This window comes from Mesocricetus auratus, unplaced genomic scaffold (genome assembly GCF_017639785.1).
Source record: "Mesocricetus auratus isolate SY011 unplaced genomic scaffold, BCM_Maur_2.0 Super-Scaffold_6723, whole genome shotgun sequence".
Lineage (NCBI taxonomy): Eukaryota > Metazoa > Chordata > Mammalia > Rodentia > Cricetidae > Mesocricetus > Mesocricetus auratus.
The window spans coordinates 13,746,330-13,812,317 of record NW_024429183.1 but is presented as its reverse complement, the minus strand read 5'-3'; the positions used below and the strand labels follow the sequence as shown (position 1 = coordinate 13,812,317).

The following is a 65,988-nucleotide window of genomic DNA, read 5'->3' as shown; positions in this document are numbered from 1 at the left end:
ACACTTAGAGTTCCTCCATTCTCCACCCACATTTGAAAAATAGTTCCCGGGTAAACCTAAAGTCCTCCTCAAATTACCCTAATGCAGATGTGCCAGCACTTTCTGTGGGCACCCTGGTAGAGTCACAGCAGGCAGCACATTCTAAGTCCAAAATCCTCTACTTGTCTTATCAACCGTGTCCTCCTCCCGCGCTCAACTCTGTGACAGGCTCTCAGCTACTCAAGTCAACATTCAGTACAAACTTGTGTCTTTCTGCTAGCCGTAGCAGCAAGTACTTTTGATTCTACTTTACACAGTGCCAGTGGCTGATGTTTAAAGGTTTACTTTATTTTGAATTGTGTGTATCCACATGTGTCTGTGTACGGGTATGTGCACATGAATGCAAGTGCCGGTGGAGGCTAGAACACAGGTCAGACCCCCTGGAGCTAGAGTTACAAGAGGTTGTGAGCCACCAGATGTAGCACCCCGGGACTGAACTTAGGTCTCCAGCAGGAGCAGTGCAAATTCTTAACCCCTGAGTTATCCTTCTGGTCCCAGGAGGCTGATATTTAGTATGACTCTTCTGCCATTTTGTAAGCCAACAGCTTTTCCCAGCTGTCGCAGAGCCTCGTCTTTTTACCTGATCTCTGTTTTCCTTATGGCTTCCTATCGCTACCATCACACTGTACCAGGGTATCCTTCAAATAAATTGCCACCTCTCTCAATGTTACCTATTTGCAGTCTTCCCTTGACATTTCCAATGGAATTCAAAGTCCCTTTTATCATGGATTCCAAGATACCCCATGACTTGGCTTTACCTGTTCTCCACAGAGGGGTCTACTATCCATACATTTTCCTTCTCCAGGTCCTCTCTTCCTCTCCCCAACATGGAAACCTTTCTGCACATGTCAAAGAGCTCCTGGACCTCAGTGCCCTTGCATTTGTGCTTCCTAGGCACAGCACAGCTCCTCTCCTAGTATGTGGCTCACTCTCGCGTTGTTTAGGAATCTGCTTTAATATTTCCTCTTATAGGGAGTCTCAGACAGCACCCCTCCTTTTCCATGTTTACCTTTTCTTTAAAGCCCTTAAGGTTCCCTACAATTCTTTACTATATTATTCCCATCCATTCGAGTTTTCAATATAGACATCACGAAGAGACTCAACAAATGTGTGTTGAATAAAGACAATGGAGCAAATACATGATATCTGTTCCAACCCAGACACTGGGATGCCAGCCAGGGGTTCCCAGAGAAAGTGGTGGTGCCAATGCCAATGGGTCACACATTCAAGGGCACTGGAGCATTCCAAAGGAAATCTCATTGTGGGATCAGCTGAGTGGTCAGAGCCATGTTTTTCCAGTTACTAGACCTGTCCCCCACATCTTTGTCTTGTCACTGTCTCTCCGTAGTTGAAAGAATTTGCCAGGGGAACAGATTGTTAGCATTTTCTTCAGACAAAGAACCATAGAGGGTCTTCACATTATAGGGTTGTTCTTGGTGGTGTGGCTTCCTCTAGAAACCTTGGCCTTGAGTGCCATAGGATGTAACTAACTACAGCTTATTGTGGGATGTTCTGAGTACCATTCTCCTCCCCCTCGCTTCTTAAAGAGTCGAAGCCTCTGGGTCCCTTGCTTTCCCCGAGGAGGGAGCTAGGGAAGTTGGGAGTTAATTATCTGGAGGAAATTAAGTGTTAGAGAACGTTTTAGTACATTTTCTGTCGCTATAGTTTGTAAAGAGGAGAGGTCTATTTAATTCCTTGTTCTGGAGGCATCTGGTGAGGACTTTCTTCCTGTATAACACAGTGGAGGACACCAAATGGCAAGACACAGTAAAGATGCCCCTTAGGTCTCCCTTGGTTTTGCTTTGTTTTGAATGTATGTGGTGTATGTGTTCATGTGTGTGCACATGTATGTACAAGTGCACATGCCGGCCAGAGATTAACGTTATTTTTCTTGATTGTTCTCCACATCATTATTACAATGAGATGAAGTCTGTCAATGAACCCAGCATTTGCTGGTGCAGTTAGGCTGGCTGGCCAGCAAACTTCCAGGGGCTGCTTGTCTGTACCTCCCCAGCTCTGGAATTACAGACTTGTGCTTGGCTTTTGATATGGGTGCTGGGGATCCAACCTTGGGCTATCATGCTTGTGGACACACATTTTACCAGCTGAGCCATCCCCCAACCCCCTCTTCTCCTCCTCTGGATCACAGAGCTCCTTATTCATGGCTTTATCTGATCCTAATTACCTCCCAAGACCCCTCCCTCAAAATACGATTAACACGTGAATACATTATCTGCTCCAGAGACACGCTTCTCTCTCTCTCTCTCTCTCCCTCTCTCCCTCTCTCTCTCTCCCTCTCTCCCTCTCTCCCTCTCTCTCTCTCTCTCTCTCTCTCTCTCTCTCTCTCTCTCTCTCTCTCTCTCTCTCTCTCCCTCTCTCCCTCTCTCTCTCTGTGTGTGTGTGTGAATCTCTCCATCTCTCCCTTCAGTGTTGCTGGGGGATTGACCTAAGGTCTACTTTTGCATGCTAAGTAATTGTTCTACTACTGAGCTATGCCCTCGTTTCAGAGAACCTTAGTGCCCCAGGGGCTGGGAGATTCCCAGGGAGAGCTTCCCTCTACCCTAGAGTCATATGGACCGGTGCCTGGCTCTCGATACGTTTTCAAAAGGGAAGCATTTCGAGAGATATGTCTTTAAGGTTGGGTCTGAATGTGGCTGCTTTACTGATGTTGATTTTTTTGCATGGGGTTTGAAGCTTCTCTTCTAGAACAGACATGTGACATTCTTGCCTTGCCTTTTCAGGCCACGGAGCTTAGCTAGGATTGCCTCTCCAAGGTTCTTATGGAGTTTAAAGAAGGGTAAATCTGATCACCCATTCCCAAAGCATCTTAGGCAGGCAGCACAATGGGAGAGAAATGGTCCGAATGAATCAAACACCATCTCAGTCCCAGTTGATTTGAGGAGGTCTCCTCAACACAGAAGAGACTGAAGCCCCCTACAGGTAGTACTGGGCACCTGCAGGATTACTCATCCCTTTTTTGTCCTGATGGACAGACACTTCCACTCAGGGTTAACCAACAGAGTTTGTTTTAGAAAGGCGACATTGCCAGGAGAGCACAGCTCTTTCCTCTGACAGAAGAACTCGTGCCCTAGAGAAAGGGCCTCAGCAGCCGGTACAGACCTGCAGGCAAGTAGGCAGTGCCCAATTCTACACCCCATAGACCCCAAGCTATGGCATCTGCTTCACTCCTCTTGCCCAGGGGACTTTCAGAGCAACAAGTGCTCGAGATCAGAGTGTGGACAATGGTTCCTCATCCACAGAAGCAGTAGCCTAAGACCAGAGGATCCAAGATGCTGTTAGGTGGCTTGCCTTATGCCATGTTTTCAATTCCCTCCCTCCCTCCTCCTCTCCTTCCCTTCCTCCATTTTTCCATTCCACCTTCTTTCCCTTTTCTTCCTCCACTTTTTTCTTCCCTTTTGTCCTTTAGTTTCCCCACCTTTGTTTTTTATCTGTATATTTTCTTCACTGTTAGCTGACTGTCCTCTTCTTCTGAGGTTTGAGTGTCTGCTCTTCCCAGCACTCAAACTCAACCATATAGCATCACCTCTAGTCTCAAAACCATCCATCTACCCACTTCAGGGTGACACCTCCTGCCTGGCAGTGTGAGTCTCAACGTCTAATTCCAGCAGACTCCTACAGGCCCAGCAGGGATCAGATGTCCACATATGCCCAGTCAGGTACACAGGAGGGTGATGGGAGATGTCATTCTGAAATCTGTCTCTTATTAGTTGTTGAATAAAGCACTGTTGGCTAATAGGGAATCAAGATAGGTGGGACTAGGAGTCAAGGAGGATTCTGGGAAACAGAGGCAGGGTCAGACACCATGTAGGCCGCCAGAGGAGTAAGAGGTCTGGACCCTTTTCTCTGGTAAGAGATACTTAGATTAACAATTATGGTTAAATACTTAAGTCAGAGCTAGTCAGTAAGAAACCAAGCAAACGGCCAACAGCTTTATAATTAATATAGTGTCCTGTGTGTTATTTGGGGGTTCAGGCAGAGGCGACTGGCAGGGGAAACTACACTCTACAGGATGGGGCAGAAGTCAGGTGGCTCCCTGTGCTGGGCCATCTGCTCTTCAACAGGGTTGGGGTCTTTTAGAGATGGATGGCTGAGAAAGAAACTGAGTGCTACATCTGATACACATGGCTAGAATCTTTGACTGTTTCTCCAGATGGACCCCTGGATGTTAAACAGAAGGACATTTCCACAGATGACCAGCCAAGTGTGAGTTCTAACTGCCGTGTCAGAGCTATAACACCCTGGGCAAGCTACTCGGTGTTCACCTGTGTAGTGTCTGTCTCATAGAATTGTTGGGGTTTCAATAAAGCAGAGCTATTAAAATGAATCTGTTAGACAATAATGGCCTTTGGAAAATTAGTTCTCTCTCTATCCTAGGATCTCAGATAGCTCTGTGGACCCCAAGGCCAGGCTGACCTTACAGCCAGGTGCTTCTGATCAGGCTCTGCTGGGCAATGGTCACCTTGAGGAGAAAAGTAATAGCTTTGCCACACACTATTTGTATCTCTACTACAAAGGGAAGCAGTGGCTTAGAATGTGGATCCAGGTTGTTAAGAGTCATGAATGTGGATCCAGGTTGTTAAGAGTCATGAATGTGGATCCAGGTTGTTAAGAGTCATACCCTGGCTCTGTCGCCAGCTGGCCATGGGATATAAAGCTCAATTCTCAGCACCACCTTCAGTTACCCTGACTAGATTAGAATCACAGCATCTCTCTTAAAGGATTAAGGGGATACCCAAGCAACCCATTCAGCACCCTGACCTGGAGTCAAACATCCTTCAGTGAACTAGAAACTGCAACTACAGCATAATCTGAGACATAGAGAGATAGCAAACATGGAACAATGACCCTGCTTGGTGTAGGAACAAGCAAGTGACGATAAATGTGCTGGCTAGTGTTTGTCAGCTGATACAAGCTGGGGAGACTTTCAGTTGAGGAACTGCCTCCATCGGATTGGCTTATGGACAATCCTGTAGTATTTTCCATGGCTAATGATTGACATGGGAAGGCCCAGATGATTTGGGCCATGTCACCTCTGGGCAGGTGGTCCTGGGCTATATAAAAAGAAAGCTAAGCAAGCCATGATGAGCAAGTCAGTGAGCAGAGTTCCTCTCTGCTTCAGTTCCTGCCTCCAGGTTTCCCCCTCCAGTTCCTGCCCTGGCTTCTCTCGATTATTGACCGCAACATATAATCCAAATAAATCTTTTCCTCCCCAAGTTGTTTTTAACCATGGTGTTTATCACAGCCATAGGAGAGCAAACTAGGCCAGTAAATGAGAACCATAGTGCTTTGAGGTCTTCTTTCAAACAATTTTCCCTGTGTGTGTTCACCAAGTGCAGGTGTGTGTGTGTGTGTGTGTGTGTGTGTGTGTGTTCATGGAGCTGGAGGACAACCTCAGGTGTCATCCTAAGAAATGCCACCCATTTCCTTTTAGACAGGGTCTCTGATTGGTCTAGAATGGTCTGTCAGAACCCCACAGGGATCCTTGTGTCTCTGTCTCCCTTGTGTTGGGGTTGTGAGGATGGGTTCTAGGGTTGGATACAAGTTCCTGTGCTTGCAAGGCAAGAGGTCTGCCCACTGAGCTATCTTCTCCACAGCCTCCTTTCTGTTCTGAGGTTAGCTTCAAACTCACTCTGTATCCAAGGATGCCTTTGAGCTTCTGATCTTGCCAGCATGTGCCACCACCCCCAGCTGAGTCTTGGGGGATCCTAATCCCCAGTCAGGTAGTCTCAGTGCCCTCCCCATCTCTATGACCCTTTGTCCCAGAGAAATGTTGCCCATGACAAGAAGTGGGTGAGTGTCCTCGGCAGAACATTTCCACTTTATTCTCTGTAAACTCTTCTTTGGTAAACAAGAAGACAGGAAACCCAAAGAAACACACAAGTCAAGAACGCAAGAGGGCAGGCACCCTCCACCACAGGGACTCTGAGAAGACAGCTACATCATTAGCAAGCTGGTGGGCAGAACCTGGAGACTCGGGGTTGAGGGTGGCCTGGGTTGAAAGGCAGGGAGCAGCAGGAGGAAAGGGTCCACTCTGTGGGACTCGGAAGCCTAAATCATACAGCGAAGGAGCTCATGCATCACAGCGAAGAGACTAGGGGAGCTCCGCCCGTGCCCCACCCACCACCCATGCGGCTGGTGACCCACTGCAAGCACAACTGTCCATGTGGCCAGGGTTGGGCTGGTGCAGCTCAGAGGAACCCAGCAGCCACCCAGTCTCCAGCTCTTCTTTCCAGTTTCCACAGGCTGGTGTGTGCAGGTTGCAGGGGTGGGGAGGGGAGCTCTTGCTTTCTAGGTCTGGGAAGGAGTGTCAGAGAGACAGGATGGTGGGGGCAGGGTTGAGGGAGGTGCGGAAGCAGCCCCCGGTCCCTTCACCCCTTTACATGGGGGGCTCACTGCAGAGCACAATTTCCAGGTCCTTTCTGTAGAGCTTCCCTGCCTCGGCCAAGGACATGACACTCTTCCTGTAGGTGGTGAGCTGTTGGATGTTCATCTCCTAGGAGGGAGAAAGGTGAGAGCAGACTTAGTGCATGACCTCTTCCAAAGGAGTCCCTTTCCCCGGCCACACATACATTCACAAACACACTGTGTGAACCTAGAGGGACAAAAAGCCCGGACTTTGCAGTCAGCCCACCTGGGTTAAAGCCCTCTCCCTTTCACTTACTGGCTGTGTTGTTTGGATAAAGCAGTCTACCTTTCTGGGGCTCAGCAACCTTAGCTGTAAAATGGGAACACCAACAGTCCTTGTCTGGAGAAGGCATGGTGTGGCCACGTGGGGTAATGAATACACTTTGCACTTGTGCTGAGTGGTTCAGAGAAGAGGGCTCCAGGGATGACCGTTAAGGTCTCTGTGGGAGTCAAATGTACCCTCCACCTCCCTAGAACTCCGTTTACTCAAAGCAAGCATGGGTTTCTGCAGGTCATGGAGATGAGATCAGGAAGGGCCCCTGGTCCTGCCTCCAGGTCTCTCAGATCAGATGTCCCTTAGCTGCCTCCTTTTTAAACAAGGAGGGCTTGTATATCTTCTGTCTCCTCTAGCAACAAAACTCACAGCTTTCTTGTTCACTGACTCCCTGTGGTCTTTAGGAACCACTGAGGCAGAGAGTCCATAAGCACAAGCCCTTGGTCCATAGATATACACCGGAGGCCCTAAGTAAACAGGACCAACACCTGATAGTCCTTCTGTTAAATGGGCATCTTATTATAATTGCCTAGGATGCAAATGGCCTGCAGGCCTGGCATGCAGCAAGGTCACCATAGCAATGGGAAATCCTTTTCTTCTCTTCTGCTCTGCTTCTCCCTCCTCCTTCCCCCCACTCTGCTCCCGCTCTTAAGTGTTATTACTGTTTTACATGGTTGGGGTTCAAAGCCAGGGCTTTTCTAATGCTAGATAAATACTGTACCACCAAGCTTACATCCCCAGGTCCCCTTTCTTACTCTTTTTTTTGTGGTAAACATTGGCAGATACCTTAAAAATATACTTCTCCCTTTTGGGTTGGTAGTTCCTTATCTCAACTCTGCTGATGAGAAAACAGAAGGATAAAGGCTAAACTACTTACTTCAAGGTTGGATCACCTTGTCAACGTATCTCTAGTCCTTGGAGCCTCAAACTCATCTACTTACCTGCCCTGCCTGCGTTATATTTCATGTTTATGGGGCCCAGCTGTCAGTGCTTTTCTTTTACAGATCGGAGACAACCTCTCAGATCAGTGATTCCTAGGTTTATGCCACTGTCCCCACCCAAAGGCATTTCCCAAGCATCTCTAGATTGAGGAACATCTTCCCTAAAGTTATGAAGTTCCTAGAATGGTCATGTACACAGTGAGGAGGGGTATGTGCCTCAATTAGGAATCAAGAAAGGGATCCCCCACTTTGGGGAGTTATATCAACCCCAAAGTTGAAAGTTTTTTTCAGGGGGAAATGTGGCCTAATTTTTACGTCTTGGGGTTCTATTCAAAACTTGAGAAAGGTCTTAGGGTGCTACCACAGCCTTAGGAATGTTGCTAACTATTGGAGTTTCATTCCTCCAGTCTGTCCCTTCCTGAGCCTCAAGCACTAATCTGTTTGGAAACCTTATCACAGCCCATGCAGGCACCATTAAAATGAGGCTGCACCTGCTACGTGAGCTCACCAAAACTGGCCTTTTCCCATCCTGCTCAGGTGCGGGAATTTAGCCATGCAGCTCTTCCTCTTTGCTGATTCATGCCCTTAATGCCCAGGTGCCAGCTCTGGGGCCTGGCACACGCAGAAGGCTCTTACGGCGTAAACAGCTTTATTAACACCGTCTTCTTCAACCTTCGGGGTTGCTTCCAAATCCTAGCACCTGGCTCTTTGCTTCTGTGTGCACATCTGGGGTCGATCTGTACAGCTTTATGCTCTGTCCTTCATATTGACGAAGAAAGAGCCCAGCGAGTTGATGACCACCAAAAGCAGGTCACTCTGGGGTTTAATGCGGGTGTGCAGAGTTTAACCTCCAGTATCGGGCATGGCCTTATAAAGACTAATTATGCTTCACCAATGCAATTCAAGTCAAAGACAGTTTTCTTTCAGCTTTCTAATATCCATTGGAGCACATATGGCTACAGAAATGATTTTTTGTTGGGATACAGTATCAGGAAAAAGGGTTACTGAGTTCTAATACTGGCTCTGGTGAAGGCTTTCTTCTTTCCAGGAACCGTCTGAATCTTTATCACCTACATTAAAATGCAAATGTAGGATGAGATCAATGAAGGCTGATACTCAGGGTGAAGCCAGAAAAATACTTGCAAAGAGAGACAAATGGACCCAGAGGCTGCAGAGATATTTTTTTCTGAAACTGAGCATTAAATTTAGCTCTTATTTGGCAGCTGAGGCAGTTGGACGGCTCTAGAAGTTACAGAACGTTTGTCATCTAATTAAAGAAAGCAGTAGTCATTTTCTATGTGAAAGCCATCTTCTGGGAGGTGACGGAAGACAGCAGCAAAGGCTCCTGCCTTCTGGTGGGCATTCCACCGATCCCTCCCATCCAGAGTTCAGAGATGAGACCGGGAGGGTTCTGGAGGATTCATTCCCAAGAGGCAGTGCCAGGCACAAAACTGCTGGTTTTCTTGGCCTTTACTTTGAGAGAAACTCTTCAGTGATTCCCTTCTAGACTCTTCCCCAGCCCTAGCTTCTGCAGTTAATGAGTTTGGAACAGTCATCACCCCTGTAGGCTTCTGCCCTCCAAAATCTAAGTCTTTCATGATGGCCATGTGGCTGGCACCTCTACAGGATGGGCTATATCGGCATTGCCACTGCCCCACAGCATCGTCATCCGCAACAGCCAACACACAGACGCAACACGTGGGCATAGGTGGCAAGTGGGTAGACAAAATGGTTTACACATGGAAGGCAATTATCACTCAGCTCAAAAGGGAGAATTCTGAAGTGTATAACATGGATGAGCCTTGAGTTCTGCATGCTGAGTGAAATGAACCACAAAGGGATCATATAATTCCCCTTCTATTTGGTACCCATAGCAGTGAAATCTACAGATGCAGATTGCAGTACAGTGAGAGATGGAAGAGACAGGTTGCTATGGGTGTGGGGATTCAGCTTTTCAGGATGAGAGTTACGGGTGTGATGCTGCTTACACAGCGTGATGGCTATATTAGATCTATCCAATAGTCTTTAAAATGGTTACCTTGATGAACTTTATTATGTGTATTTTAAATCAATCAATCAACCCGAAAAAGACAGCCCAGTCCATAAATTGCCACTGAGTTACTACCACAGACCAGAGATGAGAGAATCCACTCTCAGCCTCTCCCATGCTGCCCTGGGCTCATTTCCTCACCTTCTTGTTCTTTTCATACAGATCCTTCAGGAGGGCATCCAGCTCATTCTCATCAATGTAGCCGCTTCCATCCTGAGGGGGGCAGCAGAGAGTTGTCAGTGCAGTGCAGCCCCCAATCACCCTGTCCACAGCTCTTTCCTCTACCTAATTTCAAAAGCTTTGCAGTGTGTGTGTGTGTGTGTGTGTGTGTGTGTGAGAGAGAGAGAGAGAGAGAGAGAGAGAGAGAGAGAGAGAGAGAGAGAGAGAGAGAGAGAGAGAGAGAGAGAGAGAGAATGTAGGGAGTGTCTAATCTTTCTAATCTTCCCATTTCTCTGTGCAAAGACAAGTGTTCAGACCATGTAAGGACAGGAAAGTGCACTTTCTGTCAACACCAGTCAATCATTCAATGCAAACTCTTGGTCTCCTTTTCTGAAAGTATTTATTTGCAGTTTGAGTACCCGGAAGATTAAAGTTAACTGAATTAGCTGTTAAATCAACCTCGAACCCTCTTGTTATGAAGGTGACCACCAGAGCCACAAGCTCAGGGGACAATGAAGCCTGAGGTGGGGCTAGGAGATGAAAGCCCCAGAAAACAACTGGCTGAGCTATGAGTGGTGGTACAAACACCCCAAACCTGTCATCCCAGCACTTAACAGGCTGTGACAGGAGAGTGAAGAATTTGAAGGTGTCTCAGGCTACATAGCAAGAACTTGCGTCAAAACAAAAAAGAAAAAAAGATGAAAAACCAAAGAAATAAAAAAAAAAACTGGCTCTACTGCCATACCATGACCACACTCTGAATTCTGAGTACAACCTTCTTCCTTTAACTGTTAAAAAACAAGCGAACAAACAAAACCCCCAAACCTGTTTTCTATTACATTTGTAAGAAATCAAATCTGTGGGTTCCTGTATGTTAGGAATCAATCCCATACTGTTCCTTCTCACCTTGTCATAAAAAGTGAAGATGGCATTGAACTCTTCTGAGGTCAGCTTCATACCCTGGAAAGACCAGAGAATTAAAATCATGACTCTGTGTGTGTGTGTGTGTGTGTGCTTGTGTATGTGTGTGTGTGTGTGTCTGTGTCTGTGTATTGTCTCTGTGTGTGTGTGTGTGTGTGTGTGTGTGTGTGTCTGTGTATGTGTCTTTGTGTCTGTGTGTATTGGAGCAAAGGAGGCCAGAAGCCTGAAGTTCAGGGAGATGAAAGGAATGGAGGGAGACAAAAGAAAGCAAAGAGATGTTTGTACCTGAAATTTCAGCAGGAAGTTTTCTTGTACTGGCAAGAGTCTGGAAGAAAACATTAGAGCAGAGATTAGAGAATATGCCATGGGCAGCAACCCCTCAGATTGGGAGCAGGGTAGAGGGGCAGCATCTGTAGCCATGGCAACGATCACTGAGTGCTTTATAATCAGGAATTGGTTGGGATTTTTTAGAATAAATAAATAAAAGACATGGACGAAGTGTGGTATCAAGATTTCCAGTTCTAGAGGGTATTGTTTGGACTCAGATGGGGACAGAAGCACAGGACTGTTTAAAGTGACACCAGAGGTGAGGAAGGTACTTACCTGGACATCTCCGAGAGGCCTAGTTTTCCATCTCCATTCAAGTCAAACATCCGCAGCTGTTGGGAACAGAAAGAGGCGATTGGGTTATCTGTTTGACCTCCTCACATAAGGGCCTCCACCTGCCATCATTTCCCCTGGGGTCACTTGAAGCTGGGGATAGGCGAGGCCTAAGTCAGTCACTGGGAGAGACAGTGAGGATTCAGTACCAGCCATCTCTATCCTTCTGGGGGTGGTGAGACACAACAGCCATCACTGAAGGCCCACCCTCTTAAGGTTCATCTTCTCCTGGAGCTCTATCAGTTCCCGTGGAAACGGAGAACCCCTTACCCCAATATCACTGTGGTGTCCGTGAGGACAGCCAAAGATGTTTGCAGCTATGAACTAACACTTGCTATCATGAGCCACTGCACACAGGCCTGAAACATCAGCAAAGAAAGGACCCTGCACGCCAGAACCCTAGGGTCTGGGGGCCCATGCCCCACACCAGGAGAAGCGGCAATGCCAGCACTTACTATGGTTTATGTGCATCCTAGGGCCCACGCCCCACACCAGGAGAAGCGGCAATGCCAGCACTTACTATGGTTTGGGTGTACTCCTGGAGCTTAGGTTCATCATAGGGCCTGTTGGCCTTCTTCAGGAGGTCTGACAGAAACCCCTGGAATATCAAAGGCCTCTTTAGAGCCCGATTTGCTCACTCAGCCCTCACCCATTTGCTTACATATTCATTTACACAATCCAATCTTTTGAGCTCTACCAATACATAGCCTACACTTCTCTTCCCTAACCCCTTATCATTTGTGGTATGACCATAAAGTCCTCTTAGTGGCTCCTGGGTACATACAACTTTGACTGTAGAGTAGGTGGTAGAGACTGTCTTTGACTCCCTCTTCAGAACCGAGTACACAGGGCCCAGATGTGCCCAAGGATCACTGATTTCCCAGAGGAACTGGGGTGGATGTTTAGGTTAGAAGGCAATCATCTGTAATTTACTCAGGGGTACCTATACTGTACCCTAGGATGCAGAGGAGTGTGGTTTGGCTGAATGCCTGGTCCTGAAGCTCCCCAAAGCAGCCCAACATCTGTGCCAGGATCAAGTACTTCTGAGGAGCCCACAAACCCATGTTCCTTACCCAGCACCCCTTTCTCCCTGGTTCTTTAGACCCACCAAGCCTCTAGCCTCACTCTTCATTCTCCATGTCCTCCTCAATGCCATCCCTAAGGCCAACCATCATACCTTGAGCTCATTGGCTTCGATGTAGCCACTTCGGTCTGTGTCGTACTTCCGCCAAGCCTGCAATGGGAATGTCAACCTACTCATACAAACATATCAAATCCTGCCACCTCCCCTGTTCTCGGTAATGGAACATGTAGGGTCTTAGTGTTTAGATGTTAGAGTCTTCACTCTACCATGGGACATGGAGATGGAACAGCCAGTCCCTTCAATGTCACAGAGAAGGAAATGAAGGAGAGTCTCTCAGTTAAGGTTACACAGAAAAGGAAGAACAGTGCCTAGACAAGATCTCTTACTTTAATTTGTTGCAGGTTTAGGTCCTCTTTTGTATTTATTGTTTATTTTATGTGTTGGGTAAGTATAGTGTGCACATTATGGCATGCCTTTGGAAGTCAGGAGACAACTTGTAGAAGTTGTCTTCTCCTTTCAACATGTGGGCTCTGGCATTTGAACTCAGGTCATCAGACTTGGTAGCAATCACCCTTCCCCACAGGGCCATTCTGCTGGGCCCTGGGTCCTCTTTGGGTCATGCTATAAAGTAGGGTTGACTTTCGAAGTGCTCAGCAGGCAGCCTTGATCAGGCATGTAACAAGGGCCTGATGGATCTTAGGTCTGCTTTGAGTATGAGGTATTTTTACTGATGTGCAGTGAGGGATGAGGCAGGGGTATAAGGAAAACTCTGGAAGGAGCAGAAACAGGCTTGGTTACTGTTACTCCTCCATCCCTCCATCATGATGTATTTGATAGACATGCTCACTGGTGAAGCAGTCCTGGCGATGAATTGTTTATTTTAGACTACCCCCTCAAACACCCTTAGCTTTTTTACGACCCTCCCTCCCCCTCTCTCTGAAAACCACCTATCTTCCCCCCCTCACCACATGGAGTTCAAGGAGTATTGTCGCCAATCTCCAGAGTAAATGTGCCCCGGGCCTGCACCACTCACCGCTCTGGTCTGAGTTTCTTATTTGGTGAAGGTATTGGAACTCTGTGAAAACAGGGCTCAGCTTTCTGACCACAGCAAATGCATCCTTTACCTCCTTCATAGACAGTTTCAGCAGGGTGACATAAAAATCTGGCCACAATGGAGATGGGCTGTCTTCCAGCTCCAGTCAAGTCTTCAGGAACTACAGCCCAGCTGGCACCCTGATTGAGTTCACAAGACATTCTAGACTAGAGCCACCCGGGGGAAGCTGACTTAACCACAGACACTGTTAGATAGCAAGTCACTGTTGCTTTAAGGTGTTAAACGTGGGAGGGGGCATTTGTTACATAGAAACAGGTAACTTACCATGTCCTGAAAACATGTGGTCCCCTATACAAGTGCTCTGAACCATCAGGTAGGGGGTGAGAGAGGGCAGAGAGGGCACTGCCTGGGTCTGTAGTAAAGAGATCCACAGAACCCTGTTGCCCTAAGTCTTTGGTCTATTTTTTGTGTTTCATGGTTTTTTTTTTTTTTTTAGGTTTCTTTCAAATTTTGTTCCTTTGACTTTTCTGCCCATCATCTCTGGCTCCAAATCCACACCCAAATACCAGCCACACTGTGTTTCCTGGGAAGGGGGAAAAAGGTCAACTCTCTTCCTTCAATTTTCCCTTCAGTATGCTCTACTTCTCTACAGGTGTGTCTCGTGTCATCAAGAGTGTTAGAACTTATGAACAACTTAGGGTAGTGGTTCTCAACCTGTGGGTCTTGACCCCTTCGGGGATCACATGTCAGATATCCTGCATAAATCACATAAATACATTATGATTCATAACCATAACAAAATTACAGTCATGAAGTAGCAGTGAAATAATTGTATGGTTGGGATCACCATAACGTGAAGAACTGTGTTAAAGGGTCGAAGCATTAGGAAGGTTGAGACGCACTGAATTAGGGTCTTTCTTTTATATCAGAAAAAGGTATGATTTTTTTTCACTGCAAACTAGGACATTTGGTCTTGGTTTTTTTCAAGTTATGAAGCACAAGCAAACCCACATTCTAGACAGCTTGGGTAGCTGCCACCCAGTCCTCCACAGGGCAAAGTGTACAGATGCCATCCTAACTAACTTCAATCCTGTGGCAGGCCTGATCCCCCACCCACAAGCCTACCTATGCCAGCTCTGGGAGCTACACTCTCAACTTCCTTCCCAACAGTGTGTCTATTCACCAAGGTGTCCTTATTCTTATTTGTGAGAAGGAGTTAAAGAGACCTGGGCTTTGTAGAATCTCAAAAAAGTTCTGAGGTGTTCCTAAAATTAGATGTTAAGTGTTGTACTGTGCAGGATGCAGTCTACAGGGGAACGCAAAGGCTTCTGAGGGACCATTTCATGTTTGTAGATGCTAAGAGTAGAAAGAACAGTTAACCCCAGGAAGGGGTTGGTTATGGGGGGTGGGATCCCGGGAGGTGTGTGTGAGAGGGAGGCTGTACTGTCTGCAAATATTCATGGGTTTAGAAGGGTAAAGGCATGCAAGAGTACAGCATCATGTCAACCACATGCAGAGAAGCTACACACACACACACACACACACACAGAGAGAGAGAGAGAGAGACAGACAGACAGACAGACAGACAGACAGACAGAGAGACAGAGAGAGAGAGAGTTGCTTCTTTTCAAGCATCTCTGAGTCTTGAAAGCTACCTGCATCTCCAGTCCCAGACCAGAGATGGAACGGAGACCACGCCCCACATCTCTATAAAGAAAGGAAGGGTAGACACATTGACCACGCCCCACATCTCTATAAAGAAAGGAAGGGTAGACACATTGACCACGCCCCACATCTCTATAAAGAAAGGAAGGGTAGACACATTCCTTCGTCCATCCTTTGTTCATTTCTCCCCCTTTCCCCATCCCCCACTCCCTGCTTTTCCTTTTGGGTTGGGGATGGGACCTGGAGCCTTGCACATGCTGGGCAAGCACTCCACCACTGAACTACATCTTCAGCCCCATATCCATTTTCTATAGACAGAAAAATGCATCCTTGAAAACACCGCCTCTTGACACAGGCTCAGGATGTACCACTTTCCTTCAGCACAGGCAAAAGAACTGCGGATGAAAGTCAATTACTGGCTTATAGAATCTTGCCATCTCAGAGAAACTGGAGAAAATCCTTTAAAGCACCATAAAATTAAACCCATATCCGATGTTTGGGCAAACTGCACTAAGAAGAATGACTCTTGCAGCCTAAGAACAGGTTCTTTCCAACCTGAGCATCTTATTGAGGCATGAGTGTGGCAGGTCGTCTACAAAGACCCAGGTGACACCACTGCCACTACTGTCAGTACACAGACCACACCTCCAGTAGTAGAGCCCTGCGGGGTTTAGCTTCTCCCAGGTACTCTCTGTGGGTGTTAGGGCAGACCTCTGAATACAAGAGGAGGGTAGGTCTCCATACCAGAGCAGAGAGAAGGCTCACCTCCATAAACTCAGCGCTGGAGCCCACATGCTGCCTGAAGCACAAAAGGAAATTCTCTTCAGTCGGCAGGATCTGCGCCAGCTGGGAAACACAGAAAGCCACATCAGTATGATTGGGAGACAGAGGGTGGGACACGGGCACTCAGGGAACAGAGCAGGCTTTCCCACAGGAAGGATGGAAAATGGCCAGTCAACAGGCAGTATGGAAGTCACATTTTTTTCGCTATGTCATTTCCTTCTTTGAGAACAGTGACTTACAGGCCTGGGCCTCCAGGTGAAACACAATCAATGGCACAATCTAGAGAGTTCTATATGAGATAGGCCAAGGCAGAAGTGGCCTCCCAACTTCTCTCTCTGTCTCTGTCTCTGTCTCTCTGTGTCTGTCTGTCTGTCTGTCTGTCTCTCTCACTCTCTGCCCTTGGCAGTCATTCTCTCTTCATTTCTATTTGCTGCAGCACGCCACAACTCTGGAATCTCCGCCTCAGTCTTTGCATCTAGAGCACCTGGTCTATGGTAGCATTTGAACAAATGTATCCTGGAAGATCTAGACTCTAATTAATGTGCTACCACCATCATACTGACCTCATTTCCAATGGTCACAAACCAATGATCATAGTTGATGTTCATATTTATACGTCAGCCTGAGTATATATGTGTGTGCATGTGTGTATATGTAAGCATGTATAAATTATGTGGAATGTACATTATGAATGTAAATTATCTACATAAAATACATATTAAGTTTGAATTTTGAATGTCATTAGGTGGGGTGTGCATACTCCTGCTAACCAGTCTTCCCACTGTCTTAAGCTTTTTTTTTTTTTAATCACACATTTGCAATGTCTGTTGGATCCTTAGAGCATTTAGGGACCAGACCCTAGTGCAGTGTTGGTTGCTCCTTCCTTCCTTGGGTGATGCACAGAGAAAGCCCCACTAGTTGTGTTTGGCGGGCTCACTACTCAGGTGGGGATGTTCCAGGCTGAGCCCGAGCGTGGGGTAGGCACAGGGACTACAGCCCTCAGCCAGTTCAATGGCTCTCACCTCTGCCATCTCAATTTTCCCATCCGAGTTCTTGTCATACTTCTGCATGAACTCCTTCATCTTCTCTCCAAAGTTGTCACTCTTTGACATCTGTGGACAGAGGAAGGAGGCTGATATCGCTGCCATGTTATGATGTAGGGGAGAGACTCTGAGTGAAGCAGGGCAGGGGGTCATTCATGACCTGGACACATGGCTTAGGAAGCAGCGATGCCAGAGCTCAGGGTTAGGCTCTGCCTTCGAGCTCAGTCTCATGATTGTCAAAGGGAGACAGGACACAGGGTGTGTTCTGTACCACATGACTAGATGCACCCTTTGACCTTTGGTATGGGTCAGTCCACAGCTCCATACCGGGTTCAGACTTACTCCCACCACTCAGATGTGAGTTACAGCTCTTAGCATAACCAAGCTCAGCCCACTCTTCCACAGTAGGTTCCAGCCACTCCACCAATCCAAAACGAACCGCTCATTTTCCTCTTCAAAGACATGCTCGCAATTCGGCAGTGTTCCTATCTGATTTCATGCCAGAAGGACTGTGAGGACATCACCCAGCTGAGGAAAAATTTAAGTCCCCTGCTCAACAATTCTGAGTATAGAAAACTAGATTACTTATTAAGAGTTCCTTTAGCCCCTTCCCCCTCAACTTAAACACAGTGTTCTCCTGACAGTTGGAAACTTTCCCTGAGATGTCATCTGCACCAAGGAGCTCGTTCTAATCCTCAGTCAAGGTTGCAGCCCCAGCCCATGCACATCTGGTTTTCTACTTCAATCACATGGGGACTTCCATTGGGGTTTCATGCTCCTTGAAGTTGGCCCAATGGACAATTTTACACATTCTGAGAGCTTTCCTGGAGTCCTGTATCACCTTCAGCTTTGGAACCTGATCTCAATTTACTAATATTTGTCAGTCAGTATTTATTTATGTTTACAAATACACAAGGTTTGATGTCAAGTACTTAGCATGAATGTGGGCAACCTATCAGAGGTTTACCATGGTCCCCAGTGGGCAAGTCATCCCTGCATCTCACACATAAATAGAATCCAAGATGCAGTGATTTTCCTCAAGATCACACAGGTAAATGCAGCCAGGACTTGAAAGCCTAGCTCCAGCTCCCCAAATCTGAATTTTTTTCTACCACATAACATATGCTCTAAGAGCCAGTCCTGGACGACAGCAGTTGGGATTGCTATAGACCGACTCTTCAGTCACCCTCATGCCAGTTGAGGGAGAGGATAACTAACAAAAGGATGGTTAGATTTGAAACTCTCCATTAAACACGTTTTTCTGCATAGTCCTTGATCGCAGAGTCAGTTTTGAAGCTGTGGGTCCTGTAACCTGTGCTCACATCATCTCAGTAATAAGGGATGATGCAGGAACTGTTGACAAATACATCCATACAACACCTGCAATTCTCTTAAGTCCATGGCTTTGACAAGTTCCTTGTTGGGGTATTTGGCTGAGTATTGAGTCTGGAACTCATACAGAGTGAATTTCTCTTAAGAAAAGATCTCAGATTTACTAGTAAGTAGTGGAAGAGATAGCAGATGGAAAGCAAAAGGAGAGAGAGACAGACAGACAGAGAGAGAGAGAGAGAGAGACTCAGAGTTGTAGGAGAGAGTGGGTTCTATAAATCCCAGACTAGACACAGACACAAAAACCCAACTCCAGTCACTTTAGCTTTTTGATATTTCACATGGCTCTCCCAGGATGTTTTAGCAAACTCATCCTGGTTGGTACTGGAGGAAATAACATTCCTATATTAAGGACCAGGACATGATCTGGAGTCACTGTATACAGGTCGGAGTCCAGGATGCCTCTGTACCAAGGGTGGGCAGTATGGTCAGGGCTCACAGGAGGCTTCTGAGAAGCCCTCAGCTTTCCTCTAGGTCCTTCTGGGGAGCCAGCCTTTGTTGGTCTAGAACACTGGATTCTGCTCCCCATTTTTCACCAGGGAACATTTGATAATGTCTAGGACAATTTTTTAAAAACAGGGTTTCATTATGTAGGCCTGGCTGTCCTGGAACTCACAATGTAGACCATGGTGACCCCAGACTCACAGAGATCCACCTGCTTCTGCCTCCCAAGTGCTGTGATTAAAGGTTTGCACCATCACATCTAACTTAGGACACGTTTATCTCATGGGTGGATGCAAGGGTTTGGCTAAATACACTACAATATTAAGACACCTCTCACAACAAAAATTATTAACCCTTCAATGTCAACAGTGTTGAGACTGAGACATTTGTTTCGTTTAGACTGCAGGCATCTGGGGCTCTCTGAGAAAATTGTAAACTCTCGAGGACTCTGGGCTTTGTCCCCAAGAAAAGATACATACATGCATGCATGCATACACGCATACCTGTGTAGTTTGGGGGATTCATCAAGTCTTGGCTTTCATTATGGCTGTGCCTCTAAGATGCCCAAGGAGACTGAGATAAGATGCTCTTAGGGAAAAACTTAGATTTTCTTTATATCGTCACAAATGAAAGGATGTTAAGCGTCAAGACCAGAGAGACCCCAGGTCTTCTGACTGGATGCATCATGAGACAGACCATTCTCAAGCCTAGCTACCAAGACCACAGAAAACCCAAACGTGGGGGTGGAGTGAAGCCTTACCATGCCAGAGCCTTTCCTTGCCTTCTCCAGCTCTTGGAAGAAGTTTTCTAGCTCCTTACCTTCAATGTACCCATTGCCTGTAAAGACAGATGAAAGCAAACAAACGAGAATTAACCTTAGAGTCAGTTGAGTGGTAAGACTAAGCGAAGGAGGAAGACACCAACGCATGGAAAACTTTGCCCTGCTACTCTGCAAAGAGGAATCTTGGCCAGTCATGGTAAGTATGGATCCTTGTCCTCGGGGAACTTGCAGGTACATGTGAAAGATTAATAATATGCGTCCTTGGAATATTCAGCCAGTAGCTGCTAGGTGAACACACATCTGGTCGCCTGGCAGAGATGGCTGTTGTTCATAAGCAAGCACTGAGTGCTGGAGGTCCCCAGGAAATTTCATCTGCATCTGAATTTGCCGGTGGGTGGCAGACCTGGAACTGGGGTAAAAGTTGGGCTTCTGGGATTGAGAAGGTATATAGAGTTGGAGAGTGTTCTTCCAGCACCCACCTGGAACCATAGAGTGTGACCTTATTTGGAAATAAGATCTTTATAGCTGTCACTTGTTATGACAGGTGTCAAGGCATAGGGAAGACAGAGGTAGAGATTAGAGTGACATATTTCCAAGCTAAAGACTATTGTGGATTTGCTGTTGCCTGTAGAAACTGAGGCATGTAACAGAGTCTCTCCCCCAAAGGCACACACACACACACACACACACACACACACACACACACACACACACACACACACACCACACCTTGATTTAAAATTTCTAGCCTCAAGAAGCAGAAAGGCTCTCATTTCTGTTGTGTTAGGGTACCCAATCTGTGTCACTTTACTATGACAGTCCTGAGAAACAAATATAGAAAGAAACCATGGAAGAAAATGACTTAACCCATTTCGTCTGCAGACTGGGTTATTAAAATTAAATAGTTCTGCTTGTTGTTATTTGAGACAGTGTCTCACCATGCAGTTCATCTACTGTTTCTGCCTCCCAAGAAAATTTTGGAAATGGGGGAGAGAGAGAAAGAGAGAGAGAGAGAGAAAGAAAGAGAGAGAGAGAGCACATATGCACAAGTGTGTGTGTGGTTGTGTGTACCCATGTGTGCACGTATGAAAACAAAAGGTCAATGTTGTATGTCTTCCTCTCATGTTCCACCTTATTTTTTGAGACAATGACTCTCCCTGAACCTGGATCTGATTATGTTGACTTGATCAGCTAGACAGCATATTTAGAGATCTTCCTGTCTCTCCCTCTAAGTTCTGGAGTTAGGGATAAGCACAACCACATCTGGTTTGTTGTGAGCTTTGCTGTGAATGTTGGGGATCAAACTCAGGTCCTCTGTTTCTGCAGCCATCTCCCCAGCTGCTAAGTGGGAGTTTTGTGTGCAAGTCACAGTCTATTATGAGTGTGTCACAAGTGTCAGTACTGTTTGAGCCCAGTTATCAGCATCTGTGTACAGGATAGGAAAGGACCTAAGGAAGGAATGCAGTGATCAGAACCAGCTTTGAACGTCAAAGCCTGACTTGTCTCAAGATCCCATGAATAGTGACAAGTCGTATAGGTTCTTACAGCCGAGCCTGAGTGACCCAGGTACCAGTGCTGAGCTGTGTCTACAGCTAAGGTCACCAGTCTGCGTTAGCACTTACGGGAGGGAACTCAGACAGCGGTAAGGCAAGTTTCAGAATTTACTGCATATTGGAATCTCTTGAGGATCATTAAAAAGCTATGGATGTCTGGCTCTCACCATTAGACATTCTGATACCACTAGCTCGGGGTGTGAACCAAGATTGTGACTTCTTTTTTAAGGCTCCCCGGTGATTTCCCTGTACAGCAACGTCAGTCAGCCACTAAAGTCGAGTTCAAAATCTGATCAACAGCAGGAGAGCAAGGTCCCTCTAGAGATGTTCCAACTTGAATCATTAAGAATGTGTTCACGTTCTTCAAGGGCACATGGAATTGCAGACATACCAAAAGAACAACGAGGAAGCATTTACCTTTACTTCTGTGGGTGCCATGGCAGGGGGGAGAGGATCTTTCTAGCCTCTCTTTCTAGTGTCCCTGAGGTCTTAATTCCCAAATAAATAACCTTTGAGGCCATGCTTCCTGGAGAAAATACTTCAATAAATATTGTGCAGAGAGAATTGCATGAGATGAATTATGCATTTATTTTTGTCTGCAAAGGAAAAGGTGATTACTGGGTTCCTCTGGGATGAGGCAGTTGTCTTTTCTTCTAGGATGTTCTACAGAGTTCTTTGGAAGAGTTGGAAATCCACAAGAGGGTGGGGCTTGTTGACCAGCTGGGGCAAGGGGGGTGGACTGGAGCTTTCTAGGCAAAGGAGCAGAGGTGTTGGAGGTGATCCTCTGAGTTGGCCCCTAGTGACTTTTCTCTCCTGCTGGGACCTAACCATTATCCCACTGCTTAGGTGCAGCTTCCCCTTGATTAAGAGCACAAACGCTTAGGCTCCACACTCTTTCTTCTCCTGGGAGGTTTTACAGAGATAGGCAGCATGGTGGGAAGCTGAATTCAGCTCTGAGGCCATCTGCAGCTTCCAGAAGCCCAAGGCTAGGGTGGGAGGGATGGGGGACTTAGAGCTGATACTATGAGCATGGTTCATGATGTAGAGGTCACAGGGGCTGGGGCCAGGAGCCCAGGTCAGGTTCGTGGGTGAGAGTGTGTTTCTGGGAGTGTTAGAAGGTGGCTAATGGGAACTGGAACGAGAGGCAGCCACACGAAGAAAACCAGCCCTTATTCAGCTCTGCATAGCATCCCTTACCAAAAGCCCTCATCTGGGTCCTGCTTCACTCGGCCTGTGATGCTCCGTCACTTCTCCAGCCCCTCTACCTGCTGCATAGGGAGCTGGCCCTATGAGCATCACCCCCCCCAACCTCAGTTTCTTCAGCTATCAAATGAGAATAATGATAGGACTCTTCCCGTGGCTGCTGGAGAGATGCAGCTGAAGAACAATGAACTTGCCGCGCTGGACCACACAAGCCTCACAAACGCCAGTGCTGCAGGCCTGGCGCTGGCCCACGGCAGCACTTGGGAGGCTGAGACAGGGGGATCAGAAGTTGGGTCCTTGATGAGAAGGGTCAGTAACTTTGCCAATATAAGCCTGAGATACATGGTGAGTTATTGGCTAGTTGAATCTGTGTACCGAGACCCTATCTTGGAAAAACAAAAGCAACAACAAAAACAGCAAAAGAAAACAAAATGTGTCATCATCACCACCATGGTTCTTGCCCCCGCTCCACATTAGGAGCGCTTTGGTTTCGGACTAGCAGTTGAGCATATAATGGAATAGAGGTGATTCTCCCAAGGACCTTTGGGCAGCATGGACAAGAATGAACTGCCTGAGCAGTTCCAGGCAATCCGAAGGAGGAGAGAGAGGGAAGAGTAAACTCAGAGGCAGGGAGAGGGGGGCCAGGAGCGTAGATGGCGGCTTTACACAAAGAAGCCCCCTTCCTGGATTCAGAGAGCAGCAAGGGGGTTCCCACACACCTGCTGGGGCATGATAAGAACCTCCCTGTATGCTTGAGCAAAAGGGAGAAAATTTAGCTCCATGCAAAGAGCCTTTATACTTCAAACTGAACAACAGCTCCAAGCTGCAGACATGGGCCTGTTCCTGAAAAACACAAGTACGGTTCGCAGAGGTGTGACCAGCCCTGGAAACGCTTGACAAGTCATTGGAAGTGGAGTGAGAAGTGGGGAGTGGACACACAGGTGGGGTCCAGAAGAAGGGTTTCCACCACTGGAGGGGCAGACCTCCCCTCTAAGGTCACCCCAACCATCACTTAGTAAGCCCTTTTGGGGAACGCTGGGGTGCAGGAGCAGTTGGTCAACATCCTTCTAGGAAGATTTAAACACTGGTCGAGAAACTTGCTTTTTTTTCTGTGACCTTGTTACTGTTGGGAGTGGGGGCAAGCAAATCTCATGTGGATGGGCATTGATAAAGATGTGGTTACCATAGTAACCATCATTACTAACTTCCTTCCAACCGTGAACACAAGGGAGAGGGGGCTGTGAGGGAGCTGGGGACTTTGCATCCTTCCTGAGACTGTTTTTTTCTGTTTCCATATTTCACTGCTGTGTACCCCAAAGCTAAGGACAGGCAACATCTCGTTATCATTAATCTGGCCACAGGGGATTGGAAATTCTTGACTGAAGGATGCTGTACCCCAGAAAGGTTTATTTGTTCCTCCCTGAGGTTTGTGTGTACAGATTTTTCTGATGTGATCTGGCAAGAGGTACCCACGGAGGAGGAGGGACTGTAACACCGCTTTCACGACTGTCCTTTGCTCTAGAACAAGTCAATTCCTCTGTGCCTCGGTTTCTCTCTCAAGTGGCGAAACTGCTCAAACCCTTTCTACTTTATGGGTTCATCATGAGAGCCATACACAGTAATGTTTGGAAACATCCTGGGAGATGCAACATCTCGTATAAACGGAAGGCATCATGCTTCATCGCCTCGCCTCCTCAGCTCTAGGGGTTTCTGACAACCGTTGCCCTCTTTAGGGTGCTGGTCCTCAACTGGAACCTTGGGAAGCTTCGACAACGACGCTGTTGCCTGCACTCTACACCAGGTTTTCTGATTTAATTGAAGGGGTGCGGTTGGCTTCCAAGCTCCCAAGGCTGGCAGTAAATCTCAGACATGGAGGTGTATAACCATTACCTGGGGATCTTGTTAAAGTGAAAAGTTTAGTTTGGTAACTTTAGAGTAGCACGGAAGGGCTGACTGCGCCTGCGTGGAGTGCGGACTGGCGGTAACCCGGGAGCTGGTTAGAAATGGAGCTGGTTAGAAATGCGGTAGAGTGTTACAAAGCATGTGTGAGACATTAGGGTTGATTCCTGAGCCCCACCCCCCCAAAGGGGCAGAATCACAGCCCCCTCCCTCCACTTTCTGAATCTCTCACTGGGTGTGGTGTCCACGGATCTGTTTTAAGCCTCGGGTGTTCTCTGATTTCGTGTAGTTAAGTGTGCCCAGGAGGCTTGTCAGTCAGTCCGCGTAGCAGGCACTGGCCACTTCCAAAGGTTCTACTTCCTGCCTTGCTTTCTTAGGCTGCTGCCAGGCAAACGGACAGGTGTCACTAATCCCACCTTGAGAAAGAGAACTTGGTGTTGGGGGTTTCTATCACACAGCTAACAGAGGTCACAATCCTTTTGCTCATCCCAGGGATAAGGTCTGTCCAAGCTGTACTTGCCTGGATTTCTCTATCCATCACCCGTACTTCCCACACCTCTCCCAGTGGCTCCTGGGGGCGGGGAGACCCTAGCCGGATCTGCAGCTCATGGAAGAATGTCTGGGTATCCCCATTTTAATCTGCTCTTGGGCCGGGCTACTTTGGAATGGGGCACAGGAGCTAGGATGGGTCCCCCGAACCTGTGGACAGCTGGCAGCCTGACGCTGGGCTGAGTCCCAGGCATGCGGAGGCCAGAAGGAAGGGGCAGATTGAGCGAGAGGTAAGACTGCGGAGAGCCAAAGAGGAGGGAAGCAGGCCAGAGCCTGAGGCTCCAGATGGGGCTGGCTGGGCACAGGAGGGCATCTGATGCAATCGCCAGGAGGGATGCCCGCCGGCCAAGCCCTGCAGAGGCGCTGTTCTTGAAGAGTCTAGTGCCTGCTCTATTAATTCTGGTTCTGTGGGAATTGGGGAAGATTTCCCTGAGGGGTCTCCTGAGCCTCAGCAACCTCCCCAAGGACCTTGCTAGTAAAGGCGCCTGTGCCTGGAGTGCGAATAAGCAAGATGAAGCAAGGGAGGGGCATAGAGCACCTGGGTTGGTGGCTGCCTGGCCAAGCCTGCTGAAGTATCTTGTCAGTACAAACACATCTCCTCAGCCAAGCTCCTTGCCTGCCTCCCCGGGGAGCCCCAGCTCTTCACAGACCCAGCCTCCCTACTCCTGGCTGGTGCAATCACAGTCCAAGAGACAAGGTGATGGCTGCCCAGAGGATATGTGCATATACTCCATACCAAAGGGAACCGTTAGTGAATCAATTAGAGTGATTGGGAAAGGGACTAGGGGACCAGGCATAGGAGCTGCCCCAAGTGAGGCAAGAGGCTTTCCCGACCAGCCAGAATGTCTACAAGGATCCGCCACAGGGTTAGAAGAAAGACATCTTCATCCCCGGACCTAAACCCCACTGACTGCAGTGAACTGACCCAGCGTGTGTGTGTGTGTGTGTGTGTGTGTGTGTGTGTGTGTGTGTGTGTGTGTCTGAGGTCAGGGGGCAACCTTGACTACCATTCCTCAGGTGCCATCCATCTTTTTGTTGTTGTTGTCTGTTTTGTTCTTGCTGAGCTGAAGCTGGCTGGGAGCCCCCAGGTCCCACCTTTCTATCCCCACCTTGGGATTACAAGCGTGCACCACCATTTTTAAATGTGGCTTCTCAGGTCTCCGTGCTTGAAAAGCCAGCACTTTATCCTGAAGTCATCTCCACAGCCCCTCTCCCCTGTGGCTTCTATGAGTCTATTAGGAGCTTATGAATAGCAGTTCTGTTGAATTGTAGACACAGTAGTCATTGCTTAATGTCTACTGTGCATCTCGTACCGTTGTCTTCGCAAGTCTTCCCATTTAAAGTCCCCTGAGCTGTCAGTGTGTGTGTGTGTGTGTGTGTGTGTGTTGGTGGGGATGGAATCCTACATTCCCAGCTTCTCTCTTTCCTATCCCAGCATTGTTTCTCAGGCCTCTCCAGCCTCTAGCAGGTGATGCTGTTCGAATCCCCCCACACACACACACACTAGGCTCAGACCTGGCAGTGTGTGGGGCTCTGGGAGGGCCTGCTTGGGCACTGGTTCTGGTCCTCGGTGGTGCATAGGTTTGCAGGACACTGCTGTTAGAAACACTGGGTTTAGGAGAGAGCAAAGAGCCCGGCAGAGTCTTCCTCAGTACTGTATGGTTCTTTTTATTATCAGCTTTCAAAGTCCTCAGTGTAGGGGACCTCTGAGTCCCACACAGACAAGGAACAAGACTCAGGTGCTTGGGAAAGGCTTTGAGAAGCTAGCTCACCAAGGCCATTTGAAAGTGGACAAGGCCCAGAAGACTCTGAGGAGGTCTCCAGACCTGTAGCTAGGTGAACATTCTTTGGGGATAGAAAATGTCCATAAGATTATTTCCTTCTTACATAGTAAAAACCAGCTGACCTTGTGCTTCGCTATAGTCTTAAAAGTAGCACATTTGGGGGCACTTCCCCACGTCTTCACAGACTCAACGCCACTCTGATGACTGTAGGGCTGAATATAATCTACAGTAGGGCTGAATATAATCCACTCTGGAGGTTTAGTTTCAAATAACTCCTTTAATAGGCTCTATAGTTTATATACCTTTCTACAAATGTACTATATTATGTAGGTTACATAGATCCTATTTTATATATAGGATATGATATGTAACCTATGTATTATATAGGATAGAGGCTTGGACCGAGTGATGCCTCTCTTGGTCCATGGATGTCACTTGCTCCTGGGAGTGTGCTCCTCTTTCTCTTTTGCATTCTAATTGATTCTAGAAACTGGCAAGAACCCTTCTATTTCTTCCCACAGCTTGGCTCCTCACAGGTTACCAGTGGACTAGAAGCCTGGTAGCATCCGTCAGAACTACACAGAGAGGGTATGTGCACTCTGACTTGGGCGTCCAACTCTCAGCCACCTGGTTCTCCCTCCCTCTCTCTCTCTCTCTCTCCCTCTCTCTCCCTCCCTCTCTGTCTCTCTCCTCCTCTGTCTCTGTCTCCCTCCCTCCCTCTCTCTCTCTCCCCCTCTCTCTCTGTCTCTCTGTCTCTCTCCCTCTCTCTGTCTCTCTGTCTCTCTCTCTCCCTCTCTCTCTGTCTCCCTCTCTCTGTCTCTCTCCTCCTCTGTCTCTGTCTCCCTCCCTCTCTTTCCTCTCTCCCCCCTCCTCTCTTTCTGCCTTTCCCTCCTCCCTCTCCCTCTTTCTTTCTCTCCTTCCCCTTCTGTCTCTTTCTCTCTCTCCCTCCCCTCTCTCTCCTTTCTTACTGAGTTGCTGGTAATTGAACCTAGAGCCTGGTGCATGCTAGACAAACATTTAGATAAACACTGCACCTCTGAACTTCATTCCTCATCTCTTTTTACTTTTTATTTTAAGACAGAGTCTCACCAAATTGCCCAGACTGGTCTGCAACTCATTCTATAACCCAGACAGTCTATGACTCTGCAGTCTTCATCTTGAGCAGCTGGGTATAGGCTCGTGCTACCAGGTCTCATGGCCACGTGGATCTTATAGAGTCAAACAATTGCTGACAAAGTGTCCAGGAAGCAACTGAGTGAAGATTTTAGACATTGTGTCTCTCAGAGTGTGGAGGTGATGTAGAAGAGCCCCCAGCCTGAAAAGGCATGGGGTAACTTGGCTGCCACCTCACTGATGCCTGATACTGATGCATTAGAGGGACTGATGGCTCCCAGTGCCTACCCTTGGTGGCCAAGGAGGGCCAGTTGTGGTTGTAAAGGAGACTAGAAGAACTCTCTAGCCCTTTCCTGCCCAGGCTCCCACTCCTCAAACGTCTGCTCTCCCAGTCCCCACTGCTAGTGACCTTTTTGAAAACATTTTTTTTTGGATGAAGGAACTAGATAGCACTCCTTTCTGACTCTAAAGAGGTTGGGTAAGGGTCACCACTCCCAGACCCAGCCCTCACCCCCTGCTCTCACTGGACCAAGGTCTTGTGGTAGGGAGGTGGTTCCTCTCCCTGGTGCCTGTCATTAACTGGGCTCCAGTGAGCTCACTCCAGGGACCCTGTGAGCTGTGGAGAGTCTCCCAGGGATCTTTAAGGAACTGAGTAGCAAACCTCTTGCAATGGATCCGTAAGTTACAAACAGAAGCCAGGGCAGCTAAGGGAGAGAAAGGGTCAAACAGGGCCAGGGCAGCTCAGGTGATGAGCTGTTGGGCTCACCTGCAGCCTTGGGGTCCTCAAGAGGCCAAGGAGAAGGTCAATCGCAGAGGTACAGAGAAAGGTAGTCCCAAACTTACTTCTAGATTCCTCAGTGGGAGTTCAGGGTGTCCACATATGCACTTTGTGGGTCACATAGCTTTTATTTCTGGTCCCACTTGGGACTTGCTTGAGGAGGTGTGTGGGTGAATCTGTGATAAAAAGGATTACCTGCCACCCCCAAAACTGGCCTGAGGATCTCTCGTGGGATACTACTACCTTGTAGAAAAACCCCTCTTCCTACCCTGGGGGGAGTCCCCTTGAATGGGGACATAGGTCCCAGCTGGAAGCCAGCATCGCCAACCAAGTCCCCCGTGTCAGCTTCCTCATCTACACCAGGGGAGTCCACCCAGAAGCATCCCAGAGCGAGACTCAAAAGGGCGGAACTGTTTTTAAAATGCACAGTGTCTCAGCACAGACCTTATCATAAGGTTTTCATGATGATTGAGAGGGTTACTCGCTGTCCCCAGAGAAAAGTAGACTCGGGGTCGGCTGTTTATAGCTGACTCATCTAGCAGGAGGCCAGTGGCATAACCTTGACAGCTTGGTAACTTTCCTTGACTCATGCAAGTCTCTGGTGCAGATACACTGGCCAAAGCATGCCCCAAGCAATGCAATGGGCTGCAATGCTGCTGGAGCCCTTCCCATCCTGGGTGACAGGAGCAGGGGAATGAAATGCATCCCCTCCTTGGCCCCATTTTTCAGATTGAGCAACTGAGCCACCACCCTGAGTAATTCTCAGGCAGATCACCGTCCTACCCCAGGTATCCTGATACATAGTCCTCAGCACCTCCAGCTTCCTCAGTTGCCTCCAGGGAAACAAAACCTCACCCATGGGCATCCTCTGATGCTAACCCTTTCCTTGCCACAGCACTGGGAGCAGAGGATCTCTGCACACCCATCTTCATACCTTGCCCAGGGGATTAGGAGAGGAGGGAGAGAATTCAGGGAGTTGCCAACTGCTAAGATAATTTCCAGCCCCCCCTCAGCCACCACCCTGCCAACAGGTCTGAGATGCTAGGGTGCTCACCCTAGCCAAGGCATTGGAGGGTGGATTGAAATGGCTCTTCTTCCTCCTTTTTTTTTTTGAGTGATAGAAGTCTCCAGTAATAGCAGAAGCTGGGAGTGGGGGCAGGGGGGAGACGGAGGGGGGGGCGGGGGGGGCCCGCTGGGGTGGTGGTATGCGTGCTCTTTGCAGACACTTGGAATCGCAGGTGTGGGAGCCGCCTCCAAAGCCATTCACCTGGACCTCACTTTTGGGGTTGGTCATTGCGAAGACCGAATAGAGCAAAGTGTTGGTCAGCGGGGTGTTTAAGAGAGTCACCCCCCCTCCACAGACAGTCACTCAGGGTACCCGAGTCTCTACCACCAGGCTTAACCTCAGGAGCCTCCCTACCACACCCTCTGCTCTGTAGTTGGGGACCCCGCATACTGGTGGGGTTGGGAAAAGGGGTCATGAAGTCCCGGTTTATTAAGAGCCCCAGATCCATTCTCTACTCCTGCTCCTAGCCAACCAGGACCCCAGCTTCAGGAGAGGCCCCTGAGTTTCTCTTTAGAATGTCCAGCTTTCTCTGTCTCCTGTACTGACGATGGGATAAGGAGCGATAGGGAGGACTGAGTGGGTTTTGGAGACCTGTGGCTATGGGGAGGGCGGCAGGGCGTTAGGCTGAAGGGAAAGGTGGGGAAGGAGACAGGGGAATCTTGGGGAGTCTTTTTTGCCCAGTTCTCCTCTGTGGAAAAGCTCTGACTTGCTCAGAACGTGGACCCTGGGCACCCTGCATTGGAAAAACTTACTGACAGTTGTCACCAAGGCAGTCGGGCGTTTCCCAAACTCAAGACCCCAGCAGGATCTGCCTCCAGGACAAACCTCGTGAGGGACAAAGCACACCTGCTCACATTGAGCCATGCCCCTAACCCCTTTGCCAACCTCAGGTCCCGGGGGTCAACGGACCCAGAAGTTGGGAGATTTACTGACCGTCTGCATCGAAGTGCTTCCAGATTTCCAGGAACTGGGATGCTGTCAGCTCCGCCAGGTGCAGGTAAGGGGGCTGCTGCTGCGGGCCAGCCATGGCGAGCCGCTCTTGGAGATCTTAAGCCTCTCAGCGTTGTCACTCGGTGCTGCTAGGCTCTGGTTCTCGCTCTGGGGCTGCGCGCCACGCTGCCTTTATAGGCTGCCCGGAGCTGCACCGCATCGGACCGCCGGCAGGGGGCGCGCACACTCAGGGAATCTCATAGGGCGCGGCGCTGCATGGGCGGGGGCCCAGGACTCCTCTGTCAGGGTTCCCAGGGCTCAAAGAGATTCCTGGATGCCTTCTGGGAACACCACAGGCTTTTCGGTGGAAATGGAAGAGGCTGCTCCTGCCTTCCTTTCTCCCTGTCCATCTTCAGGACTTCCAATTACTGGACTCAGCAGTAACGTTACTAAAGTAGCAAAGCTAAGATTCGAACCCAAAACTCTTTTCACGCCCTCTTACTCCCGCAAGGGGTGGAGGGGCGGGGGACGGGGCGGGGCAGAATTGCAGGAGTTTTCAAGGTTTTCTTTTCTTTTCTTCTTTCTGTAGGTGGGTAGCTGGAATCTGCAGGGAGCAGGGAGGACTCAGATGGGAATGCAGAAGGAGGAGCTCCCCTGTGGGAATCGATTCCTCCCTTTTCCCCTCCTGGGCTTTCTCTCGGGACTCTTTTGTCCAGGGATTGGCAGACTGGAGGCTACAATTCCAAATGTCAATCACATCCACCTAGGGTCATGGTCGTAGGGACGTGTCTACTCCAGTTGGGAGAGGACATTAAACTCTGAAGCAGGGATGCTGTGAGCTCCTCTTAGACCTCCGGGGCCCTCAGTCAGAGCCTGGTGCGTTCCCATATCCTCCCCACTCCGAAGGTGTCGGCCCTGTAGCGTGTGCTAGCCTCGTGGACAGCTTACCCTTGGAGTGAAAGCAGCACCCGCCCCTAAAAAGAAGGACAGCGACACGAACTGGTGCTCATTAACAAGTGCTAATGAGTGTTAGCCGAGCTGCCTTCGAAAGGAGAGCAAAAGAGAAGGAGGTGAGAATCAAAAGCAGGTCGCTAGGGGGAGAGGAGAACCTGGGGGCGGGACAGAGAGGAGCGGGCGGCAGGTGGGGCAGCCCTGAGCTGACCTCAAAGGGCAACAACGGAGAGCCCGAGTTCCCAAGCTGCTCATGGGTTGCCCAAGCCCGATGGATTAGAGGTTATTCTCAGGAACAGACTCGGGAAGAAGAGGCAGAAAAAGCTGGCGTTTGAGGCCTCAGTACCCCAGGCTCCTTTGCTGCCGGGGCTTGGAAGTTAGCAAACTGGAGGCACCTTGCCTGAGTCTTGTCTATGAAGAGGAAAGAAGGCTCGGTTCTAAGGAACAGTTGCTCTAGAATCAAGCCCCTCGGGTCTGGTTCCTAAAACAAGCAAATAAACAAAACAAAAACACACAAAAACCCCTCTGCGACCGTGTTTGGATTACACGGCCTGTTTGTGCCTCGGCTTTCCTAGCCTGTAAAATGGGAGCGTGGGTACTGCCATCTTGGAATTGCTGAGGGCTAAGCAAGTTTGTGTTCCTGTCCTTTGCGCAGCCAGTGCTTGTGGTTGCTGGTCAGCTGGGCAAGGACCAGAATGCTGGCCGGCATTCCATCACTGTGACGAAACATCCAAGGGAGTCAAGTGAAAGGACAGAAGAGTTATGCTGGCTCACAGTTTTGGAGGTTTTAGTCTGTAGGCATTTTGGTTCTCTGCCTGTGGGTGGTGGTGAGGCAGAATGTCGTGGTGGGAGCCTTGGTCAGGAAGTGAGGCTGAGAGAGAAGGGAAACAAAGCTGGAACAAGACACAGCCTCCCACTGGCACCCTGGTGACTTGCTGCCTCCCAGCCAGCCCAGTCTGCCGCCAGTTTCTACCACCTTCCAATGGTCGGTTATTGCACCGCCAGTGCAGTAACGCATCCATGAAGTTGGAGCTCTACCATCCAATCACTTTCCCGGCTCCAAATCCCACCTGAGTTGGAAACCAGGCCCTTAACACACGAGCCTTTGCAGGCTGTTCCAGATGCAGAGTCTTAACTTTCTGCATCCCCCAGTGAAGCTGCTACTGAAAGGGTGAACGCCAAAGTGAGGTCCAGGGGCAAACGAGGCAGCCACTGTTTCCAGAATAGCAGCTGGGGCACCCAAGGCACCTGCCAGTCGTCAAGAGTTCGCCGCCAAGAATCCTGTGTGTGGTCTGGGCTAAATGGAAAAGCAGATACTGGTATCAACATGGGGTAAGAGGAACTTTTCTTGAAAATTGAAAGACTAGCCCTAGCCCACACCTGGCAACCCAGGAGCCAGACTCCTCCTGTCTGCTTAGCATGTCCAGAATGCCCTCCACCTCCACCTGAGCCACTAACGTGAAAGGGTTGCCCAGGTTTGGTTTCTTTTCTGGCTCCCCTGAGGTGGAAAACCCCTCCAGATCCTGGGGCTACTGTGGGAAGGGGCAATGAGAGACTGCATGGTCCCAAACAGCTTCAGTGAACAGAATGGGGGAGCTTCGGGCCCATGAGAAGACACTGTGCTTTTTCCAAGCTCGGCATTGCTTGGAGGTCGGGAAGCTGTCTAGATTGCCTTGCCCAGAAGCTGAAGCAAGGGCAGAGCAACAGAGTGCCAATGACTTTATCTGAAAGCGGTGACATGGAAACCACGCTTTCTGCTTGCTTCTCAAAGAACTGAAGCTCGTGAGGATTTTCCAGTGTCTGAGATCTTCCGAGGTCTTCTGTTTGAGTTTTGTAACAGCTCTGATGAGAATGACGGTGGTGGTAGTTGACAGTGGTGGATATCGGTGTCTGTATATGTCCTCACCGGTGGTTATGCTGGATCATACTTTGTTGGCTCACATGGCTGCCCTCCAAGATGTTCTATATAAGATTTGAACTGTCTTCAAGATAAGGAAATCAAGGCTCAGAGAGAGCAATGCTTAAGCAGGGCTTAGAAGGATGGGATAATTGAGGTTACTTTGGTTCATTCAGGTACCAGGGCCTTTGTGTGTCAGATGCCATGTTCCTGGGCAATATCCTGGAAGTACTCCTTAGACCTTGGCCACTAGAGTCACGTATCAAGTCTCCCAGTGTCCAGAAGTCCTCCAGTGACTAGATTAGGCCTTGCTTTTTGGATCCTTCCTGCCATCCCACTGACTGTACCCTCTGAGGACTGTCACTGACGCAAGGACACGGTAAGCAGATTTTCCCCCATGAGCCCTCTGTCCCAGGTCCCCAGGAAGGGAGGAATGTGACTATGAGATGCCAGAGATGGGATGGCAAACACCTTGCAACCCATAGTGGGCCCCAGTAATTGGCAGAGTTCCTCAGAGCACCTGGTGTTATTTTGGAGCACTTCAAAGAAAACCCAGGAGCGTGTCCTGGTTCCTCCCTCTCCCTGCAAATGTTTCTTTCAGATATTGCCTCTTTGGTCTTCATAATGGTCAGGCCTGGCTACCAGGGTGCCAGAGAGCTGGCCTTGCTTCCCAGAAAGAAGGATGAAAGGGATGCAGGAGCGCAGCAGTTTCCATGGAAACAGCTCGAGGTGGTGATGAGAATAAAGTCCAGAGAAACCCAGAGGTGGGAACAGGACTTTTGAGTAACCTAGTCTAAAGCTTGTGATCTTTGAACAAAAAACATCTCCCTGTGTGCTAGGGACCTTGGTCAGAGGATAGTGACAGGTGACAGAAGAGCAGCAATGGGGTGCAGTCGGCGACTATTAAGTGACCCCTGCTGTAAAAGGCAGACACACAGGAGTCAGGAGCTCAGGGTCCTGAATTTCACAGGCCTTTTTAAACTCCTGGATACCGGTAGCACTGTCAGGTGCTGCTGTGTGACCCCAGGTAAGGTGGCCATACTCTCTGAGCTCTCGTTTCCTCATTAATAAAGTAGAGATTGCCCTGGTTAAGTGCCTTGGAAGGTTTTATGAGTTTTAGGGGAGGTAACGTGTGGGATGAACATTGCAGGAACTGTATCACAATAAGCAGTTGTTATTGCAAATGGGAAAATCGAAGCAAGCCATGGGGTGTCTGATCTAAATAGCATTTTTATCTCCATTGCTTCAGAGATCACGACCAAGGTATCAAGCCCCAAAGTGGAGGGAGCTGCTGGGATTGCGTCCCACTTTTCAGGTTGGCATGAGGCTGTGAGGTCTGGGATTGCTGCAGCCATCTTGAAGACTCCAGAGTGGCCATATACGGGACAAAGAGCAGAGACTGAGGGTCAAGCCATCCTTGCAAAAGACAGGATGGAGCGACTGAAAAACATGGGGTCACAGACGACATCATTTGAGCTGCTGGATCAAGCTGAGCCTGAAGTACGCTGGGACTTTTTGGTTAATGAGTCAATATATACCTAGCAGTGAAGCCCTCTTAAGGCAGCTTGCTTTCGTTTCTTTTCTTTTACTTTTTTAATACAACCCCCAAAGACCAAGGTGATCTAGGAAGGGAACAACTGTCCTCATGGAGCTGGAACTGGGGAACATTTAGGAACCAAAGCCTCTCTCTTTTCTCTTAGAGAACCAGGCAAGGCCAAACTTCACAGGTCCTCTGACTCTAATTTTCCCTCTAATGAGGAACACCTGTCTCATAACCTCTCCTGTCACAGTCACCAGTCTCAAAGCCCACAGCATCCATTCCCCTAGCAGAAGGGCCTCTTGGTCGCTTTAGTCCAAATTCCCCAGGAATGAGTCAGATTGGTCAAGCTCACATTTACATGGGAGCCATTCCCATGTCAAACAGCTCAACAGACAGTGGGACACGCTCTCTGGAAGCACAGGTCAAACTACTCTGATGCATGAGGCAGGGGACTGAAATAGGGGCTTGGCATTTTTTTTTTTTTGGCATGGGAAGATGGTTTAGCCATTAAGAGCATTTGTTGCTCTTGGAGAGACTGGTTCTAATGCTCAATGGGTTTGTGTTCCTGCCTTTCTTGCAGTCAGTAACTGTGGTCTCTGGTGAGCTGGGCAAGGATTCCTTGATCGTGGGAGAGGTCGCTCAGTGGTTAGGGATGCTTGCTGCTCTTGCAGAGGACCTAAATTCAGTTCCCAAGACCCATGTTGGGTGGTTCACAAATTCCTGCAGTATCAGCCACAGGAGAACCCATGCCCTCTTGTGGCCTTTTCAGGCACTGCGCCCACATGCTTATAGCCACACAGACATACACACAAATCATAAAAAATAAACATAAAGGGCCATATTATATACACATACACAAATATAAACACACATATGTATACATATACATATATGTGGGTGTGTATATGTATTTATTTGGCCTTTTGGATTATAGGGATTCTGTCACTGTAGCACAGAAACAGCCATAGGCAAATGAGTAAACAAAAGAACACAGATCTGTATTAATAAAACGTTCACCCCACCCTGTGGTGGTCTGTATTTGGCTTGTAGGTCATGGTCAGCTGACACCTAACCTCCTAAATAATCTCAGTCCTCAGTAATCTCTCCAAGCCTCCTTTCTATCCAGGCAGGAAGCACTAGGAGAAGCCACATGGAAGGACTGTTGCCACTCTAGGTCTGCAGAGAGCTCAGTGCAGTGGCCAGCGCGGAGCGCAGAGAGCCTTTTGAGTCCCGGGCCCACTGACTCACCTTGTCTGTCTGTTTGCCTTGGGCTGCAGCTGAAAACTTCTCTCCAGACTGGGAGAAAGTGAAGAGAGGCAGAGGGGCTGGGAGATGAAGGCACCGCCTAGGCCGACACAAAAGGAAACATAGTAATGAGTGAACCGAATCTGTGGGCTCCTGCGAGGCTGGCCTGGCTCTACTCGGGCTCCTGGCGGAGAGCCCCTGGCTTGATTAGCAAACAAATTCGTTCCACTTCCTGCCAGAATGGAACTTCCTGGTGGCTGGGAATTTGGACCTGTATACCCAGGATGGAAAAAAAAGTGTCCCTAGAGGGTCAGTGCCCCACTTCCAGAATTCTCCAAGATGCGGCAGGGGTATTAGAATGAAACACTAAAGGATAAGGGTAATGTTTCATTCATCCTATGAGCTCATTTAAGATTTTATTCATTCAGGCTACACAGAAAATACTTAGTTACCATCTACACTGTGCCAGGCAGTGTACTAGGCCTTCGGGGTTTAATTTAGGTTAATAAAACAGCGAGTGGCACATCCTCCAGGAAGTTAAGTTAAAGTCCAGTGGGGAGCTGAGGACTTCAGAGGCTGAGACTGGAACGTTGTGAGTTTGAGGGCAGAGCAGGTTACAAACTGCAATGCTCTATCAAGGGATAAACAGATAAGAATCCGACTGGGGGACACACTGATCAGACAGACTCCTGCATGGAATGGTGGGCTGCAGGGATTTAGCCTGAGTCCAAACCTCCAAGCTTCCCTGAGAGGCAATCAACCAGAAGAGCGGGGTAAGAACTCTGGGGATTTGAACCTGGGCACAGAGGCCCCATACAGGTAAGTCAGGTGAGTCAGAGGGACTGACCCACAGCAGAGGTGTGGAGAATGTGGCATGTGCCAACTGTAGAGACAGTGATCCCAGAGAGACAGGTAGGACCAGATCCCAGTGGACTGGGAATCGTCCAAGGGTTTTCTGTGAGGGGCAACAAGAGAGTGTGATGGGAGAAGTCCTTCTGTATATATGTCTCTCTTGCTGGTTAATGAATAAAGCACTGTTGGCCAATAGGGAAGCAAGACAGGTGGGACTAGGAGTCAAGGAGGATTCTGGGAAATGTAGTCAAGGGTAGAGGGTCACCATGTGATCTCCCGGGAGGAAAGGGCATCCTCAGAAACATAAGTCCTTATAGAAATATATATTAGTAATTATGTGTTAATAATTAAGTCAGAGCTAGCCATTAAGAAGCCATAGCAAATGGCCAACAGCTTCATAATTAATATAGTGTTTCATGTGTTATTTGGGGGCTGAGACAGCTGCGGGACCCAGGCGGCTGGCAGGAAGAGTGCATGTTACAAGAGTTGCCCTTTAAAGGCTCCTTCTGAGTTCCAGGGTTGACTGGGGAGCAGTGTAGGTGGAACCTACAGGTGACCCCTTCTGTTGCCTGGGGAACAGCTTCGCCTTGGGCTTGGGAGGGGCAATGGATGTGGCATGAAGGAGTAAGGATCTGTTGGGGCAGCAAATGGGACCTGGCACTGAACTGGGCAACAGAGGCTGGGAAAGAGGAAGCAGCCCACTAGTGTCCCCATCTGGGACCGAGAGGGCTGCTGGGAGCCCTGCTCGGAGAGAGAGTCCTAGTCACATTGGACTGTTGGGTTTTAAGCTCACTCTGAATTAGTCTGCTGTGGAATAAGTGTTGATGGTCCTTTAAAAACGTGTGTTGAGTTTAATCCCTTCCAGCTTCCTGTTTGGAGGTTGGGGTTTTGGAAGGTGATGAGGTCATGAAAGATGGAAGCCTCATGAAGGGGATTAGCGTCCTCATAAGATAATGTGGGGGACACAGGACCTCTCTTTATTCTCTGTCGCATGAGGTTATAAGAGGGTCATTTGCAAGCCAGGACAAGGGTTCCCAGCAGACACCATATCCGCTGACACATTGATCTTAGATTTCCCAGTCTCCAGAGTGGGGAGAAGTAAATCTGTATTGTTTCATCAGTCCAAACACAACAATGGCACAAATGGATTTGATGACGAATCTGTCTAGTGGGAAGAGCAGAGCAGGCAGGAAGACTTAGTAGGTTGGGAGCTTGGAGGAGGGTTCGGGTGGGAGAGGCAAGTTTGGGAATCCAAAAGCTTGAGGATGTGGCCAGGCCTGGCTGTGCTGGGCCTGCTCTCTCACATTGGGACTGCTCTTTGCTCTGAGGTCCCTCTAGGGGTCCCCTCCGTGGGAAGAGCAGAGACTGCTCCGAGGCTGAAGGCATGATTGCCTTCAATTCTGTATCTTTCACCTCCCCTAAGGAGAAAGACTTTTCTTAAGGTGGATGGGTTGGCAAGTAGTGTGTTCCACTGTAGGATGGCGACCCTGGAGGAAAATCGGGCCTGTAAGAAAACAGAGGAATCCAGTTTCCTTGCTGGCGTGATACCTTCAGAGCATTCTGCTCTTAGTGTGTCGTCCCCGCCCCATCTGGAATGGAGGGAAGGTCCTTGTGTGTGTCATTCTTCACCCTCCTGGCTCTCAGTTTGTGGTCCATCTGTGCTTAGAGAATAATCGTAGAACAAATGAAGGTAGCTCGGAAGAACCGAGGATGAGGAGGTTAGAGCACGTGGAGCCGGGTCCCCCTGAAGCTATAGAAACGACCTCTCGTGTGGGCTGGGCCAGCCCGGCTCTTGGCCATCAAGGGCTGGGCACTGAGCCCGCCTGGGCTGCCTCAGGAGGGCAGCTGCTCACCCTGCTGGGGGCCGCAGCTCCGGCTGGTGAGGAGGAACAGCCTGGCTGTGTGTCTGTCCTCATTCATGATCCCCAGGCCTGGCTTGGGGCCTCTGCTCCGCGCTGCCTTCCAGAGTGCGTCACTGGGAATCCCCTCACAGACAGACTGCCGGAAGGGGTTGGGGGTGAGCAGTCCCAGCTTGGAAGAGTTTAAACTGGATGCTCCCAGAAACTTGGGCCCAGCTGGCCCAGGACTACCAGATCTGCAAGGAAGAAGGGAAAGAGAGAAGCATGGACTTTCGCAGCAGCTGAAGTCAGTCAATGATGACCCCACCTTCTGAGTCCCCTGCTCCCAGCTGATGCCTATGGCGTCCTGCCCAGGGCCTTCAACAGCAGCCAGCATTCCCCAGCTGCTGTGCATGTTGGGTGCTGAGGCTTTCAGCTGTACCATTCTCTAGGGAATTGTCACTCAGCCCAAAATGCCCTTCCCACCTCCCATGCAGGAAAGCCCATAGCAAATGATTGACAGCTATGAAAGGTTAACGGTTGGCCCCTCGCCTCATGAGGCAGAGTCCCCGTTGAGATCAGGAAAAGATCGGACATCCTCTTGGTTTCTTCCTGTGTCCACTGTCCTCTCTGTCCTCATAGGTGTCCCTGGGAGCCTTCCTCCAAGCATAAAAGACCCTGTCTTGGGCTCTGCTCTTAGAGGCAACGAAGACGTTCCTTCAGCCTGAGATACATCTCTCGCCACGCATGAGAGCCCGGCCCTTCAAGCTAGGACACTGGCTTGTGAAGCAGTCAGACTCGTGCACACTTTCACGGCAGGCAGGCCACCCAGCTCCTTGCTTGTCTGCGGGGCACCGGCAAAGCATGCCCTCACCATTTCTCGGCGGAGCTGACGTGGACCTGGACCCTCCCTCTCAGGCTTGTGTCCTTGTCTGACCTTGCAGGGTGATTTCTGAGACAGAGAGGTGCAGACTACTGTGGAAGGCAGCAGAGAAACCAGCTTCAGAGCCCGGCAGACCTCCGTGTTCTGCCCCATGGCCTCCCTGCCCTCATATGCGGAAGTCTGAGCTGGACAACAGCTCCGTAATTAGTGAATGTCAGGCCTGGCCATGGAGTGTGGCTTGCTTGGTGAATGGTGGCTGTGGCGAGTACTAAGTACCTGGTAAGATGTGAGGGCTGTTCAGTTTACTAATGGCTGCTATGTCTAAGTTGGATGCTAATGCTAACACCACGAGGATGTCGGAGAGGCACCTCAGCAGCAGGGCAGGTGGACCCCATGGGGCATTGTGTGCCAGGGAGGGGCCAGGGAAGGCGAGACAGGTAGAACCCACCTGGGCTTGCTTCTCGGTGTCCTGGTGTGAACCCTAAGGCCAGTGTTCTGCAGCGGCCGGCTGGCGGCAGTGGCTTGCCTGCACACCAGCCCATTAGTCACCCTGTCATCGCGATCCCCAGGGACAGTGGACGAAACACCACAGGAGGGGCCACTGTTTTTCTCTAGGCCTGGAGAATGGGTGGTTGAAAAAGAGCTTCAGAGGGTCTCTGGCCCTTTCCAGATAGTTCTCAGAGCATCGGACTGACCAGGCATGGCTTCGGTGCTGTGCTCTCCTCCCTGCTCCAGTCTCTTTTCAGCAACCTCCCGTCTCAGCGCTGGGGACTTTCTTAACACCTGGCTAATGCAGAGGGAAGAATCTGCTTAGAGCATTCACACGAAGGTGTTGGTGACTTAATGCATTGCACCCTCTTCCTCCCAGGAGGTTGGACGGAGGGAATGTGGCACTCAAAGAAACTGCGGTGTGTGTTTGGGGGTGGGGAGTTGTAGCCTTGTAGCCTGTGTCCAGGACCAAAAGAAAAAGATAAATAGGTTCTTCGGGGACCCAGAAACCAAGAATAGGTTGATATAAACTCAAGACCCCTCTGCATCATCTGGCTTCTTGGCTAAACCAGATAGTTCTGGAGAAACAGGGAGTCAAACATAGCAATGGGGTACCACTGTTTGGATATCTCTCCACAAAGGTAGTACCCAGGAAATCAACCTACCCTTTGTCTTTGGCCTTGAGGGCTGGTGGCCAATGGCTTTATGCTTCTGATGGCTTTGCCTTGCCTTGTGGGTCTCAGATGTGCTAGGTACCAGCTGCTTGGCTTTGTCCAGCAGTCCAGATTGTCCTTCTTTTTCCTCCCAAGTTGAGAGTCAGTCTTAGATGGAGAAGAGGCCCAGATCAGCCCCTGGAATGTGGCTCAGCATTTCAGACCCCAGTTGGCTGGACAGATGCCCACATCTGGTCTTTGTCCCCCAACTGGTATTCCAACCAAAACTACGGTGGGCTTTGTACAGTGACAGTCGAACTGCAGAATCCCCTGCCCCTTGCCTCCCAAGGAAAACTGGTGCTCCTTTCTCTGTTCTCTGCAAGGTTTCCTGCCTACAGGCATCCCCAGCAGTGTCTTCTCAGTCAGTGCCTTCTGTGAGGTAGATGCCCGGCACCCAGCCAGTGTGATCTCATTTACGTCTCAGGTACAAAGTGAGCATCACCTACTTCCTGCTTCTAGGATGGTAATGAGGAGCATACACTGTAATAGCCTGAAGTGCTTGGCACCCTGATCCTATATGACAAGCTCCATTAATGGCAGCAACCTCTTCTGAGCTCTGCCCAGGTCCCTTCCCGGCCCTGCTGTGGCCCAGCTTCGTGGGATTTGATCTTCTAACGTGTACTACTACCTTCTTCCCAGGCTGCCTGAGTCTCTTCCCTTGGGAGAGACCTGGTGGTGCTCTTGGGATCGGGCTGGGATCTTTAAGAGCGTGAAACCATGGCCTTGCTTGGTCCGCTTTTGTTATCTGTCTGCTTCCCTCTCTCCCTTACAGGATTCTCTCAGTAGCATTTCCTTGGTAAGTCACTTGCACCCAAATCATCATCTTAAGTTCTATTTCTGGAAGAATCTGACCTAAGATGGGTTAATTAGGCTTTCTGTGAAGGGCCAGATAATAATAAACATTCCAGACTCGATGAACCGTTTTGTGGTCTCCAACACAGTGACTCAGTGCTGACATTGTAGCTTAAAGGAAGTTGGAGCTGTGATGTCAATGGATGTGGATAGCTGTTTTTCAATAAAACTTTCTAGCCTGAGGGCCACAGTTTTCTGACCTGTAGCTGGAGACAACAGCTTTCTGTAGAAGTCTGCTGCACTAATATATCTCTGCTTGTGTATGAGGTATAGAAAGGCCACACACTCATGAGTGGCAAGACCAGAGAGTCTCAAGTCACCATATTGAAATGCCCCCTGCATCAGGGGTTTAGCTAGGCCCAGTCAAGGGGCTCCCAGTGTCAGAGAAGGGGTGTTATGTTAGTTAACTTTCCTCATTATCGTGACCAAATGCCTGACAGGCAGTAACGTTAGAGAGGGAGGGGCTATTTGTGCTGTTTGTGGGGATACGGTCCATCATGGTAGGGTGAGCATGGCTGCAAGCACGTGAGACAGCTCCATGGTGTCTGGTCACAGTGCATCCGGAGGCAGAAAGTTACAGGAACTGCGTGGAGCTAAGAAACTCAAGGCAGGCCTCCATTCCTTCCTCTGAGCCCAACCCTGAGGCCACTTTACAGCTGGGTGACCAAGTGCTCAAACACAAGAGCCTTTGGGAGCTGGTTCACATTCAAACTACAACAGGGGTACAGGTGGGAATGTTCTAGCTGACTCATCCCCACCCCCCATTTTCAGAAATAAAGATTACATAGAGATGGGTGACGGGCATCTTCCTCTAGGTTCTGGGTGGTTCTGTTGCCTCCCTGAAGCACTAGGTAACTTGGCAGGACTCCTGGAATCCTTTCCCAAGTTGATGTGTTTGAAAGATTTTAAAAATAGCACCAGGCCCTTTGACAAGTGTGGTGCTAATTACCCTGATGCTTGGCACCCTGGCCAGTGTGCTGCTTCCCCAGCAAGTCCCATCCCCCACAGATCTCCACATGAAGTCTGTGTTGGAAAGGGAGGGAGGCACCAGTAGGTCTTGAATTTCCCCTGCTACAATCTCCAAACCAAACTTGGCTTCGATGGAACTGAAAACAAAATCCACTTTTCTACCCATGTTGAGGGACAGAGGAGTCCAGCCCCACCCCCTTCCTCCCACCCAGTGACCTGCCAACCTCAAGGTTGTCTGGCCAGGTCCATGTGCTCGAACATATGTGCACACACACACAGACACACAGACACACACACACACACACACACACACACACACACACACACACACATGTGCATCCTTTCTGTTCATCGTAGTAAGTGCTGTTAAAGAAAAGAGAAAGCTCCCCACCATCCCACCCCCTGAGTCAGCCGTTAGCCACATTTGGGTTCTCTTCTACTTCCTTTGCCTCTACATGGATTTCGTTCGTGGTCATGCGGGCTTGCTAAGGGTCAATGATACACGCTGACCTTTTTTCCACGCCATGCATACTGTCCTGGGAGGACCTTTAAAAGCTCCAGATGAGCTACAGTTCTGACTTTCTTTTCTGCCAGTTTCCTGTCATTAGGGAGCAGCTATGAGTCTATTGTTTTCAGGCATGAGCATTTACCCTCGTTTTCTAACACGAACAGAGTGGCTGCTCCTGTGCTTGAGTCTTTTTTTTTTTAAAAAACATAATTTCAAAAAAAAAAAAAGCCGGGCAGTGGTGGTGCACGCCTTTAATCCCAGCACTCGGGAGGCAGAGGCAGGCGGATCTCTGTGAGTTCGAGGCCGGGCTGGACCAACAGCCTCCAAAACAATACAGAGAAACCCTGTCTCGTAAAACCAAAACAAAAAACAAAAAACATAATTTACCGATTCTTTGGGAATTTCACATCATGCACCCTGATTCTGCTCATTTTGCAGTCCCCCCATTTCCACCCTCCACCCTTGCAGTGTCCCCACAAAAGAAAAATTAAAAAAAACAATAAAATCAAACAAACAAAAACCTCTTCGCTCTTCCATCTTTCCTGTCTCTCCGACACCTCTTCAGTCATCTTAGTGGCATTGGGAACTGAGATATGTCACACAGTATACCGTTTTGTCCAATCAGCTTTACTGGCAAATGTTCATTGCAATGAGTCATTGGTCTGGTTCAAGGTCTTTGGCTTCTGGTACACCATCATCACTGGACCCTCATCACTGGACCCTCACTGAAACTCCTCTTGGATATCCCTCAGCCACCAGATCCTGCAGATATGGTTCCACAGGACCTGCTCCTTCACATGCTCCAACAGGCCATAGATGGTGTAGATGTTAGGGTGGGTACACCCAAGGCACTGGAGGTGGGCCTGGGTAGTATCTCAGCTGGTCAGTCTGGGCCCGTGGGGTAGTCCCCATCAAGTGAGGGGCAGAGCCAGCTCTCCCAGCCCATGCCATCAAGGACAGTTCTCCCATGCCCATGTTGAGGGGTGGGCTTGAGTATTGGCTAGTTCCTTTACATGTTTCTATGTTGAACTGGATGTTTGGCGTAAACTTGGGGAAGTCAGCAATGTTTGGAACTGTTCTACAGAATTCTCTTTAAGGCACTATAAAGAAGCAAGTACAGATACATGTTCGCAATCAGTGGTTTGAATTCCAGGTTGGTCTAGAAATAATGTAGAGCCCTGGACATCTCACAGAAAATCTGTGGTATGGGATATAATAGTGGCATGATAATGACATGATTCCGTGTCACCTCACTGGCCCGGTCCCCTTCTGCCTCCACAGTCTCACTCACAGAACACCACAGTGGCATGCCGCCACAGGACCTTGCTGTTTAAAGTCAGACTTTCGGTGATGAGTGAGTTTTGCATGAGAAGCGCTAAGCTTCTCAGCTCAGCTCAGCTCCTACTGGTGCCTCTTGGCCCTCACATGCCTGCACTCATCCTTTTATTATTTATTATCGCTCTCTAATTCTGCTTCCTAATCAGCTTCCCTGACTAAATGCATTGGTGGCCACAGGGACATGGTGTTTCCCAGTGCCTTGCTTAGCACAGAAAAGGGGCTTGATGCTGTTGAGTGGGGGAGTCAGTGGTGGTGCAGTAGGCACCGTGGGCATCAGCGGAACATCTGGGTGGGTCATCTGTTCATTGTCACCTGGTGCCTGGGTGTCAGGATCTAGGCTCCAGCTCTCAGGCCAGTTCCTGCAAATGGTTTCTGGACAAAGCAGCCTTTGTGTCCGAGGATATCTCTGTGAACGAGAATTTCAATTAGACAGTGGCTGCCATGGCAACCAACACATTTTAGAAGTTGGAGGGACTGAGGACAGGCATGGCCAGGTGCATTTTAAGAGGATCTTTTTTGATCCTACAGGTATCTGAAGCTTATAAGTGAGTGCCAACTTTACCCACACCAGCACTCAGTGTGCGCCACCCTGGGGGAGGGATTGAGGCTCTTCCTGGTCACATCAGATGTCTACAGCTTCTCCTCTTAGATTCTAAGTTGCTCAGGCTCAGACGAGGCAGGCTGAGGTTGTTCTGTGGGGATAAGACTGAAGAGAGCAGAAGATAAAACGTCAAGAGGAAAATCATTCTTGCTTTTGGTATTCGTTCACAGATTTCCAAACTCACCCTCTTGAGCTTTATTGGGGCAGTTTTAGCTGTTTGCTTTGTTAACAAAGAACTATATGCAGGTACTCAGCTGTCTGGGTAGTGCACTGCCTAAGTCCATCCAGGTCGCATGCACATGTCTCCCTGGAATTACACTCCACGGTGAGGGATGTGACAACACAGGAAGGGAGTGATGCTTCCAACTTCTCACACTAAAAGCCCCCTTGCTCTTAGAGAACAAAGGGGACTTGTAGCACCCATAAAAGGATGGGTGACTGTTAGATAACTGGAAACAGGAAGCTTCCGTCTACATAAAGCTTCCTTGGGCTATTGGAGGGAGAAGGAACAAGTGTATATAAGTTATCTCTTCACTGAAAAGAAGACCTTACCTTCTGCTCCTGGGCCAAGTGTTAGTATTCAGGCATCCATATTGGCCTGCCCTTGGGGTTCTGATAGGACACGCCCTCAGCTGCAGCCACTAAGAGCACCACCTGTGCATATTCACTATGCTCCCCTTTAAAAGGGTCCTGCCCACCTCCCATCCTCCTCTCTTTCTTCCTCCCCCTATCTCTGCCTGTACCCCTCCCTCTTCCCTTCTCTCTCTCCCCCTTTTTCCTCTCTCTCCCCTCTTTCCTTTCTCCTCTCTCCTGCTGCTCCTATCTCCAGAGGCTGGTCTTCCCCTTTCCCTTTCCCCTTTTTATGATCCCTTTCCTTAGTAAATAACGCATCTGCTTGAACCCTGTCACTTGGCATCTTTCTCTGGAGCACCTGTTTTCTTTAGATTACAATACCAAGTCTGGGAAAGGTCAAAGGAGCATGGCCAGGGTAGTGGGTGTGGCCAAATACCTTAGCCCTGAGGAATGAAAGTCACAGAAGACTAAGTGACTCTGGGCATCCTAGAGATGTCAGCACTGTGGATCTGGTGTCACAGCCACATGGAGAGCCACTGACCCTGAGAAACCTGTGGTCAGGGTGCTAGCAGCCCTCTGTGAGATGTAGCGATGAGAAGTGTGGGGTGATGGTTGAGTTCAAGGAGGTGGCAACAGCACCAGATTGTGTCCATAACCTTCCACGCTGCTTGGTCAAATAGACACGTGGCAGGGGAGAGGGATTTGGATGTCCTCATTTCAGCCAAGATTTAGCATCTGTTCTCTGGTGTGGCCAGGGATCAGAATAGAGATTAAGTTGTATTAAAGAAAAATAAGGTCATGTTTCTTGTAGCTGTGTATCTTGGAGGCAAGATTTATTCCCACAACAATTGCTTTGAGAGTCTCAAAAAAAAAAAACTACCAGATTGAATGTTGTTGGTTTATGTTGTTTGGGCCCCAGGGCTGCTACCCAGAATTCCCTGGGAATGTTGAAACCCCACCTGTATGGGCCCTGCTTTCTGTCCTATATTCACTCTCCCTGCTTTTGTTCCCATACCCAGCCTGGTTGTGACCTCATCCACACTTGATTGTAGTTTATCAGAGTGCTTCTCATGTCTCTGCAACCAAACCTTCTTCCAGACTCAGAGAAATCAGAGCTCTCAGGGCAGGCCGTGCCTATGCCTTCAGTTGGTTGGGTTGAGGCTATGTTAGCCTTCTGTCACAGTGACAAAATACCTGAAAAACATCATCTCAAAAGGAAGCAAGATTAACTTGGTTTCTGGGTTCAGCCCATGCTTGTCTAGTTCTGTTGCTCTGGGCCTGCAGACATGCAGAATGCTACGGCAAATGTTCATAGCAGAGGAATCTGATTACGTCATGGTGGCCTGGAAGGAGAAGAAAGAGGGAGGGAAAGAGAGGGGGAGGAAAGGAGAGAGGGTGCCTGAATATAACCCTGAGAGCACACTCAATGGTTTATTTACTTCACCTCTGCCTAGGTCTCAAGTTTCCCCAACCTGCTGACAGTGAAGGCAGCTGGGGACTAGGGCTTTGTGGGAATTTAGCATACAGACCATCCCAGGGTCTCCCAGAGCCAGTGGGAACCCTAACAGATTTGCTGTGTGCTTTGGGAAGAGGTTCCCCCCTTTCTTAATTCTCCGTGTATTAAATGAATTAAACTCGTCTCTTGTAAAGGATTCTGAAGGGAAGTTCTTAAAAGAAATTCCCAACAGTGCTGTTTGCTTAGAAACCTCCATGATTACAGTATAGAAGGGTGTATCTTTCTTTGCCAGTTAACAAAACATTTAAAGTCATGTCTTTTATTGTGGGCTTATTTGTATTGATCACATTAAGAAATGAGGTAACGGTACCAACAACGTTTAAAATGCAAATTCTCTGTGGGTGGTGGGAAGAAACTGGAGAAGGGACAGAGGCAGACATGGACTTCTCCGGATGAACCTTTTCTGTAGCCTAAATGTTAAACATTATCAAACATTATCTCAAATGATTTTTAAAGCACAGTCATTTCGGGGCTAGAGAGATTGCTTATCAGGTAAAGGGCTTGATGTGTAAACATAAAGAACAGAAATCATATGACTATAGCTGGTGGGCCATCTACAACCCCAGAGACCATAGAGGGGTCCTCCCATCAAGCTGGCTAGTAGCCTGTTATGTCTGTATAACTAGCATCATATCCATGGGTACACATGTATGTCATTCACACTTGGGCACTCAGGCACATATGCACATATACCACAAAGGCACAGGAACCACCCCCCACACACACACACACACACACACACACACACACACACACACACACACACACACGCACACACAGTAATTTGGCTGAAAACATGTAGTAGAATATATCCCAAGGACAAAATAACTAAAACCAAACTGCTCTCAGCAAAAATTCCATTAGAAATAACATTGGTATTTCTATTAGTCGTTTTCTGTCACGATAACAAAATACCTGAAACGGAGGCCTGTCAACAGACACACAGGGACTTTTGGAAGATAAATCACATCTAAACACAGAAATTGTATTATTCTACATATATTACCTGCACGCACACCCATGAAAACACATGGGAAGGGAGGGGGGCTGAGAAGAAGGGAGGTTGTATGTCCTCCAGAAAGCCTTAGAAGTAATGAACAGCTCCATAGCAACAAGGAGCCTGGCATTCAGTTTATACTCTCTAAGTACTGTTTCCCACAAAGGGGTCATTTCCACAAAGTGGAGTGTGTGCAACTCATTTCTATTCCGAGGTGAATAAACTGTAAAGAGCTGTTTATGAAATGGTGGGGAAACTTGAAGCCCAAGGTCATGGCAGCAAGGGATGAGGGCAGCCATGTTTCAACCATGGCTTAAAGACTCATTGTGTATTTAAGATGCATGCTGCCGTTTTCACTTCCCGACAGTCCAGTTGGAGTGGGACAACACTGAATGAGCGCAGGAGGAAAGGGTGTCTGTGTGTTGGTCAGCATTGAAGCTTGGTTATGGTAACATGGATGTTACACCATCGTCTGTATGTCAGCGTAGAGTTGGGAACTTCCATCACAGTATTTTTAACTAGAAAGGAAGAGAAGGAGAGTGAGAGGGAGGGCACCCCATGGGTCTTCCTGGTGGGAGGACTCTGATCACAGAGAACCCCAGGCCGTACTACAGAGAACAGCCTCCTCCCTCTACCCCAAAGGTCACGAAGGGAAACACAAGACCCAGGCAGCAACTCAGAAACCCTGGCACTGAGATGGATAATCTGTTTGCTGGCCGAGCTGGGCTGGTGGAAGGGAGGCTTGAGCCTGGCTCGGGGCTGAGAACAAGGAAGTGGTCCGGCCACACACTCTCAATCCCCTCTCTTTCAGCAGTGGCTTTTAAAAGGAATGGCTCTAGCTCCATGCTGAAGGTGGGTGACTACTTATAGGATTTCAAACTTGCAGGTATCAACTAAGTCAGTTGCTGCAGGCCTTTATGAAATTTCAAGCTTAAAACATTCTAGAGCTTTCCAACTATGAAAAAATTAATTCCCCTCTCCATCTCATTGCATGTTGACAACTCTAGCCAACAATGACCTTGAACTTGAATCCTTCCTCTACCTCCTGAGTCCTGAAATTACAGGCATGCACCATCACACCCAGCTTACCTGTTGGTAGCGTTTGAACCCAGGGCTCTGTGCCACCAGATAACACTCTACCAGCTCTGAATTTCATGTCCAGACCCAAAATGTTCTTTAGAACACAGTGTTGATTAAGAGTCAAGGCTAACAAAATACAGACTATATTAGACCATATTATACTGACTATTAAAAAATAGGATAGTTTAACAGAATAAGCAAGTTTCACAGGATTCAGCTTCTTTGTTGGGTAGTCGTGACTGAAGGACAAGGGAGCTAAGTCCAGCACAGCTCTGGGTGCTGATATGGTGATCGGTGATTGGTAAATCTTGTGTGGAGTTTATTATTCGGTTTACTAAGCCACAGATTTATGATTAAAGGATGTCTTTTTATTTTAATTTAATGTTTGCATTTTGTTGTATGTGCTTTAGTGTTTGGCCCGCACGTATGTCTGTACGCTACATTAGTGCCTGATGTCCTTGGAGGTCAGAAGAGGATTCCCCCAGAATTAGAGTTATAGTTGGTTGTGAGCTACCATATGGGTGCTGGGTTCTCTGCCTGAGCAATAAGTGCTATTAACCACTGAGACATCTCTTCAGTCCTGAAATGCCTCCTTTTGAGGTAAGGGCTGGGGGAAGGGAGACAAGATCTCACTTGCTATGTAGACCAAGCTGGCCTGGAACTCAGAGAGATCCTCCTGCCTCTGGCTCTCCTTCTCAAGTACCAGGATTAGCCATCAAAGCCCAGCCTTAAGATGTCTTTTTAAATGCTGTATGTTGGACTTAGTGGTTAAGGGCACTTGCTATTTTTACAGAAAACCTAGGTTTGATTCTCAGTACCTACACGACAGCTTACAAACCATCTGTAACACCAGTTCTTGGGGATCCAATGTCGTCTCTGGCCTCCACAGACACTGGATACACATGGTGCACATATATACATGTAGGCAAAATACTCATACACCAAAAACAAAAGTTAAAATCATTTTAAAATGCTGTTATTTCGTTATATGAATGTAAAATCAAGTACTAGAAAATAAAAAAGACTATAAAGTGTGTAAAAAAGCTCAAAATAGAAGATATCCCTGTGTGATTGTACCACTAAAGGTACCTGTTGTCAACCCTCTGAAGTGGTTCTTTCTGGGAGTTAAACTTAGTGATTAAGGGGATGATCTTTGAGGGTTTGAGAGATGGCTCAGCCATTAAGAGCACTGACTGTTCTGGAGAACTAGAGCTCAGCTACCAGCACCCACATCACATGGCTCACAGCCACCTGTAACTCCCGCTCTAGGGTGCCTGTTGCCTCTGGCCTCCATGGGCATCCCAACTCATGTGCACATTCCCGAATGCAGACACACACACACACACACACACACACACACACACACACACCTACATACAATCAAAAATAACAAAAATCTTTTAAAAGATGACCTTTGGACTGAAGCAAGTCTCCACTAATTATATATGTACCAGAGGGTGAGTTACTACCATTCTCTCAGCTCCCCATACCTGCCAGTGCTCAGGTTACAGGCACACCACAGCCATGCCTGACTTTTTATATGGGTGCTGAGTTTTCAAACTCAGTCCTCGTGTTTACAGACAGCAAGGGATCCACTGAGCCATCTCCCAAGCCCTGGAGTTGGAATTTTGTAGAGAGATTTTTCTCTGGGCTACCAGGTCACAAATAATGATACAGAGGCTTTATTAATTATGAAAGTTTGACTTATAACTTAAATTAACCCATTCCTATTAATCTATGCTTTGCCATGTAGCTTTTTTCCTTTCTTTTGTTCTGTATGTCTGACTCCCTCCGTGTCTCCTTGGTGTTTTATAGTGCACTTAGATTCTTCCTCCTTTTCCTTTCTGTCCTGGGAAATCTCACCTATGCCTCCTTCTTAACTATTGGCTGTTCAGCTTATTACACCAAAGCAATACATCTTCACACAGTGTACAGATATCCCACAATGTTTTCCCCTTTTGTCCAAATAAAATGGAAAGGTATTAATTCTAACATAGTAAAATTATATACACTAAGAACAATTATCAGGTAAGAATTATATTCACGATGTCCATTTGTATTTGGCAAATTTGGAGAAAGTATTGTATTATCCAGCCTATCTTAGTGAGTCCTAAATCACTTTTTAGCATGATATGTAATGCTATTCTAAAAAATATATTTTAGACCTTAAAACACCATTTTAGATAAACAACTTAAGCTTTTATGTTTGTAATCTTTTAAACTTTACATCTCTTATGTAAGTTTTTTTTCTGAATTTGGTAATGAGGCAAACTGTAAAACTATAACTATCTAGTCTTCAACCCCATCAAAGCGCTGAGAAGGATATATTATTAGCTGAGTAAACAGAAAGTGCAGAGCAAACAACTTCCAAAACTATGGAAATGACAGAGACATCTGGCTGCCTGGACAATCATCTAAGGTTCCTCTGTAGTGTTGGAGCATCCACCTTTGGCCTATAGGCCTAGAATATCTGACAGACTTTTCTGTGAAGGAAGAATTTTGAAGGACTGTCCTACATTGTCTTGACAAAGTTTGGCAGTTGCTTTCTTTTGTGTCCTGTTTGTCCAATTTGGACAGCATGCTGTCAACAGTCAAGGCAAGGGTTGTTTCTTGCCCAAATGGCTAGCTTTGTCAAACTGAAAGCAAACTCTATATGGAGGTTCTTCAATGTCTATCATCCTTTCTTGAAGTAAATTGGTGCTTCCAGGAGCAGGAGTGTCTCACTATCATGAAAAGCTTTATGTAATTAAAACACATTAAATTCCATATTCTGTAGGTCTTTGACATGTTTGAAGACCATCTATTTAAAATATATCTTGGTTTGACCTTGAAAACATAATTAACATGACCATAAGTTTGGTTGTTATAGTTGGCTAACTACTAACCTGTATTTCTTTATTATCCTAAATAACTTCCAAGGACCAAAACTTTACATTACATTTTTAAATGAGCTGCACAGGTACAATAGCTTAAACAAGAGTAGAAACATACACACAGTATAACAAAAATAACCTTAAATTTGTATCAACATACAAAAACTGATATCAATATAAAATATGTGAGACTAATGGTTGTTCAAAAGTAGACTCAACAACCACCCCTTTATCCTATCATTACTATATCCCCCTTTTCCCTTAAGAAAGAGATCCCCAAATCTAATCTCTTTTTTTCCATCTTTTTTCCTGACCCTCACCAATAGCAACTTGTAACCAACCCCCCTAAACGATGACAAACAGGCATAACCCAGCTTAACCATAACCACAAATGATTAAAAACTATCCACTCTACCTCTTGGGAATATGGTGCCCTGTTCTCTAGACTGCTTCCTGTTATCTGGGGGCACTGGCATCTTTAGGAGACCCTGAGAAAATTGGGATAATGGTCAAGTTCCTGGAGAACTAGCTGTATTACTTTTTGTTTAGTTGCTGTGTGATGGGAAAGTGTAGAGCTTACTTGAAGTCTTGGCTAAATAGTTTGTGAGGATGGACCATCTCAGCTAGCAGCTTTGAAGCTGTTCTGGATACAGAATTTTGAGGAAACTGCAACAGAGACATTCTGAAAGGCTGGATCATCTGGGCTACTTGTCTTTATTGGTGTCTGGCTTTTTTTTCTGAAAACACATAAAGTTTTAAAGGATATATATGTGTGTGTGTGTGTGTGTGTGCGTATGTGTGTGGTGTTAATGTAAATATGAAATGTGTGGTATTTTTTGTTGTATACTTGAGCAGGTAAAAGGCATTTGTCAACTTTATAAGTCCAATTGAACTGCATAACCAAACTGTAATATAAATCTGTATCATCCATATGAAAAGATGACATGGATAAGTCATGAGGACTCTGTAGTCAACAAGATTTATCATATCTCATCTAGTCTCAGAGCTGTTTCAAGGGTGTCCTTGAACTCACAGAGATCTGCCTGCCTCTGCCTCCTAAGTGCTGTGATTAAAGGCATGCACCACAACCGCCTGGCTTGAGATAAATCTTAAACTGCCATATCAGCTGCCATGGCTTAGTTTAGCACGTGTCTCTGGCTCATGGTGCTGGTGGATGGCTCAAACTCACAGACAGTGGCTGGGATCCACATCTCCATATGCTGCTGACCCACCTCAGACGTCAGGACTAGGAGTCCATATCCAGCCCCTTAGCTTTCTCAGGCCCTATGTTTGGATATTCAACCCTCCATGTCGGATGCCTTGTGTAACAAGTCTTTCTCTGTCCCACCAGCAAGCTCCCAAACAACAACACAGAGATTTCTATTAATTTGAAAGCCCAGCCTTTAGCTTAGACTTGCCTCACCAACTCTTATTACTTACATTAACTCACTCATATTAATCTATGTTCTGCCTTGTGGTGTTACCTCTATCATCTTGCACCTCCTGCTTATTCTGTGTCTCTTTGTATCCCTGCCTTTCTTCTTCCCAGAGCCCCCTCTGTTCCTGGAAGTCCTGTCTAAACTCATTCCTGCCTAGGCATCGGCCATTCAGCTCTTTACTAAACCAATCACAAGGACACGTCTTCACACAGTGTACAAATATCCCACCACAGGATTTGAAGTCAGTTCTTTTGTTTCCAAAGCCTCTGCTACCTTGCTGCAAGGCATGTGGCCTCCTGTTTCCATTTGACAACTTAGAAAAGGATACCCCAGGAGGCTTTAAGTGACCTTGTAAAAGTTATAAACTAAGTGGGTGATGACACCAACATCAGCACTCAGGCTTTCGCCCCACGTCTCCCTGAGCTAATACCTGGGACCTCTGAGCTCAGGCATGCTGAGCTAGGTGATACCACACCGATTACCCCTAAGCCCCTGCCCCCGCTACACAGGTTCCAACCTAGAGATGTCTAGGCTAATCAAGACCAAAGGAGGGTTTGTGAAGCAGGTGAGAGAGACGGCAGACTCATCTGGAAGTAAGGAGAAGCAGCTGTTGATTTGTGAAATGGATCCTTTGATCTGAAAATCAATAAGAGTAATTGAGTAGGACCTGAGGGAGTCTTACATAATCTGCTATGGTGGCTTCTGAACTTGTCACTGTCCTCCTGCATTGTGACTGCCTCCAGAAATCCCCCTCTCAGGGGCCTCCATGGAGAGTAGGTATCAAGTAGACTTTTCATTCTGCTAGTGCCAAAAGTGTGTGTGTGTGTGTGTGTGTGTGAGAGAGAGAGAGAGAGAGAGAGAGAGAGAGAGAGAGAGAGAGAGAGAGAGAGAGAGACATGCCTGTGTGATTTCAATGGCTCTCCCCACTGTTTGGCAGCTGCAGCTGTCCTAGAGTCTCAGCTGTAGGAAGAAAGCCTGGATTTAATAGGTATTTACAGCAAATGTCAACTAGACCCTAACAAAGCTGTGTGGAGACTCCACAGGGAGCACAGCCAGGCTATTTCCAGACTCCACAGACCCGTTCAAGGACTGAGCATTGACTTTGACTAGCCAGGAACTTAGGGTGACTATGTCTCTGGGATGTGAAGCAGTTTCTGAGTTTGTCATTTCTCCTGCCAGTCACCCTGAGCAGAAAGTGCCGAAGGGCAGCAGGGAGGTGCTTACTGGCCACCTGAAGGGTTTGGGGAGCCCTAGTTCCAGAGCCGGAAGGGCATGTTAGTTATCAGTCTCCAGATTAAGTCAGGCCCATCGGGAATATTCTCCAGCTGTACATAATGGAGTAGAGGGCTTCGTATCCTGCCCCAGTGCTTGGCACAGCCTAGACACCACAGAAACAAGTACTGAGTGAGTGAATTGTTCCCATGGAATCTAATAACAGTAGGGCCTGGGAAGTCCTGCAGAGAACTCTGAGAGATTGGATTTATCCATGATTTGTAAGGAACTGAGGATGGCTAAGCTCAAGAAGCTAGTACCCAGGTTTTTCAGCATGTTCCCTTCTAAGGGCTGACCCAGAGCATTAACCCTTGCCCCGTTGCAGACAGCTTTCATGGATGCTAATGGCCCAGAACAGGAGAATTGGAATCTGACAAATCTGAGTTCAAACCCCACTACCTGTCAGCTGTTTGACCACATACAAATTGCTTCATCTTAAAAACAAAACACCCCAATAACTTGTTTAGAAACATTTGCCCTCAACCCCCATATGTGTACAGGTGGGTCTATGCCACAGAATGCCTATAGGGTCAGAGGGCAACTTTCAGGAGTTGGTTCTCTCCTTCCACTGTAAATTCTGGGCATTGAACTCAGGTCATCAAGCTGACCAGCAAGTGCTTTTACTCACCGAGCCATCTAACTGCTCCTGTTTCATCTCTTTAAGTCTCAATTTTCTTTCCATCACTCCCTCCCTCTCCCCCCTCCCTTCCTTCCTCCCTCCCCCCCCCCTCCCTGTTCTTGTTCGAGTAGCATGTGTGCATGGACATCAGAGGACAAGCTCAGGTCTTGATGTGTCTTCCATCTTGTCCTGGGCTAGCCTGCCTGTGAGCTTCCAGGATTCTTCTCCCTGCATCCCAGTGCACTGCAGGACTCCTGGGATTACAGATGTGAGCTGTCACATCCAGCTCTATATGCATTCCGAGGATTTAGTCCCCATGCCTGTGAAGCAGGTGTTTCCTATGGAGCCTTTTCCCAGCCAGAGACACTAAGGTTACGCAACTCTTGATCTATTTCAGAGTCAGCTAAGACAACACATGCGGAAGAATGTAGCGTTCTGTTCCTGCTGTAACCAATACTCATGAGTAAAGGGACTTAAAACACCAAAAATATTGTCATAGTCTCAGAGGTAAAGTATAAAATCAGTAAGGGGGTCAACAATTAGTAATGGTTAGCATGCCATTGGTATGGTGGTAGACCACTCTTTCTGGCCACTTCTTACCCTTAAGTCCAGGTAGGTTTTCCTGGCCACAGCATAGACCTTTCTAATTCTCATTATTCCAAGGCTGAACTTTTTCAAGTGGTGTTTTGGCAAGAAAGGAAGGTTTATGCAACCCTTGGAGTGACTCAAAATAATAAATAAAGAAAATAATGTTTGATCACTGAAACTGAGCTTGACTACCTCTTAGCTTTGTCTGACACATGATTCTAGAATATTCTCTTCCTTCTTACTTGTTGAGAAATCCTTAGAAATATTAATATACTATTTGCAAATTGGCTATTTAGTTTTTGTGTCCACGAACATCCAGCTGTGGGGAAGAGTCAGGTGATAAGCCAGCAGTTACAAGTGTTTCCATCCTAGGATGGTCTTCCATGACCTACCGTCAAAACCCCGCAGAGTACTCAGGACTGCACCAAGTTGGGTATCTTGTCTCACGGCAAAAAAGGGTGGGAATGCACTCTGGGAGCAATGGAATTCTCAGGAAGATGACAGAAGGAATTATTTGGGGCTAGATGGGGGTAAGGAGGTAAGGCAGATTGGATGCTGCCAAGAAGTAGTGGTCATTCACATCTGGATGTCTGTATACATTTCCTATTGTAGCTATAACCTAGTGGGTTGAAACAGCAGAACAACAGTTCTGGAAAAAAGAGCCCCAAATCAGTTACTGGACTAGAAGTCAAGGTGTCAGCAGGGAGATTCCCACTGGAAGATCCAGTGGAGAGAATCTGTTTCCTTGCCTCTCTCTGCTCCCTGCTTCTAGACTCCGCCTCCATCCCATATTTGTGCCCTCTTGCTTTGTCTTCAAACCAGAAACACGGGACTATCTTGTTCCTTCAATAACTGTCTTTCTTTCAAGGACCACTGGGCCAATCTGGATAACTCAGGGTCATTCCTCCACCTGAAAGTCTTCAACTCAGTTTATGTGAACAATTTCCCTTCTCTCATAGGAAGTGACATACCCACACATTCTTGGGATGGGGAAAGATGCCACCATCTTCGAGAGGGTGTTAGTTAGTTATCATGGCAAGTCTACAGTTCTTATCTAGGTGAATAAAGTTAAGATCCAAGCTGTTATGTGGAAAACAACAGCAGTCATTCATATTTATTTATTTATTTATTTATTTATTTATTTATTTATTTATTTATTGGTTTATCGAGACAGGGTTTCTCTGTGAAACAGTTCTGGATGTCCTGGAACTCACTCTGTAGACCAGGCTGGCCTCAAACTCACAGAGATCCGCCTGCCTCTGCCTTCCCAGTGCTGGGATTAAAAGCGTGCACCACCCTGCCAACACGCTCTTCTTAACTAGAGTCTATACACTGATATACTTCCTCAGTTTCTGCCCACTGCCCCATCCATCCCTGACACCACATCCAGGCTGTCATTTGATGTTAGGTCTCATATCTCTAGGTTCCTTCTGTGACAGTTGTTCAGACTTTCCCCATTTCTGATGTCTTTGAAAGTTTGGAAAGTGCTGATCAAATATTTTGTAGACCTCCTGTCAGTTGGGATTTGTCTGCTGTTTTTTCATGAGAGGGTTACAGACTTTGATGAGGAAGACCCCAGAGACAAAATGCCCTTCAAATCCCGTCCTTTCAACAGTACACCCTGTCTGCATGACCTTCACATCCATGCTTGCTTTGAGTGTGAGGAATTGTTTCTTGGGTGTCTCTGTTATAAAGGACTCATTTTTACCTCATTTTCATGCTGAGATTTTTGAGAGGAACTCATTATGTGCTGCTCTCCTTAAAGAATGTGATTGCTGCCTTTTTCTGGGCAGAGGATTCCAATCAATGATTTTGAATTCTGCATGTGTCTAGCATCTTTCACTTAACTACTTGATCATTTATGTCAGTATGGACTCAGGGGTGTTTATTTTATTCTCTGTCTACAATCTAACATTACTTTACATGTTTGTAACATTATCCAAGTTTTAACTGTTGGAAGAACTCTCATTTGATTCTTGTGTCCTTAATTTGTTTTCACTTTGATCCTATTTTGATCATATTCTTCCCCTCCTGTTTTTCAATTTTTGAGGTTATGATATAATTACATTATTTCTCTCTTCCCTTTCCTCCCTCCAAATCTGCCCTTTCAAATACTCTCTTTCAAATTCATTATTTCTATTTAGATAATTGTTGTTATATGCATAAATGTATACATATGTGCATATTATTAAACATAAATATAGCCTCAATCTGTATAATGTTATTTGTATGTTTTGTTTTTTCTTTTTGAGACATAGTGTGCATGTATGCATGTATGTGCATATGTTTAAGGCTTCTTTACTTTCTGGCATTGTAAATATTTTCTTCCTTAGCCCTTAGAGCAGCCATTTCTCCAAGGAGCTGGGTCCCTTTTATTGGCTGATACTATAAATACCACGATGGAGGTGCCAGCTGAGCTTGCTGCTTGTAGTTCAGAAGTTCAACTTTAATAGTTTAACAGTTTAAGGTCATTTTACCTGTTAATAGAGACACATGCAAGTGGTCGTTCTGTATAGATGTCTAGAGCTCAGGGAGGGGTCTGATGGGGACCACATCTGAAAGTCACCATACTAGAAACCCCCATGTATCTAATGCTGGTCTTGAATTCCTGACTTTCTTGTTTCTACCTTCCAAGTGCTGGGATTACAGGTACGTGCTTGGCTTATGTGACCTTTCTTGGAGGTGTTTTGTCTTAAAGGGAAGTAAGAAATAGGCTGGCATCTACAGAGGGATATGATAAAGAGGATTCCCAAACAATCCTCCTCCTCCTCCTCCTCCTCCTCCTCCTCCTCCTCCCTCTTCATATATGTGTGTGTGTGTGTGTGTGTGTGTGTGTGTCTTTTCTTTTCCTTTCTTTCTTTTTGTTTTGAAGCAGAGCTTCTCTACATAACCCTGGATATCCTGGAACTCACCAGGTAGACCAGGTTGGCCTTGACCTTACAGAGATCAGCCTGCTTCTGTCTCCTGAGTGCTGGGATTAAAGGATGCATCACCATGTCTGGCCTTTAATCTTTTTAATAATGGAACCTATTTAGTGCATTTATACTTATGGAAATAATCTACAGAGAATGAAAAACACTAATAGTTTAGTAAAAGGAGGGGATAATAATAGCAATGCTTATTATTAAGATATTCTTTTTTGATGCCTATTCACTGTGTTTATTGTAGTGACATTCACAATAGTCAAGTTAAGGAATTAGCATGCATATGAATATAACATATAAATATGTAAATACATGTTTCTCAGCTCTAAAGAAAAACAAAATGATGTGGTTTTCTGGAAAGTGATGGAAGTGGAGTTTATTATGTTAGATGAAATGAGCCAAACACAAAAATACAGTGTCACATGTTCTCTCCCATATGTAGAATCTAGGTTTAAAAAGACGTGAAAAAAGAGGTGAGACTATTTGGAAAGAAGAAGGGGGTGAGCTTGGGGTAAGGAGGAGAGAAGGAAAGCAGTAGGGTGGATGTTATCACAGTACATCGTATATGTGTATGAAGGTGCCACAATGAAACCCATTATTTTTCTACCGTTAATACATACTGGCTATGAATGGATGGAAAATGTTACTGTTTTCTCTTACTCAGCCAAGTGCTGTATATCAACAATCTCATATAATGCCTGTTAAATATAATAACAGCTTAAGGGTAGGTATCACAATACATTCTGCAATGTAAGCAGTAATAACATTTTAAATATTAGGAAGTGAAGGCCTGGAGAGAGTAACGATAGCCAAGCAAAGGCCAGAAGCTAGGGAGTGGCAGATCTATGATTCAAATCTAGATTCTTCTGATGCCAACATATGTAATGCTAGTCAAGGTGCTCTTTTTAAAATTCTTATCTTTCCTTTATTTGCTTTTCTCCTTTTGTGGAAAATTTGCTTTCTAGTAGTAAGGTTATTGACATGTCTATAGGAAAGATTGAAATAGAAGACAATGGAAGTCCCCATACTTCTCTGGAGCCTCGCCCACAAAGCAATATAGCCTCTTCTTTTCCTCTCCAGTGGATGATCAAATATATTTTCTGCATCCATGCATCCATGCGTCCATCCATGCATCCATGCATCCATCCATCCATGCATGCATGCATCCATCCATCCATTCATCCATTCATCCCAGAAATATATACAGCACCTGGAAGATTCTTGGGATACACAGAAAAACAAAGTGCACATGGTGTGTAGGTATGCTTGTGAAACTTAATCTCCTTCTTGAGTTCTTTTGGACACAGATGACTGATTCTATGACAGTGTGTGTGTGTGTGTGTGTGTGTGTGTGTGTGTGTGTGTGTGTGTTTCTGTCCTCTGGTCTCAGGCAATGTCTTAGTTAGGTTTCTGTTGCTGCGACAAAACACTGACCAAAACATCTCAGGGAAAAAAAGAGTTTATTATAGCTTACAGTCCATTATTGCATTATGAATGGGTAGGAATTTCAGGCAGGCAATGATACAGAGATCATGAAGGAATGCTGCCTACTGGTTTTCTTCTCATGCCTTGCTCAGCCTGCTTTCTTTTTACAACCCAAGACCAGGACCTGGCCAGGAATGGCATTGCCCACAGTGGGATAGGCCATCCTATATGAATTATTAATCGAGAAAATGCCCTACAAACCTGCCAGAAGGCCAGTCTGATGGAGACATTTTCTCAATTGAGGTTCCCGTTTTCAAGATTACTCCAGCCTGTGTCAAGTTGATGAAAAACTAACCACCATTGGCAGGTAATAAAAATGTGTCAAGAGGCTTGGATGTACTATAGTTGAGTAAGTAGTGAGTGTGGCTAACTATAGAGTCCAAGGTTTACCTAATAAGGACAGTCATTTCCCAAACTAAGCCAGTAACCCTGAACTACAGTATCGACAGTAAATGCACTTTCTTAAAAAGAAAATGGGAATGAGCACTTTCACACGAAGGCTCCCAATTTTAAGCTGTGGGCAACTGATTTTTATAACCCTTTAAAAACCCTTTCTTCACTTTCCTATACACCTCTCCTCCATTTATAATGGACACCTTCCAGTTTATGGGTGTCATTTTGAAAATTCTGTCTGACTGTAGTACAGTTAATTGAGCATGGCAGTTCCATGCTTACCTGATTAACAAGTAAACTACTATTTAACAGATAATGTTGTTTTTCAAAAGTTTTGAATTTTATATCCCAGCCCTTCAAATATCAATTTCTCTGAAACATACTTTATGGCTATTGACATGAGTCTAAAGAATGCATGAATATGCACACATTTAGACTGAGCCAAGTGGATATTATGTTCTAAATGCTAACTTTAATTTTTAAAGGGCACATTGCTTAAGAAAAAAAACTCAGAAAGAAATGGATTATAGGGAAATTCTTGGGCCTTTTGGAATTGACTTTGATGTGAGCATTGAGAATGGAAGGACAAGAAACACAACTCAGACACTTGGAACTAGGACACACACAGTCTCTCTTGTCTAGGTCACTGAATTGAATCGAGCCCAAGGCAAAACTGTTTGCAATGTGTAAGCATCGACACATGTTCAGTGGTCTGTGTGAGGGAGTGGGAGCTCAGCCTGCTGTTAGAGCTGGGTTTCCTGTGCCAATCTGTAGGCACTGACTTCTTGATATCGTGACAGAAGTGGAGGGGAAGGACTCTTTAGAGGGCACATCAGGCAGTCATGCCTTAAGTCTTTCTGTTAGTTTATCCATGGTGTGATATTGCACTACCTAAGTGCTGAGTCTTATTTTTATTTATTTACATTATTATTATTATTTGTGTGTGCATGTATGTGTGCATGTGAGGACCACAGCCCACACATGAAGATCAGAGGACCACTTTCAGGAGCCAGTTCTCTCCTTCCATTATAAAACCCAAGAATTATTGGGCAAGTGCTTTTTTTCTGCTGGGCCACCTCACTGACCACAGGTTATTTTATTTCCATGAGCAATACTATATCTTTGTCCCAGCTACACTATTATTTACATAATTTTACAGAGCAAGCCACATTTTACTTAAATAATTTATTTCATATGGAAAGTTTGCTTCATTCTCATTAATTAAAAACCAATATTACTTGCTGTAAAGAGAAGCCTTCCCGCCAGCCTGGTTCCAGAGCTGCATCAGTCCCAAATAAACACACAGGAGGTTATATTAATTATGAGGCTGTTGGCCTTGCTTGTTTCTTACTGGCTAGCTCTGACTTAAGTATTTATCCCGTAATTGCTAATCTAAGCATTTCTCTTACCGGAGAACTTTCTGGGCTTCCTACCCCATGGTGTTACATCTTGACTTCTGTGTTTCTCCTACCCAGAGTTCTCCTGGACTCCTAGTCCCACCTATCTAACTTCCCTATTGGCCAACAGTGCTTTATTGACATATACACAGGACTTCCCCCATCAACTTGCCATAGAAGAGAAAGCAACTATAAGGTGCAATATGTTACATAACTATTCCAGCTTTGTCAACAGCTGTGTATGAGTTATACTTCTCTTGTTCACCATTGATGGAATGTTAGACCCAAATCCTTCTGTGAAGAAAGACAATAATTTCTAACCCTAGATCATATATACCAACAGGTCAAGTTCACCATTCATTTTCTGGGAAACTATTAGCTTACTCATTTATCCATTGACTGGAATTTGATCAAACCCCAATCTGAGTCCAGCAGAGATCCCCACCCTGTGCCTTCTGGCCTGTTAGTGTTGGTTTTTTATTGTGCTCTATTGGTGGTCCACTGAGCAGGTATTTACTCAGAACACACTAGAACAAACCACAAGTTTGCTGGAACCATCCTGGCACCACGGTTTAGTGCATTGGTTCAGATGATTTTTAGTTGTTACATATTTTTTTAGCACTGCCCTCAAGTTTCTGAGCTAGTGTGCATGAAAGGGATGCAATGAAAGGAACTGAGAACCCAAAGATTTCTTTGGAAGATGAAGGACCAGGTCAGGCAGAGCCAAGGGGTCTCCAGAACATAGTCATGACTGGACGCTTGTCAGGAATGGACCCTCCAGGCTGTTTGTCTGTTTGCTTATGAAAAGCCCACAGCTCCCTGCATCATTATTGCAGAGCTTGGAGCTGTCCACAGTGCTGATTTCTGTCTGCAAGATTGACTAGGTTACATAAGGAAAAGGATCTTAATGGCTTTTTGAATGAGCGGTGAGGAGATGCACTCTCTTACTGATTTTCCTCTTTTCTGCTCCCAAACTATTTTTTTGGTTATATTTCTGGCTGTGCTGATGCAGAAATGCATATAACAAAAGCAGCCCTTGATAGCCATCAGCCTCTTCCCAGAGCACTTTGCATATATTATCTCTTTTAATCCATGTAGTGACCTTATTCAAAAATAATTATTTCCACTTTCTAGATAAATGATATGGTGAGCAAGGATGTTGTTTAACTGGTTCAAGGTCACACAGTTAATGTAGAGGTGAACTTGAGGTTTAAATATTCTGACTTCAAACAATTTTAAATAAAATTTTCTCCTTTAGATGTGTAAGCATATTATTTACTTATCACAGAAAGTCTTGGTTTTCTTTCTAAGTAACATTTGTCTTCTGAATAACAGCATTCACTGTGGCTGTTGGAAGATTGTCACAGTGTACAACTACATGTGATGTTCAGTGCAGGTGGCAGGCCAACACTGATGACTTGAGCCTTACTGACCCAGGCAGGAACACATTCTTCTGAACTCCAAGAGTCCTGCTATCTGAAGAAATGCTTCTCTTGTGTTTTGAGGGATCTCTAAGCACAGCAGATTCTCCATTGTAAGAAACACACCTTCTACATGCCTCTAGGTTGACTTAGAACAAATTCCAGCCACAGAGAACACAACCAACTCAAGAGAGCAGGAAGAGAGTGAACATGTTCAAAGGGCTCCTGGATTTATAATCCCCATAAATACACTCTGTAGCTTATACTAGAGCTTACTATATCTACACAAATAGTCAACATTGCACAAGTCTCACCATCCCCAAGGTCACCTGAACATTGCAATATTTTGTAATCCAAACAATTTTCAGGAACCAAATGCCCCCCTTCTTCTTGTATAATAATGTGTTTGCTGCTTCTCAGCCTCCACCTGACACTTATGGAGTACCTGGTTATAGGAGCAAAGGAAAATAAGACCCATCTGATATTTGAAGCTGATGCAATCTCCTCCCTGCCAGAACTGCCTATTACAGGGCATTGTGCATTGCCTGAGGCTTCACCTTTCTCTTTCTGCAAGCTCCTCCTTTCTCTCTCCAGGGATAAACAGAAATTAATGTGTGTACTGGAAACTGGCGAGTGATGACATCAGGGTCTTCAGGAAGCCAGTTTTCACTGTGTAGAAACGACGGATTCAGCTCCCTGTGGTTCCTTGACTCCTAATCAAACATGCTCATTAGAACCTCACAAACAAGCCAAGGCTGAGAAGAGGGTGGTTTCACCCAGGAGGAGCACAGAATTATTCTCAACCCCACTCAGCTTGAACATGATGTTCCAGCCTTTGTTCCTCATCAGAAAGAATCTCTTCTGCCCTTGCAACTCCATTTTCTTACCTATGACACAGAATAAAAATCAATTCTTTCCCCCCAAAAACATTCTTGCCATTGTCTTTATTATGGTTGACAAATAGCCATCATTTTGGTGTTTGATCAATTGACACTTTGTAAAAGTATTAACATCTCCTTTGACTACTTTTTGACTGCTCACAATAGGGGATGAACACATTTGTTGGAATAATTTTTAAAAACTGAAGTGGCAGGTACCCAAATGACAGTTTTAATCCTAAGATACTAAATAAAACCAAGTCCACCTAGAACCTTCGGATGTACCTACATAGTTTAAGATGAAACCTTCTCAGTAGAAAATTCATATGAGATACTGGAAGTTCACATAACCTGTGGATAGGGGCAGGGTCACTCTGGCTGGCTGGTCAGTGTGCTGATTAGTTTTTTTCAGCTTGGCACAAACTAGAGTCACCTGGAGAAGAGGACTCAAATGAGGAATTGCCTCTACCAGCCTTGTCTGTGGGGGAATTTTCATTATTGCTAATAGACGTAGGAAGGCAGAGCCTACTGTGGACAGTGCCACCCCTGGGAAGGTGGGCCTGGGATGTGTAGGAAAGGTAGATAAACAAGCCATGGGAGTGATCCAGGGAGCAATGTTCCTCCACTCCACAGAGTCTATGGTCTGTGCTTTGGCTTCCCTCATGATGGACTGTAAACTTTAAGACAAATAAAGCCTTTCCTGTCCAACTTGGTTTTGGTCAGTGTTTATCATGGCAACAGGAAAGTCACCACTTTCTTCAGCCTAAGAAAGAGCTGTAAATGTTACAGCAGAAGACATTTTGACAATACGTATGCTTTTGAGTTCTATGGACAATGACCACAGCCCTGTCTCTAGACTTGGCAGATCTTAACTATGCATAGAATGTCCTGGAATTTCACAGGCTAGATCTCTGTCTCTCCTTTCAGTCCTGGACTCGGGGCTACAGGGTGCTCCCCACATTGGTAGACTTTTAGAGTTGAAAAATGTAATATTGTCAAATACATAAATAACAAAGTTTCACAAATGGGTCTTGGGTTAATAGAATTCTTTCATTTATTCATTATTTTGTGTGTGTGCAACGTAAAACCTTTGAGAAGATTTAAGCAGGGAAATAAAGTGACATATTTAGGGTTTTTTTGTTTGTTTGCTTTTTTTGGTTTGGTTGGTTGGTTTTTTGTTTGTTTTGATTTGGTTTTTGGTTTTTTCAGACAGAGTTGCTCTGTAGCTTTGGAACATGTCCTGGAACTCACTCAGTAGTCCAGGCTGGC

The 65,988-nt window shown here is 46.9% G+C and overlaps 1 protein-coding gene and 2 long non-coding RNA genes across 4 annotated transcripts; 2 read left to right on the top strand and 1 right to left on the bottom strand.

Annotated features, from left to right (window-relative positions):
• Nucleotides 1-5,847: 5,847 nt before the first annotated feature.
• Nucleotides 5,848-30,767, bottom strand: Calb2 (calbindin 2). The gene is made up of 11 exons (XM_040737047.1): nucleotides 30,592-30,767; nucleotides 19,693-19,769; nucleotides 17,079-17,168; nucleotides 16,039-16,119; nucleotides 12,648-12,704; nucleotides 11,991-12,068; nucleotides 11,414-11,469; nucleotides 11,096-11,135; nucleotides 10,796-10,849; nucleotides 9,872-9,943; nucleotides 5,848-6,553 (listed from the first exon to the last, which is right to left on the bottom strand). Exons 1-11 carry the CDS (start codon nucleotides 30,683-30,685, stop codon nucleotides 6,437-6,439), a joined length of 816 nt encoding a protein of 271 aa, XP_040592981.1. The 5' UTR covers nucleotides 30,686-30,767; the 3' UTR covers nucleotides 5,848-6,436.
• LOC121136507 lies at nucleotides 23,681-30,636 on the top strand. 2 transcript variants are annotated; one of them, XR_005873556.1, is made up of 3 exons: nucleotides 23,681-24,270; nucleotides 27,223-27,289; nucleotides 30,549-30,636. It is a non-coding gene; the product is annotated as an uncharacterized LOC121136507 (long non-coding RNA). The 2 variants fall into 2 exon arrangements; XR_005873555.1 differs by having other exon boundaries at nucleotides 23,681-24,344.
• Nucleotides 30,768-31,172: 405 nt separating the features above from the next.
• Nucleotides 31,173-35,997, top strand: LOC121136506. Its single transcript, XR_005873554.1, has 5 exons — nucleotides 31,173-31,658; nucleotides 32,692-32,871; nucleotides 33,613-33,815; nucleotides 34,038-34,200; nucleotides 34,686-35,997. It is a non-coding gene; the product is annotated as an uncharacterized LOC121136506 (long non-coding RNA).
• Nucleotides 35,998-65,988: the final 29,991 nt, after the last annotated feature.

Coding starts and splice junctions, on each gene's coding strand:
- Calb2 (XM_040737047.1), bottom strand. CDS start 30,685: ATGGCTGGCCCGCAGCAGCAGCCCCCTTACCTGCACCTGGCGGAGCTG. Junction 17,169..19,692: donor CAAGGAAAGGCTCTGGCATG/GTAAGGCTTCAC, acceptor CTCTGTCCACAG/ATGTCAAAGAGTGACAACTT. Junction 10,850..11,095: donor ACTTCCTGCTGAAATTTCAG/GTACAAACATCT, acceptor TGGTCTTTCCAG/GGTATGAAGCTGACCTCAGA.